Raw genomic sequence first — 72,089 nt, forward strand, 5'->3', positions numbered from 1 at the left:
ATAGCGATGACCTAGATAACTTGACCTTAATCCTAAGCTAACTATGAACTCCTGTTTATTTGGGATTATCCCTAGATTTGCATGGGTGTGGGTTGGCTCAATAAGCCTCCCATTTCAAGGGTAAGACTGGGTAGATAGCTGGGGATATAGGGTGCAAAACGAAATTCACTCCTACCCGCTTTTAGGGATAGTAGAGAGGTTGTTCTCTTAAGTGCTGAATTCGGGTCTTGAACAAGGGGCTCCACCCTCTCATTGGCCCGAGAAGGACTCGGTTTAATGATTGGATCACAAACCAATTGTTCATTAGAGGATCAGTAGGACTTAAGAGCAAGATGTAATCTCAAGGGTAAAATAGCTTTTGACCCAGCCGTTATTACGAACAACCGGTGAAGGGTTGACTTACTTATCATGGTTATATCAAATGGATATATAATATATCTACAGTGAGAGGAGTGTAACTATAGGCTATAGTGGACAGTCTTATTAGTTAACGAATGTTGATTAACTAGTTAAAGAGTTTGATCGGTTAGTCTCGAATCGTTGAAGACCATGATCTGTAGGTCCATTAGGTCTCCTTGCTCAATATGAATAAAATTGAAGAACTAGGTGAAGTGGGAATTTGAAATGTTCAAATTCGGGCTTAAGGGAAAATTATATTTTATATGAGATATAATTTACAATTAAATAATTAATTTATTATTTTTTTAGAGTATTCTTGAATATTAGTATGTAAGTGTTTTTTAAACTTGATTAATATGATTAATCAAAGTTAGGTGTAAAAAATAATTTAACATGTGATAATAAATTTATTTTTAAATATTTTCTAAATTAGTAGGTGCCATTAGTTCTACCTAACCCGAAAAAAAACAATATTTATAAAGCTCAAACATCAACCTAAACTAACTCATAGTTAAAGTGGAAGTTGTTGGCTTTTTTACTTTTAATCTCAAATTAATTAATTTTAATTAATTAATTAATCAATATTTTGATGATAACAAACTCAGTTTTTAATTATTGAAAATCTTAGTGTTTTAATATGTCCATAACGTAGAGCTCGGACACCAATTCCAACACCTCTTGAATCACTCAAATCGGAGCTAAAACGAATACGATATGACCGAAACAAGTCTATAGAGAAAATACTGTGATGGATGACGTGACATAACCAGACCATTTGCATGTAGACATGTGCAAACAATATTGGTTGAATGGTGGATCATTAAGAGATTAACATATAATAGACTTTTGATTTTAGATTGATTTAAAATAAAAAAAAATGAATTAAAAGAAATTTAAAAAAAAATAAATTAATATTATTTATGTTTGTAACGGCTAGTTTTTACACATGATATTGTTTTTTATTTTGGATTGACTTTAAAGAGAATAAATTTAAAAAGAAAATGAACTAAAAGGAAATGAAATTTAATATTATTTTATTTTGTGTCTAACGGCTAGTTTTGACACATGTATGTTTTTTTTTATTTTGGATTAATTTTAAAAAGAAAAGGAATTTAATATATATTTTGTTTGTATCTAACGACTAGTTTAAGTTTAAAAAATCTACAACATTGATTTTCTTTTCCAAAATCCAATGGTCCAAATTAATTGGGATTTCTAAAAATTTTTCCACCTCTATATAAACCATCTTCCTCTCTAATTTAAACTAACAAATTTACATTACATAATCTTCAAAAACTCAAAAGTTTCATTGTTGTCTCTCTAAGTTCCCAATTTTTTTTTCTTTTCATCTTATTCTTAGAGAGTGTTATTGTATTGGAGAATAAATTTGTTGAGTGCTTAAACTTGTAAATCGACTCTAGTGGAGAGTTGTATTGTTGTTCTTCAAAAATTCCAACATTTGTAAAGGTTTGATCCAAAAGTCGGGAAAGGATCGGGTTTGCTTTGAACCCGTAAAAGGAGCAGTGGTGTAACGGTTGGGCTCTAATCTGTGGAAAGAGTCGGTAAGATTTTATTCAAATTTCCAAGAGCGCGTTGGGAGTGAAGTAGGTCGAGTTTGACCGAACCACTATAAAATTATGGTGTCTTTCTTCTCTAACTCTTTCCTTTTTATTTTTGCAATTAATTTAAGCAAATTTGTATGTTTTAGTTTGTTCTTATTTATTTGCTAAAATTTGATAGAATTAAATTATCACATTTTTTGTCATCTATTTGTTGCATAAATTGAATTTTTCTTATTATTTATAAAAAGGTATAATTATTAGTTTAATTGGGTTAATTTGAAAAAGATTTAATTAACCCTATTCACCCCTCTAGGTTGCCATAATCGATCAACACTCGTATCAGAGTGGGGTTGCTCTTTTTTGAAATATTTATTTCTTGATAAACTTAATTGTTTTTGAGCTATGGCAATTTTAGGTTTTATCTCTTTTACCGATAGTCAATTTATTACAAAGCCTCCTTCTTTAATGGTACTAATTTATAAGTTATTGGAAAAATAGAATGAGATTTTTCTTGCTTTCTATTGATTATGATTTATGGGATATGTTGAGGAAGGTTTTAAAATTTCAACCAAAAGATGTGATGGTGTGTTAGCAACTATAAAACCTAAGAAGAATGTCAATAAATGAAAAGAAAGCCATATCCTTTAAATGCAAAGAGCTATTAATTGCTTATTCTTGTGTTTTTTGAATGAAGTTTGAATATAATAATTGTTCTATTTTGCAAACCGCTAAAGAGAATCGGGAATAATTAAGAATTAGCTCCATCGAGAAACTAGTCAAGTAAAAGAAACAAAGATTGACATTTAGTTCAAATATGGTTTAAATTGAGATGAAAATGAATCTTATTCTGATATGGTTTATTACATTTACTAACATTGTCAAATGCTTTAGAAGGATCTGGGAAAAAGTACCCAAATCTTGAGAAATAAAGAAGCTATTGTAGTCTTTGCCTAAACAATAGGAGCTAAAGTTCACCGTCATCAAGGGCAAAGGATCTCAAATCTCTCTCCATTGATGAACTCATGGGTTCGTTGTTGACGATGATTAAAGATAAAAGTAAAAAACATGAGGATGAGAAGAAAAGAATGAAGAAGTAGCATATAGCTTTAAACAACACCTCTTTTGTAGAAGTTGACTCCCAAGAATGAAGATGCCATTGGATGAAGATGATGTTGCCTATCTTTCACGTAAGCTATAAGAACTTCATCAAGAGAAAGAATCAATTCAAAAGCATCCTTCCAGGCCAAAAAGAGTCTAAAAGGGTGAAAAAGGAGCAAAAAACGAAGGGGAAAATTTGAGGGTTTTTAAAGTATTGCCCCTATGAATGCATAGAAGCGGTCTATTAGAACCGATTGTCCTTTTCTCAACACATCCAAGAATCCAAGAAGAAAACAATAAAAGCTCTTGCGTGATAGCGATAAAGCGAAAGTGGGAGATAATGAAGAAGTGCCAATTTTTGCTTCATGCATCATAGTGACAAAGAGGTGAACAAAATCGATGAGGTAACTTCTAGAACCTTCTTCTTACTAAATGAATTTGTTCGAAGCTTTTGAAAATACTGCCAAATGGTTTTATGAAAAACTTAGTTCCTAAGTATGGTTTGATTAAAAAAGAAATACAATGTTTTATCTAGATAAAAATATAGTCTTTCTTGGAAGGAAATTACTTGCCTTAAAGAAGAACATGAGTATGATGCATATGCATATTGATGAAATGAAATTTTTTGTTGACAAGTATGCTTTTTTGATTGTGATGAGAAAAATTGCTTTTGCTTAACAAAGTTTAAATTTTTGAGCATTGAAGTCTGTAAAAAGATAATTTGATTAAATTACTCAAAGAAAAGGCAATTTTCTAGTGCTTGCAAGAAACTTGATAAGCTAAATAATTCTAGTTAAAAGTTGACAAATAGGTGCTTAAAGATTATAAACAAGATAATTGAAGTAGGTCAAGCCTTTTGGGTATAAAAGAGGTTTAGGCTATATTGATGAACGTTCTACTCCTTCAAGTTCTAAAAACTATTCCTTTGTTAAAGCATCTCATAATATGTCTAAGGTTGATGTCTAAGCATGTTAAATCTAACTTTGTAACTTATATGTTCCATTATTGTGGTGTTGAAGACCATATTAAACCTAAGTGTTTAAATTGAAATATGTTCATATCCAGAAGAAATTTTCCTCAAAGGGCAAAAGTTTCACAATGCTCCAAGGATAATTTCTCTAAGAAAAGTAGAGTGCATCTAAAATTTTTGTAAGAGATATAATCTTTACATACATGTCTTGTTTGTTTCGTCATGTGGCAATGTTGGACATACAACTTAACAGTCAACAATTCTAATGCCGTTAAATGGTCTATTGCGGAAAATGAAATGGATTCCCAAGTTTGTCAATGGCTAACATATGCTAGGACCCAAACAAATGTGGAGGTACCAAAGAAATCAAACTTGAACATTTGTGTTTGTAGGTTTGTTTGAAAGGCCTCTAAGAAAAACAAGTGGTACTTGGATAGTGGTGCTTGAGGCACATGACAGAGCCCATCCCAAGTTTGTCTCTTCTCTCAAAAAAGGATAGAGGTCTTTAGTACCTTTGGGTGACACATACGAAAGATTAAAATAATGTACAAGGATATAGGTAATGAATCTTCTATTCTAATTAAAAATGTACTTTTGGTGATGGTTTGAAGCATGATTTACTAGTTAGTAGAAATATGTGTGATAAAGGCTTCTACGAGTTGTGTTGATAAAAAGCAATTGGCATCATTGAAAATCGCAGTGATAAGAAAAGTTATATTTGTTGGAAATAGAGATGAAATGTTTATACTATTGATTTGAATGATTGTCCTATTAATGATAAATGTTTATCGCTTTGCATAATGATTCTTGGTTATGCATAGAAGACTAGGACATGTTAGCATGCACTTAATTTCAATATTTCCAAAGAATTCTTTGGTTAGAGGTCTTCCCAAATTTAAATTTGAAAAAGACAAAATTTGTGATGCTTGTCAATGGTAAGCAAACTAAGTCGTCTTTCAAATCTAAAAAATATAATCTCTACAACTAGACCCCTTCAACTATTAACATGGATTTATTTGGCCCTTCTAGAATTGTTAGTTTTGGAGGGAACTATTATGCCTTTGTGATAGTTGATGATTTTTCAAGATTTACTTGGGTTTGATGATAAAACATAAGGACGATGCTTTGAAAAGCTTTTCTAGTTTTGTAAAAAGAGTTCAAAATGAAAAAGGTTTTTTGATTTCTAAATTAGGAGTGATCATGGAGGAGAATTTGATAGCAATGCCTTTGAAACTTTTTTGTGAAGAAAATGGTTTTTCTCATATTTCTCCGCTTCAAGAACTCCTCAACAAAACGGTGTAGTTGAAAGAAAAAATCGTACTTTGCAAGAATTTGCTAGATCAATTTGCATGAGTATAGTTTACCTACATACTTTTGGCGGAAGCCGTTAACACCGCTTGTTATGTTTTAAATAGAGTTTTAATTAGATCTTCTTTGGATAAAAATCCTTATGAACTTTGGCATAACAAAATTCCAATATTGGGTATTTCAAAGTTTTTGTTGCAAATGTTTTATTTGAATAACAAAGAAAAACTTGGAAAATTTGATTCTAAAATGGATGTTGGTATTTTCCTTAGCTATTCCTCTACTAGTAAAGCTTATAGAGTTTTCAATAAAAGAACTTTATTAATTGAGGAATCTATGCATGTAGTATTTGATAAATCTTGCAATGTTATTTCTAATGAGCCTATTTATAGTGATGTTTTTGAAGGAAATTTGGAGATTTACTTGTTAGTGACAAGGGCAAGAAAATTGTTTCAAGTAAACAAGAGGTGAGCTTAATCGAAAAGAACAAAGTTGGTTCTTCATCCATGCCTAAAGAGTGGAGGTATGCACCTTCCCATCCTAAAAATTAATTCTTGGTGATGCCGAATAAGGTGTGAAAACTCGTTCCTCTCTTATATGTTTAATAATCTTGCTTTTGTTTCTCAAATTGAACCAAATTTTTAAAGATGCCGAAATTATGAATTTTGGATTTTAGCTATGCAAGAATAATTAAATCAATTTGAAAGGAATAAAGTTTGGGAGTTAGTCCCTAGCCCTCTCATGCTTCTATAATTGGAATTAAATGGGTCTTTAGAAATAAAATGGGATTAAAATGGAAATATCATTAGAAATAAAGCTAGACTTGTAGCTCAAGGTATTGTCAAGAGGAAGGAATATTATGAAGAAACTTTGCAGTCATTGCTAGATTATAAGCTATTAGAATGTTGCTTGTTTTTGCTTCTTATAAGAATTTCATTTTGTATCAAATAGATGTGAAAAGTGCATTTTTAAATGATCATATCATGGAAGAAGTTTATGTAGACAACCTCCAGGGTTTGAAAGTTTTGATTTTCCTAATCATGTCTATAAGTTGAAAAAGATTTTTTGTGGCTTAAAACAAGCTCCAAGAGCTTGGTATGATAGACTTAGTAATTTCTTGCTTGAGAATGGATTTAAAATGGGTAAAATTGATACTACTCTTTTTATTAAGACCAAAGAAAATGATGCTTTTAGTACAAATATATGTGGATGATATTATTTTTATTTCTACTAATCCATCTTTGTGTGAAAAATTTTCTAAGTGTATGCATAGTGAATTTGAGATGAGTATGATGGAGAACTTAGCTTCTTCCTTGGACTCCAAATCAAACAACTCAAGGATAGTATTTTCATAAGTCAAGAAAAATACACAAGGATTTGCTCAAAAGGTTCAAATTAAATGAAGGTAAAATTGCAAAATCTCCTATGAGCACATCCACTAAGCTTGACAAGGATGAAAAAGGTAAGTTGTTGGATATAAAAACTTATAGAGGTATGATTGGATTTTACTTTATTTAACCATTAGTAGACACGATATTATGTTTATTGTATGTCTTTATGCTAGATTCAATCTTGTCCTAAGGAATCACATTTACATGTCGTTAAAAGAATTTTTAAATATTTGCTTGGTACTATTGATTTAAGCTATGGTATCCTAGAAATGTTGAATTTAATTTGTAGGATATTCCGATGCAGATTTTGCGAGTAGTTTACTTACCGTAAGAGTACTAGTGGGACTTGTCAATTTCTTGGTAGTTTCTTAGTTTCTTGGTTTAGTAAAAAGCAAAATTCGGTTTCCTTATCCACTATCGAAGCGAAATATATTGCAGTTGCTAGTTGTTGTGCTCAAATTCTTTGGATGAACAAACTCTTTGTGATTTTGGATTAAAGTTTGATAATGTGTCTATATTTTGTGATAATACTCGTGTTATTAATTTGACTAAAAATCCTATACATCATTCTAGGACTAAGCATATTGATATTAGACATCACTTTATTAGAGAGCATGTGCAAATGATAATATTACTCTTGAATTTGTAGGCTCTAATAATCAGTTAGCGGATATTTTACCAAGCCTTTGAATGAAGAAAACTTTTGCAAAAATAGGCTTGAGCTCAGTATTATTCGATGTGATATCTCTTGATTTTATAATTTTACTTGTTAAATTCTTTTGAAGACATTTTGATAGGGGGAGATATGGAAAGCATGTGTTAATATTCTTAGGAGAGTTGTGCTAAATTTATGTTCATGTTTTTAAGGGAAATATTATGTAGTTCTAAATTTTCTTAATTATTCTTTTGATGATTCCAAACGGGGAGAAGTTTAAGAAAAATATGCTATAAATTTGTTATGATTTTGATTGTATTAATTAGGGGGAGAATTTATTTTTTGAGTGAATTTCAAGAATGATCTTTATGGCAATATGTTGAATTTTATTATGTGTTACATATGGTTTACATGTATTTTAGGCTATTTTTCTTGAATGGTTTGTCATCATAAAAAGAGGGAGATTGTTAGCTTTTTACCTTAATCTCAAATTAATTAATTTTAATTAATTAATTAATCGATATTTTGATGATAACAAACTCAATTTTATTACTGAAAATCTTAATGTTTTAATATGTCCATAGCGTAGAGCTCGGAACAACGATTCCAACACCTCTTGATCACTCAAATCTATTCCAAAACGAAGACGATATGACCGAAAACAATAAGAGAAAATACTGTGGTGGATGACGTGGCATAACCAGACATTTGCATGTAGACATGTGGCAGCATATTGGTTGAATGGTGATCATTAAGAGATTAACATATGATGGACTTTTGATTTTTAGATTGATTTAAAATTAAAAAAAAATTGAAATTTAAAAGAAAAATAAATTTAATATTATTTTATATTTGTAATGGCTAGTTTTTTACATATGGTATGTTTTTTATTTTTGGATGTGGACTTAAAGAGAATGAATTTAAAAAGAAAATGAATTAAAAGGAAAATAAATTTAATATTATTTTATGTTCGTGTCTAACGGCTAGTTTTTGACACATGATATGTTTTTTTATTTTTTGGATTAATTTTAAAAAGAAAATGAATTTCAAAAGAAAAGGAATTTAATATTATATTTTGTTTGTGTCTAACGACTAGTTTAATTTAAAATCTTCATTATTGATTTGTCTTTTCCAAAATCCAATAGTCCAAATTAATTGTGGTTTCTAAAAATTTTCCATCTCTATATAAATCATCTTCCTCTCCAAATTTTATATTAACAAATTTTACATTTCATAATCCTCAAAAAACTCAAAAGTTCAATTGTTGCTCTCTCTAAGTTCCCAATTTTTTTTCTTTTCATCTTATTCTTGAGAGAGTGTTATTGTATTGCGAGGATAAACTTGTTAAGTGCTTAAATTTGTAAATCCACACTAGTGAGAGTTGTATTGTGTTCTTCAAAAATTCTAATATTTGCAACGGTTTGATCCTAAACCATGGAAAGGATCGGGTTTGCTCTTGAACCCGTAAAATGAGCGATGGTGTAACAATTGGGCTCTGATCCGTGGAAAGAGTCAATAAAATTTTATTCAAATTTCCAAGAGGCGCTTGGGGAGTGGAGTAGGTCGAGTTTGACCGAACCACTATAAAAATTAGGGTGTCTTCTTCTCTAACTCTTTTCTTTTTATTTTTGTAATTAATTTAAGCAATTTATTGTATGTTTTAGTTTGTTCTTATTTATTTGATAAAATTTGATAGAATTAAATTATCACATTTTTTGTCATCTTATTTGTTGCATAAATTGAATTTTTCTTATTATTTATAAAAAGTGTATTAATTAGTTTAATTGGGTTAATTTAGAAAAAAAAGTTTAATTAAACTCTATTCACCCCTCTAGGGTTGCCATATCGATCCAACAAAAGTAAGAGGTCAATCCACAGGAAAATGTTATTTAATCTTTTCTTTAACCAAGTTTAACTATAAAAACTATAAAACGGGGTTCTTTTTACTAAAATAAGAAACATGCTAAAAATCAAAAGATAAAGGATAGTTGTAACCAAGTTTAGAACAATCTTGCTTTTAATCCAAATTAAACGTTCATTGCAATTCTTATCATTGTAATCTACAAATTTAATTCACAATCGAATTAAGCACACAACTACTTACTTAATCTAGATTAAACTAGTCTCTACAAAGGCGGGCAACTAGCATATAACCTAGTCAAGTAAGCGTCTTAATCAACTATTAAGGTAGGATAACCCTAATCCTAATCTATCTACATGCTTCTACCTCTATTGGGTTCCTTAGCGGCCATATAAAAGAGAAAACACGCGCATTAAGTTCTAGGATTCAATTGTGTTGATTAATTGTTAAGATAGCTTACTCAATTAACCGAATTTCTCCAAATCTAGTCATTAATGTGTCCTAAGATAGTCAGTCATTCAACACTCAATTACTATTGCCTCTTAGAGATCTTGGCTAGACATTCTATCAAACACATTAAAAGCAATGTATTCAATCATGAGTGAATGTGACAAAACCAAGCATCTAGGCTAACACATGCTCAAGATATAGATCATTCAACATGCTTCAAGAATTAAAATCAGATTCAAGAATGCTTAAATTCAAATTGCTAATAATAAAGAAAAGTAGAAAACTCAAAAGAATTTGCAAGAACTCTTGAAATAGAAACAAGATTGAATTACTTCACAAATCCATAGATAAATTCATGAAGAAATTATTGATACAATTAAAAAAAAAAATCAAAATCTAACCTAAGTAGGAAACAAAATTACCATAGAAATTAATTGATACAGAGAGAAATTCCAACCTCCATCAAAATCGTGCTTCCCCTTTTAAGCAAAAATGAAAGAAAACGGCATAGCGTTGCAACACCAAGGCCAGCATTGCAATACTAAATCGTAGAAAAGCCAAGAAGTGTTTGGGCTAACGTTGCAACGTTGCGCTAATGCTTGGTTGCGCAAGGCACGCGAGATGAATCACATTAAAATCTAGAGTGTTGCAATGCTGTGGGGAGTATTGTAACGCATCGAGTTTTGCAGCAAAAGCGAGCGTTCTATCTCCAAACGTTGCTCGACGCTTCTCCTAGGGTCGTGACGCTGAAACTTGATGGTGAAACTTAATACTTGATGCACGATGACCTTTACTTGATACTCAATGCTCATTACTCTATAGCATTTACTCGATGACTTTTTGGTAATTACTCGTTGGTACTTAATGCTTGATTATACTCTATGGCATTAAAAAAAATGTAGAATACTCGATGGTACTTGATTGAAATTTAGTAATTTTCTGATTTTCTTGGTCATTTTTATCCTTTTGGCCCAATTTTCTCTTAATGACTCTTAAACGCCTCGGGGACTGTTTTACCTACAAAATTAGCAATTAAAGCAAATAATCAACACTACTTCTTTAAAAACCTAACATTGTGTTCAAAAACTCCAACAATGGAACAGAGTTTACAAACTAATGATGAACAAAATGTTGTGAATCCAACTAATCTTGAGGAAACATTAAAGGTTAGATTGAATCCAACTACTCCTGTGAAACATTAAAAGTTAGATTTGACAATGCTATGTAAATTTGTTGATCCCATGACCTTTTATTATAATTGACTCTTTTTTTTTTTTTTTTGTTCTTTACAAATTACTTTTGAACCAACAAGTAAGTTGATGTTTTTGGATCTCTAATTTACTTTTAGTATGTAGTTGTTTAATTTCACATCCGACAAGTTTCTTTTCCTTTTTCTATTATTTGCTCTTTACAGGGGAGAATGGAAATAATTGAATTTAAGTTCGTCTTATAGTTGTATTTTCAACTTTTGAAAATTGTTATCTTTCAGAAGATCAATAAAAAAAAAATTTACTTCCCAAGGTATTGGAGTGAAGAGAGTAACATTAATGATTAAACTTCGTGAAGAGTCGTTGGAGCCTTTTAAAAGTTTGAGTACCCCCTCTCAGGCACAACACAAATGGATTTTAAGATTTATTTATGTTTTTAACAAACAAAGTTATATGAAACGGATTAAGTTTTATAACATTACACGAACGATTCAATGGTATTGATTCCCAAAATCATATGTGATTTCCTCGTTTGAACAGTTTGATGACTTAATGGAAATTGGAGTGTTAACAAATCAAATTGCCTCACTCTCAAAGCCCTACGAGACTGCTTTTTTTTACCATTTGATCCCAATAATGGTGTTGCCGCTCGACGGTCCAAAACCCGAGAAGTCACTTCTTAGTACTTGAAATCTTTTACTTCCTTGTATTCTGCATTCGTTCTAAGAGTATGCCTATCTCCTTTTGTTTTTGGGACGTCTACTTTGGTTACTTTTTTTACTTCGATGTCATCGTCCATGTAACGAGAATCCGTGGAGAGGACACACAGACAGACTCCACAAGGGTTTCCATTGCAAGTTAGAAAGTCAAAGCCCGCGATTCCTGATTTGGCCTTATCAATGGGCCCGAAGCCCAAAGGTTGTCCCAAGCCTAGCCCAAGCTCGATCCAAGTTCTTCCTAAAATCAACACTTGACTTGCTCAACCTAACCCAACTCATTCATTAATTAGTTTGGATATGGATCACCATTTTGAGTCATATTTGGAATGAACTTATCATTGGACCAACCTAAATATGTATGCATATATACAACTCTCCATATATTATGTTTTATATATTAAAAAATATATTTTTATTTTTAAAAAGTATATTTAGATATATTGTGGTTTTTAGTTAGCATTAATTTTCTTAAGTTTTAAAAATTAACAAAGTTTTGTAAGACAATGAAACACTGAATAAAATTTTATAATATAAATAATTTTATTTAGAAAAAGTAATAAAAATATAAAATAAATTCTTTTTTTTAAATATAAAATAAAATACAAATTTAATAAATTGTAATAACATTTCATTAAGAACATCTAAAATATACCTATATATTTTTAAATAGTTAAATAATAATATTTAATGGGCTAATCCAATGGACCGGCCCAAGTTCAACCTAAGTTCAACTCAAACATTGATCCAAAGAGTCAAGCCCAAGGGTTGAGCCATGGGCTTGGCTATTAAAAGTTGGGTTGGCTCATTCCAAGTCCAAACAATGTCTTATGCCCTTGGACTTGGGGCTGGATCGAGCTTCGGCCTTCACTTTTTAGGGTTGGGATGGGCTGGTCCGACCCAATGATGAGGGTGACTCGTATGACAATTGAGTTAGGATCGATTTAAAGAGATAGAGAGCATGAATTTGGAGGTGCTAGAACTTATGATAAAATAGTAATACTAATTACTCATAAAAATGTCAAAATCTACCATATATATAAAAAGGGCTATAAGAGAGAATCCTGCCTATTTTATCATGTATCTATAATAGATACCCATTTTCCCCTTTTGTTGATGAGACCACATTTGTTTGAAGATGTGTCTTTTAAACTATTTTTTATTTGTTGATAGGATGTGATTGTTCGAATTTAGATGTATATATTAAGTTCAAGAGGTATAATTGATGTCGATGAGAGATACTTGTTAGTGAAAAAGTAGTTACATAATGAAGTATTGTATCCATTCACATATGGAAAAAAGTTTTTGGGAGATAATTATTTAATAAGAAATGGAGAAAGAATTTAGAGAGATAAATAAAATTATAAAAAGAGAAAAGAGATATAGAAAAAATAAGCTAGAAAGGTTATCAATATTTTTTTCTTTTAATGTTAAGATTATAGTGACAACAAAAAAATTTTGATAGAAAAAAATGGGAGCAAATTTTGTAGAAAGAAGGTTAGAGAAATGAGACCAATAATTTTAAGATAGATAATAATTAAGAATTAATATTTAGGATCAATTATATTTTAAAATTTTGAATCTACCAAAACATGTTTATGTTTACCTTTCATATGAATTGAAAATAGTTTGTTTTACTACCTTTAAAAATTTATAACAAAAACTAAGTTTAATAATAGATAAATTGTTTTAAATAGAAAAATTACTAATATTTTTAAATATAGTAAAATGTTACAGTTTATAGTTTATTAGTGGTAGATATTGATAGACATTTATCAGTGTCTACCAATGATAGGTGATAGTAATTTATCAATATTTACCAATATTTATCAATATATATCATTGATAGATAAAAACGTTTTGCTATATTTATAAATGTTTTAGTTCATTTTACTCTACTTGAAAATAACTCTTAATAATATTTATATATTATAATTATAAAAAATTTATATACAATAAAATACTATTTTAAACTTTAAATAAAAACCTCAACCCTTCATGTGTACAACACATATTTAATACTAGTATCAATAAAAAANTATTATAATTATAAAAAATTTATATACAATAAAATACTATTTTAAACTTTAAATAAAAACTTCAACCCTTTATGTGTACAACACATATTTAATACTAGTATCAATAAAAAAACGTCTATTATGTAAAATTTAATATTGTTAGCTAGCTCAATTGTCTTATGAATGTGTTAGTAAATACAATGTTTAGTTTGAATTCTCTAATATCAATCCTACTAAAATAGGAACAAGGACCCAAAACGATAATCCTCAAAAGAAATCTTCAAATGAAAGAAAGCATTTTGTGCAATTGCCTTATGGCTTGTTTCGAATCTCATGATCTTGAGAGATTTCAACTCATGGTATATTTTAAATTAATTTCATTGTTTGTTATGACAGTAAAGAGAGTGATTTTAAAATCCGAAATGATTTCAAATTTCATTTTTACTTAAATAATTTTCTTGACTAGAATGCTCGGATTTTGCAAGATTTCACCGGAGTTGAAAACAAAAAACTTAAAATTAACCTTGTTAGATTCTAATTTTAAATTAAAACATCATATATTGGTAAATTATTTTTATTTTTTTTTTCGGCTATACACATAATTTTAAATACATTTATTTTAAATATTTTTCGTTCTAAATAAAGTAATCAGTTTAAAATCATTTTTCAGATTTTAAATTTTCATTTAAAAATCGTAAAATTATTTTAAATGATAAAATTGTTGAAAATATTTATAAATAATAATAAAATATCATCGCCTATTTATAATAGATCACGATAGAATAATATTTATGTCATACGTCATGATCAATATATATAGCAGCCTATTGCGATTTATTATTGATAGGTTGTGACATTTTAGTATTATTTATAAATATTTTGATTCGCGTTTTTATATTTGAGAAACTCATTTGTTAGACTTTCTTAAATAGAAAAAAAAGGTTAAAAAAATCCCAATAACTAGAAAAGTAATTATGTTTACATTTTCGAAGATCCGCTCATCAGAGAACAGTAGTAGGAAAAGTAGCAATCGGAAAAGGGGAGTGAAGGAAGGAAAGAAAAGGAAAAGAAAAAGATTAAGAGGGGATAAAGGAATTTACACGAACCCAAATTGCGACTTCTTCTACAAGAGCTGTCGCTTATGATGCTTTGGTTGTTTCTGTAACTGAAGAGTAGTGTAGAACGAACCCCATTTCGTTATTTTGCCAATTAAAACTTCATAGCTACTGATTCTCTCACTACCCATTTGCAGAAAATGGCAGAAGTCGGTGTCTGCTGGGATTACTGAGCCCAAATTTCCGACCTCCTTCTCTTTATCCTCTATCAACTGATTCAATTTGTCGTCTGTGCAATGAAGAACTCGTTTACATTTGTCATTTCCATAATATTTTTACTGTTTCTCACTCTTCAAATCCAAGTTCATGCTACTCCTGCAGGTGAGTGTCTTCTCTCATCATCCATTTTCGATCTGTTTGGTTGATGGGTATGTTCAAATTAGCTTCAATTCTTCATTTAGCTTACCCGAAATCGAGTTCTTTACTGTGATGTTTGGATTGACTGTTATCTTTTGAGAGTGATTTGGCTATTGTTGATGTTTTGGAGGATATTTTTTGTTTTTCCTCCAGGACCATTGATAAAACACTTGTCTTCTCTTGTAAAATGGAGCAGGTCTTCATATAAATCCTCCCCAGGCCCCCCATCAGGTAGTTGTGAAAAAAAAAAAAAAAAAAGAAGAAACTATTTCTGTCTTTTGGGTACTTACTGGTTAGCTTTCTTTATTGTGGCTACCAATTTTTCTTTTTCATGTGATGTGAGCTTCTGTTTGGCAGATGGGAATGTCCTTCAGTTTGAGAATGGGTACTTGGTTGAGACTGTAGTGGAGGGAAATGAAATTGGAGTTCTTCCACATAAGATCCATGTCTCAAAGGATGGCGAACTTTTCGTTGTTGATTCAGTTAATAGCAATATTGTGAAGATCACTCCCCCACTGTCCAAATGTATGATGCCGTTGCCATTTATCGCATCAATTCAATAAGTTTTCTTCTTTCGTATGGTTTGTATTGTGAATGTAATCTATATTTGACTTGCAATATCTTAGCGTTTAAAGTCGTTCCTTGCTTGACTCGAAGAAAGGTGAACTTTTCATTGTTGATTTAGTTAATAGCAATATTCTTAAGAATATCACTCGATTATCTAAATGCACGATGTGGTTCATCTCATCGTCCCCATAATTTTATTCAGATGTAGTCCTTTATATTGAAAATGGTAGTCTTTATTTAAACTTGCAACATTTAGTATTGAGAGTTGTTCCATGCTGGATTCAGTTCATACAGAAGGCAAACACAGCCTCTGAATTTACTAGTTGAGCTTTTAGGAATGGTGATTTTGGTTCGTTGTCATACTTTAATCTCATGTCTGTTTGATATGAAGTGCCATTTATCGGACCCCATGAAGTCATCACGATACAAGCTGTATATAGAATTATCTAATACAGCTCAGTTATGTTTCCAGTTACAGTGTTGATGCCAACAGAATACATTATTCCTTGTGCCTTTTTAGTGCTCTTATCTGGAAAAAAGACGATAGAAAATAAAAAGTGAAAGCTTATGCACGTTTGATGATTCATCTTTGTTGAATAACATTTGGAATCTTTCATTTATGAATTACTTACTTTATTCCATTTTTCGCTTCTGTGTTATTTTGATTGCCTTCAAAGATACTAGAGCAAGATTGGTTGCTGGGTCATTTCAAAGCCACACGGGACATATTGATGGAAAACCAAATGATGCTCGTTTTAATCATCCAAGAGGTGTAACCATGGATGACAAAGGAAACGTGTACGTTGCTGATATCTTGAATTTGGCCATCAGAAAGATTGGAGATGCTGGTAGTAGATGCATTCGTTTTGATTTAATAAGTAGTTCATTACATATCAATCCGTGTATGATAGGATTGTGAGACCTAATGGTCATTTTCTCCTTTCATACAAAGTTGAAGATCACTGTCGAAACATGCACGTGTTTAGACTATATATGAAAGATTAAATATATAACCTATTAGCCAGGTTTTTGAGTATAGTGGTAGTTGACACGGTAAAACTAGAGGTTTCGAGTTCAAATCTTTTCTCCAAGTGATATCAATAGTTTGCTTGTTGTGCTTCATGAATCCACTTTTAACACCTGAGTCCACCCCCACGTGTGAAGGGAGTAATAAGAATATGTATAAAACATTAAATATTAGATAACCTATCAACTTAAGCTTTTTGATAAAATGGTAGTTTAACAAAATGCTCATTACTTGTTTAGTCCATTTGCATGTATATATTTTTTATGGCTTTCAATCCAAGAATCTAAGATACAATATATGTGACAATTCACCTTTATATATAAAGAAGTATATCATAGTTAAAATTCTTTTGCAGGTGTGACAACCATTGCAGGGGGCAAGTCAAATGTTGCAGGCTACAGGGATGGACCAGGTGAAGATGCAAAATTCTCAAACGATTTTGATGTAATGTACATCCGTTCTACTTGTTCCTTGTTAGTTATTGACCGTGGAAATGCTGCAATTCGTCAAATATCTCTAAACCAGGAGGATTGTGAATATCAAGACAGTTCAATTTCCAACAGTGGTATGTAACATATCCTCGTGTTGGGTTTCATTAATTTCTGAAGGATAATTTTTTGTGTTTTTTTGGTAGATGAAGAGGATATCTATATAACTTACTCTCATAAGAAAAAAGAAAATATGCTACCTTCTCATGGCATCACATTACTCAAGAGAAAGTAGGCCATCGATTTGCTTTCGTGACTAGTCCTGATTCCGAGACTATTAAACAAAAATAGTATTGATATTGCTCATGGTCGAAAGATTTCAATCCTAATCTGAACTCTTCCCTCAAAGTTGATTGCTCTAGAAAAAAGAAGAAAACAAAGCCTTCTAGTTGAATCATTTGAATGTTTAGCCTTCCACTTAGATTACTGTGTATTTCCAGACTCTGATTATGTAATTGTCTAGAATTTCATGAACAAATGATCTATTTTTTCTTATAAAAAGGAAACTGAAAAAAAAAAGAATAGGGACTAATGCGAAACAATGCATTAACGACCTTCAAGAGGAGAGAAGCTGAGAAAAACAAAAGAAAACAATACTATTGAGATACAATTGAGAGAAGAGACCAAAAAGCCAAAATACTTAAAACCTAATAAACTAACTCCAGGAAAGAAAAAAAACCCCAAATGCATAAACTTTAAAGCCCAAGCCAACTGAAGACCAGTGAGCAGACGAGGAAAGAAGTCTTTTAAAACCAAAAGTGAGAGGATCAAACCACAAAGCAAACCAATTCTAAGTCGTCACTTCCAAGCTTGCAACTACGCATTAACTGAAGGAGAACTAGGTGGAATGGATTTTATCTACAAACCACATTTTTCAATCAAAGCAAAGAATTTGACAGGAACTATTGGTGACTTTTCTACTTTAACATTTTTACCATTATGTTAGTTGATCTATTTTCTGCCTGAACAGTCGATCTATTGTTTCCATTTTGCAATCTCTTGGGAATTTTTATTTCCCAAAGATGATTGGTATCTTTTCTATTTGTAATATTCTGGAAAATTGATCCGTTTTCTCTACATAGATTTTAAGGATAACACTGTTAAAACTGCACGAAGATTTTAGGATGCCATTCACTGCTTTGTCCTTGATTCATTAAATTAATGAACTTTGTCTCCTCTCTGACGTTTGACCTCCTAGTTGTTGATCTGTGAGAAATAAACACCGTTTTAGCATTCATGATTCACATCATCGTTTATGCCTTGGTTACTATGAAGGGCATTTAGTTTCTTACTGTGCTAAACTTTTGCCCCTAGACATTCTTATGATCATTGGTGCTGTTTTGGCGGGATATGCAACATATATGCTTCAGCAGGGCTTTGGAACCTCGAGTGTGTCTCAGACAGTAAGTTTCATATCTGGTTAATTGGTTTAGATATTTTAGAATACCATAATCTACATAGTACACTGGAGAATATAACTTAGCCTCAAAATGTGTCCAACAAGTTGTGACATTATTATTATTACTATTATTATTATATTTAATTTATAACACTTAGCGATGGAGTTTTTGAAAACAGAAAACCAATGACCCATTTGGTAACCATTTATAGCATATTTCCTCTCAATTTCTTACATTGGTTTTCATTTTCTTGAGTAAAAGAGTTCAATTCTTAGTCAAATTCTAAAAACAAACACAAGTTTTCAAAAATAGTTTTTTTTGTTAGTTTTCAAATTGCCTTGGTTTTTAAAAACATTGGTAAAAGTGTTGAAAATAGGGTTATTAACCTAGGGGCATTTATGTAATTGTGTAAGACTCCTAGGGTTTCCTACTGTCTATTTATACAGTGTGTCCCTGTGTGTTCAATGTATCAATTTTAAAACAAATAAGAAAAAGACTTTATATCGTGGTTTTTCTCCCTGCACTAGGGTTTCCACGTAATCCTGTTGTTTTTCTCTTCCTTGTTCTCTTTGTTTAACAAAAAGTATATAGCTAAGCAATAAATTTGGAGGTGAAAGAGGTGTTTGTAGGTTTAATTTTAAAAAATTTAAAACAAAAAACTAAATAGTTACCAAACGGGCCGAAGAGTGCAAAATGGATATCAAACTGTTTATGAAAAGAGCCAAATTATTTTACTTTGATGCCAACCGAGAATACCTTAATTATACTTCTGTATTCATAACATTTGCCTGGCCTTATGAAGAGCAATATTGTTGCAGTATTCTCCTTTAGAGACCGAGTATAGAGAAAAACCATACAAGGAAGAGTCAACCTCGGTTATGGACAGTGAGAAGGAGGAACCAGGATGGCCATCATTTGGACGCCTCATCATTGATCTTTCCAAACTGGCTCTTGAAGCTGTGGCTAGCATTTTCCTTTCTTTTGTTCCCACTCGTTTCAGAGCTCGAAACACCCAGAAAGGTCTGACTCCATTGAAAGATTCTCTCAGGATGCCTGAAGATGAACCGGAGCGACCAACGGTTCAAATGCAGAGAACTCCTATCCCTCTGCCTGAAACAAGACAAACTCATATTGTCAATGCAAGCGATACCATTCCTGAGGTGATGAAGCCTTCAAAGCTCAAATCAAGTAGTTTCAAAGATCCCTCACTGCAAAGCAAGCACCGATCCTCGAAACGTCAAGAGCATGCTGATTTGTACGGATCAGGTGAGATACCTCCACCTTACAGCAGGTCCAAAAGCCAAAAAGAAAGACCGCGACACCGCCAGCGCGAGAAAAGTGCAGAGATCAGTTACGGAGCTGTAGGATCTGAGCCAAAGCCAGTGGAGATGAAGCCAGCCGATTATGACCATCCAAAGTATGAACATTATAATATCAGGAATAAGTATGGACCAAATGGTTCCTTCGGATTCTAACTACTGGGAATCTTTCAACTCCCCTCCAGTCTAGCTTCCATATCTGGCACGGTTTTGGCCCCTGACTTACATAGGGACTCGTGTTGCGAGCAACTCAAAACAAACTCAGGTATTGCTAGAGATCGATGTATAATTCTATACTTGAATGCCCCTGTACTCGTAAGATTACGAAACTCGAAGTATTCATAAGTTCATGTGTTTTCTACTTAGCTCACGAGTTATAGATGATCATTTTGTTAGAAGATACGAGGTATTCAAAGACCTTTGAGTGCATATTTTTGTTAATTTGATGCTTGCTTTCAGAAGCTTGAGCCCTTTAAAACTGAGAAAAGTATATATATAAAAAGTTGAATGTTAAGATGGAGAAACTTGAGAGCTCCTACATTGTTTTAATTTCTTTTCTTGTCCGTGTGTTATTATTTTTTATTATATTTTATTTTTGACAATGTTTGGGGTGAGAATTGGATTTCCGACGTCTAAGTCGCATTATAAGAATTTTTTTCCTTTATTAAATATCATTAAAGACATATTAGAAATCACACACATTGTAGGTTAGATATCGAGCTTTAAAACTTACATGAATGTTTATTCAACGCGAAAAACCTAACTTTTTTTATTGCAAAAATTTGGGATTAATGTAAATCACTATCGATGCAAAAATGTATTAGTGTGATGTCGACCAAGATATTTGTCATCAATATTTTAGAGAGTAATCTATAAAAGTTCTAGTCGAAAGGTATTGTAGTTTTTGTACTTTGAGCCTTATTTCATTTTAGTATATTGACTATTTTTACGGGATTACTGTGTATCACACATTTGATTGACAAGAAAACTCACGGTGATCACTATAACTTGAACTCCATTCCTTTAATCTCTTTTATTACTTTTATGGCCCTCGTATTAAAGCAAAATTCTTAAAAAAAATGTGAATATGCTTAAAAAATTTATAAATAGAAGTTAATAGAGATTACAATTTTTGGAAAAGTAAATAATAATGGACAAAGACTTATTATTATTGTTATTTTAACAATATGTGGACTGTATAATTAAACCTCTAAATTTTAAATTGAAAGCATAAGTTTATACAATTGAACTAAGCTCATTTTAACCATTAGACAAAGATTTATGGTAAGTACGTGAATAGACTTAAATATTTAAAAATATAAAGACCAAAATTGTAACGACCCAAATTTCTCGTATGTTTCTAGGATGCTACTTTATGCATGCATAGGCTTGGCAATACATTTTCTCAAAGAATAATTAAATAAAAGAATTCTTATTTAATTAAATAATGCTCAAATACGTAAAGAAGAGAAAACCTAAAAAAAATACTGTTCGGGACATCTCTAACCCAACTTTAAAATAAACAACAATTAAATAAATCAATGAATAAAATTAAGGAATATTTCATAAGATTTTTAAAATGTCTGACTCATAAACCAGACTCTAGTACATGAAGGATAAGTATAAAAGTATACTCAGTAAGCGACCCACTACTGGGCCCACTCAGTGATCTGTTAGTTTTTCCATTGGGATAGAAGTGCATAAGGGCATCATAGGCATAGACATAGGCATAAGGAGCGAACCCGAAGGCATACTTTCAGAAGTAGTGACCCCAGAGGTCACAAACATAAACATAAGTGGTGGTCCCAAAAGGACACTGTACATAAGCATAGGGTGTGGACCCGAAGGCTCACAACATGCAATGTGCATAGCCCAATGGCAACACTAATCGTCACTAAAATCTCATACAGACATAAACAAACAAGGTCATAAATCATGCTAAGATCACCCAACAGTTAACAATTTATCCATCCATCAAACTTTGCGATAACATACAACATCGACATATAGTGACATAAGCGTAAGCTTCCAAAATTTTCATCTAACCAGCGGACATATCAAAATATTTTATTCCAATCAATACATAACACGTGCTTGGGTTCGAGGGCAAATCGGTAGTAAACCACTTACCTCAACTTGGTCACAAAAGTCCACGCAAATAATTCCTTAAAAGTTTAAAACCTTTGGAAAACTTGAATCAACCAAAAATTGTGGCTTGGTTCAAGACAAGTTCCAAAACTTGATTCGATTAGCCAATCTGATCAAGAATTAAATCCAAAATCAATAACTTAACTTTTTCGATTATTACTCTCAATCCAAAAGAATAACCAACCAACAACTTACCCAAAACTTATCGACCAATTTTCTGTAAAACGAAAAATGGTCTCTAGCTTGATAATCAATGCATCAAAACTTCCAAATCTTGAATCCAAGTTTCACATACTAATTTAACCCAAAATCAAATGGGTGAATTTCACCTCCCAAATTATATAGAAAATAAGTCTTACCCAAGGTTTTTCTCAAGATTCTAGCAAAGATTGGGCAGTGGTGGCTGATGGCGTGTCAGCTCGTGGTTACCATAGATAAGTAGTGGGTGTTACTGTCAAACAGCAAAAATTGTTTAGACTAACGGCTGGTAGTGAGGGTTTTGCATGAGGAGGGTTTGCGAGAGTGAGAGATAAAGGGAATTTCTAGTTTTACAGATTTTATTCAGCAGCGATTACGAACAAACTAGAGTTTCAAAGAACGATCCAACCATTCAAAGTGAAACTCTATATGTCTCGAACTGACCAAATTTTAGCACGATCCAGGTTCAAACTCTGAAAATCGACAATTTTGTCGCTGAAAACCGAATTGCTTTCTCCCCAATTTTTTGCCTCTTTTCACTCTCATTTAATTTCGAAAAAAATCTCAATTCTTTTATTTTTTTTTTCAAATTTTTAAAAGATAAATAAAATATTTTATCACAATAGCTCCAAAAACTCCAAAGATTCTATTAAATGAATAGTCAATTAACTTTTCAAATTATCTTAATCTAGGTTTCAAAAACCAAAATTAAATGACATAAGATCCATCAATTTGATAAAATTAAATCCCTCCAAATATTTAAATCAATTCAAAATCATATGAAATTAATTATCTCTTTAATTTTTTTTTTAAGTTAGCCCTAAAATTCAAAATCAAAGGAAGCAAAATTCAATATTTTTAAGATAATAGTTCAAATATCTAATCAATTAAATTCAATTTAATCAATAAAATTTTTTTAATTATTTTCATTTGATTTTAATTTTCTAAATGAAAGGAAAATTTAAATTCAATAATTTTAGATAATTAATTTAAATTTTCCTAAAATTCGAAATGATAAATTGCACATGTCCAAAATTGTACTCTAACAACTAAAAATATTAAATAAATTCACGTTTGAAAGGATAAAAAAGGGAAGTAATAAAGAAATAAAAAGCTCGACTCACCTTCAAGGCACGTGAAAGCCAACTGCCGCATTCACAGCCCTCAACTCCCTCACCCTAGTTTTAATCCCGCACGAATTTAGGCATAATTTTAAATATACATCATAAAAAAAACAAAACAAATTTGTATCTAATAAGCCATTAAACTTTAACATTGTTTAATAAAAATAAATTTTCAAAAATAGAAAATAAGAAAAAAAAGTATTTAAATAAATAATAAAGTTTTAATTATAATTGTGATCTATCACAAAACAATAGAAACTAGTACAAGTCTATCCGTGTCTATCAAAGATCAAAATTGATAGAAGTCTATCATTAATACTATAAGTAATAAAAACTTATACAATTCTATCATTGATAGAGGTTGATAGAAGTCTATCAGTGTCTATCAGTGTTTTTTTTTTTTTTTTTTTGTTATTTGTGTAAATAAATTAACATTTTTTCTATATGTGAGAATTTCATATTAATAAATTTCAAAATTTAGAATTCAAATACCTTTAAAAAATAAAAGTTTTATTAAAATTTAAAATTTATTAGTGAATTATTTTTTTTAAAAAAAAAAAAATAAAATATGTCAAAGATTAATTAAACAAGAAAAAAGAACAAAGAGACCTATTGAAACAACATTGCATGTTTGAGAATCTATTAGACTTTTTTATGTTTAGAAATTTATTGGACACACACTTAAAAGTCGACTATTAAATTACTTTTAAAATTTAGATCAAATATTAATTTTATACTTCTTATAATTTTTTTTTAAAGTTTAGAAACTTATTAAATACAAAATTAAAAGCTTTAGAATTATTAATACACTTTTTTAATTCAATTAAAAATGATCAATTTATAAATATAGAAAGATGAATTAACTGATTTATCAATATAGGAACTGTCTATACTGATAGACGTGATATTTTACTATATTTGAAAATATTTTCAACAATTTTGTCATCTAAAACAATTATTCTTACCTTATTTAATTTAAGCTTTGAATTTTTATAATATATCTATTTATACTCCATATTACACTTCATTAGATATACATCACGTAATACATATAATTTTAGAGATGAAATTTCCAAATTTTTATTAGGAAATCAATTTAGACTTTCAAACAAGTTTTATTAATTTGATATTCGAAGACTAAACTCTTAAATGTAATAATAATAATGATAATGATAATGATAATGATAATAATAACAATAATAATAATGATAATGAAATGTTTAATTGGTTAAATTATCCTTTAGAAAAAAGTAAATTCAATATTCGGAGCTTCTTCTTCTTCTTCTTACCACTCTACAAAAAGCTTATTCTTCAGCTCTGCAAAATTCTTCCATTTCAACTCTCGAGGAGTTTCTGCTTTTCTGAAGCCTAATCTTTCTCTCCATCTACCCGTGAATTGAGGCTTGTGTTCTAGCGAAGCACAATGGGCTGTGCTGGATCGTCGCAGACCAACGGAGACGGTGAGGTTCACTTCGCTTCTGTGATTCTTTTCTTCTTTTTATTGTCGGAGAAATTTCGTTTAATGTTATTCGCTGGCTTGACTACGAGGAATATTTGATGATAATCAATGCATGTTGATTTGCTGTGCTACGGAGAGCGGGAGTGTTGGTTTGAGAGCATTGAATTTCTTGGAAATGCAATGGATTACTCTTGATTTTCTTTCTTCGGTTATAGCGTTTCTTGATGCTGTGAGTTTTTTTTTTTGTTTTGTGACTGTGACAGGAGATTCTTGAGCTTCACTTGTGATTATCAGATTTTGTAGTGGTGAATTAACCAGGATGAACAGTTCTCAAATTCAGATAATTACATAATTAAGGAATTAATTATATTAGTCACATATTTTGAGAATGATGGTTCAAAGTTTACTTAGTGTACTGCTCACAGATTCATTGACATTTTATGTTGGTGATTCAAATTCCACCACGGATTGATTCTTTCAGATCAATGAAATTGTCAAGATTTTCGGTCGGAATATCTTGGCATAATTGTGGCTGTAAACTAGTTTCGCATTCAATGAGTTTTACTAGATTAATTGTGAAGCTGTGATGTTAGCATTCTATAACTAAAAATTCAGCCATTAACATATAAACGAACTGTACCTAAAGATAATCAGAGTAAAACATAATCTCTCTCCTCATAATATTGAATTAGTCAAAACAGATACTTATATGTTAGATTAAAATGAGAGGGAGAAGATACAAAACAATTTAATTAACAATTAACAGAACAAAACCAACTCAACACCTATAAACAAATATACCCTATTAGTACCTTATATTTATGTTTTATACTGCAATTAAAAAGGAAAGTTACAACATGCTAGTTTCTGGAATGTCAATTGTCTTTTGACTCTTTTCCATATATCTGCAAAATGTATAAGGTAATAGCTGTACGTGTATTCCTCCCTATCCCTCTCTATTCTCGTGACAAATACTGACAAAGTACAGGAATTGTTGATCTTCTTGTTTGTTTATAAAGAGGAAAAGAACTTTTCTGAGGTACTGAAATTGATAGAAGGCACTTCAAAAGAGTAAAGAAAATGAAAGATAAAGTAGCAAAAATGTTTAGGATGAAGTTTGTAATTCTCCTCGGTTTTTTTATAGTGCTGAAGGTTTAGGTATTTCATTTGAACTTTTCAAGACGACCATGCTGCTAGCTTCAATCTGGCTTTGTTGGTTTATACTTGATTAAAGCCATCAAGATGGGACTGAAATTACTTCTTTATGTAGGGTCCATAAAGAAGATACGGAAGCCAAAATCGTGGAAGCATCCTCAGCCAATTACAAGGTCTCAGCTCATGCAACTACGGGATGAGTTCTGGGACACTGCACCTCACTATGGCGGCCGAAAAGGTAGTCTTGTCTCTGAATATTTTTTACCAGTGTTAAAACTATTCGTGGTTCATTTGAGGTTAGCTGATCAAACAAGTTACCAAGAGTTTATATAATTAGGAATAGGGCTTCTTTTATTGTAGCAAACTATGAAGTAGCTCATGATTTTTGGTCTCAGAATCTACTTCTCTGACTCGAGGAAAATGTAAAACTAGGGATAGATGACCACTGTAGTTGCAGGGGACCCCATAAAGGTTGGGATGAATTATCCCTTGGAAACAACTATGATATCTTTCACAGCTATAAGAATAGTTATTGGACCTATCTCCAATTTCTAGGATCCTTCCATCGTTTTTCCTGTTTCCTAATAAACTCAGTTCTTCAGTTTGGAGATATAAGGTTTCCTATTTTTATGCGGATTCCTGATTGCTGTTACACCCACATCGAAGAATCTCTTCCTATTGTTTCATTTTTTTTAGGGGTATGAAGAAATATGATGTAGAGAGCTTTGGCATAATTGCTTCAGTCTTTTTAATTATTATTATGTAGCTAGTTATTAATTATATTATGAATAGTTCTTTTTTTGTGAGTAAAGATTTGTTGTAGCTAGTTACCTAGGATTATGGAACTTGGTTAACTAGAAATTCATGTCTCGACTACACTTTTATAGGGTTTTTTTCTTTTTCTTTTTTTTTTCCCCAGTTGGTTACCTCTTATTCTATTTAATTTCGTGGGGTTTCTTTCCCCTCTATCTTCTTTTAGTGGCCTTAGTATTTTTGTAAAGCTTAATGAAAACCACTGGGAATCACCACAAAATTTTGAAGCGACTTGCCTCATTTGAATTTCTTTTCTCTCACAACGGATTTTGCTGTCCCTTATCGATCTGTGGTTAAAGACATTAGTTCCTATTTTTCTCCAACTTTTTGCTTTCACTTCTCCCAAATGGTTTTTATCCCATTGTTTGCTAGATAGAAAGCAATGCTATTTGTAACTAAAGTCAATGCTATTTGTAATTTAAGTCAAAACTGTGTTGGCCCTAACTTTGCCTTTAGACTATGTTCTTGCTGTGCTTTTATTTGATGCAAACCTTAACCTTATCCATATGAAGGTCTCTATTTCACGGCACAATTTTCTTTCGATTTTCACTTTCATTAAATGACTACAATTGATTTTAGTCACCAATTGAAATTCTAGATCCCAGGTATATAGTTGTTGCAAATGGCCAAATAAAGTTCCAGTTCCAAAGATCCTTCAATCTTCTACTGGTCAATTCTCTAACATGCCTCCCCAGTCCCCAAAATACTGGATCACTTCAAAATTTGAACAAATATTGAGCTTAAAAATCACATGACAAAAGGATAATCGACTAATTGGTGGACCTTGCAATAAACAGAACTCTAATACAATGAGAGGTCTCCGTCTTTAGCAACCAATTGAGAGAAGTATGTGAATAATAGGATATTATTAGAGTATTAAGGGCATATTAAACATGAGATTTGCAAATTGTGAGAAACATGTAAACTAATAGGTTCCTAAGATGAATATAAGAAAATTGTCAAAAAGAGGAAGAAAAAAAAAAGAAGATGAATATAAGAAATTCTCTCTCTTGTTTTCCCATCTTTGAGCTACTACATACCCTTCAAATCTTTAACATTGACTTCATCTTTCTTATACATTCCTTTTCCTTTACATCCTGCACTAAAATTTACTAACTATTTTCCATGGCTACCAGAGATTTGGGATGCACTACGAGCAGCCGCCGAAGCCGAGCTTTCTCTTGCACAAGCAATAATAGACAGTGCAGGGGTCATCGTTCAAAATGCAGATTTGACAATCTGTTACGATGAGAGAGGTCCACAGCATTGCTTCCCTTAAGAAATTGTGATATGTTATTTTTAGTTTAATCATCAATATCAATCTTATCGCAGGCGCAAAATATGAACTGCCCAACTATGTTTTGAGTGAGCCAACCAATTTGATTCGTGACAGTTCATAAAAAAAGGTAACCCATAGCTACATTTCTATCGTATATAAATTACATAGGTTTAAATATTGTTTTAGTCTATGAAGGTTTCATGTTTGTCCCTTTCATTAACATTAATTACTTCATATCAAAACATTATTCCCTCATCTTTTACAGAGCAGATCGATTTAATGCATTCTTTCCTTTCACTTGCCTTGCTCTAACTTCCCGTAAGTTGCTTTTCACTATATGGCCAAAATGCAACATCGTCCATTTTCACATTTCTTGTACAAAAAAGGAAAAACAAAGATCAGAAAATGTTTGGGAACAAACCTTCTGCCAGTTTAGCAGTGTCATAAACTACTTGATTACTTGTATAAATAAAGATTCAATGAAAGTTTTAAAGCACAGTGATTGAACGTCGTATCGTATAGGGGGAAAAAACGCAATATTGTGGAATGGTGCTTTTTCGTCGTTTTGGATGTTTTTCCTTTTAAATTTTTTATTCGTGCATTGATATATTTTTAGGTTTATTTTTTTAGCCAACTTATTTATAAATATAACAAAATGTTACTAATAAGTTTTATGATCTATATTTATAGATGTCTATCAGTGTTTATGATAGTATTTTATTATATTTAAAAATATTTTTAGTAGTTTTACTATTAAAAGCAATTACCCTTTTTAGTAAAGTATATTTTTAGTTTTAATCTTTTTTGGTTCATAATTTTTCCATCTTTTATTTTAGATAATTTTAGTCTTCTACTTCTAACTTTTAAATAATTCTATTGTTTAAATTTTTGCATAGAAAACAGTTTTTTTATTAAGTTTATTTTAATTATTCAACAAATACTTGACCTTAGTTTTAGCTTTTACATACTTGTGTATTTTGAAATCTAAGGTTCACTAAGATAGTTTTTTCTGTCAAGGAAAAAAAAACGATGCATCTCTCAAAGTAATTGTTGGCAATTGAGTTTCTAGAAAAATCAACGATAAAATGAAGTAAATCAGTGTTTAATAAATTTTAACAAAAAGTTAGGTTATAGTATTTAGTAAAGATTAAATTGTTATGATTAATAATAATGACTAAATAGAATCTTTATAAAAAAAACTGTATTTTTCTTTTTGTTGATAATTCATATTTTAAAATATTTGTTTAGAATGTCATATCATATATATGCTTCAACTTAAATTTATATTTTTTGTTTCCTTTACGTTATTTCTTAGTATAAGATTACTTGTTAAATAGAGGAAAAGTATGTGTAATTTTTTTTATATAAAAAAGTATGATATTATTTAGGAAAATTTTCAAAAGAAACAAATAATGATAGATTTCTGTCAATCTCTATCAAAGAAGATTAAAGTGAAGATTAAAGTTTTGTTATTTTGTGTAAATAGTTTTCCTTATTTTTTTATTTTTGAAAATTTCTCTATTATTTAATAAAAAAAAGTTGGCATGTATTGCACTAATTGATTTGAAATTTTAAGATATAGAAATTGATTTTTGTGACGAAACGATTAAATATACAAATCAATTTTAATTTATAAAGAATAAAATTTAAAATTGAAGTTTTGTTAGGGAGTACAGTTTATTTTACAAGAATCTATCTTCAAGAGTTAGGTAGTAAGGAATAAATTTTAAAAATAGGAAGAATAAATGTGTGGTTGAGAAAGTGATTCTAACAAATTTATTGGTAATCAATCTTATCAAACACGTGAAACGTTAAGGTTTTTATATAATCCCAAACATCGCTTCAAGATGTGTGTTTTGGAGACGGTTTGAGATTTGTTATAGTTTTTCAAATAAATTGTTGTCAAATATGCTTTTCATACCACAATTAGAAGTATATTTGTACTCAAGTAAATTGTGGTATAGATTTTCCTAATACACATAATTGAAAATATGATTTTCTTTAAACTAATTTACAACCATCTCGGTAAGAGTCTCAAAATGAGCCAAATTCAACTGTTATGATGCTTATAATATCAACCTTGAAGTCAGAAATTTAATTTTTCCACCCACATATTGTTAAAAAAAAAAATCATGTGATATAAAATGGGATACTTAAAATTATATTTTCTTTGCTTCAAAACATGTTCACATATAAGTTCTAGACGGTTAGTAATATCTCTAAACTTTTTTTGTTGTATCAATTAAACTTGTGAACTAATAATTGTATTAATTTAAAGATTAATTTAATCCATCAATTTATCATTGGGTTAGCCCAACCCTAAAAATTAAAGGTTCAAGTTCATCCCAAGCACAAGTCTAAAGCCTAAAGACATGGTTTGAATTTAAATCAGACCGACTCAACTATTGTCAAGTCCATGGTACAACCTTTGGGCTTGGTTAATTAGATCAAAAGTTCTGATCAACCATCAACTCGCCTTAGATCGGTTCATTGGTTTATTCCGGTTATAGCTTTGAATAAATTTATTTTGTATTTTTATTATATATACTTAAAAAAATAATCATGTTAACTACAATATATCTAAATATGAGAGTAAGATGTGAGAGGGGATTCAAATTATGTAGAAAGTGCTTTCGAGAATGCTTTTTCGGAATCATTTCTACAAAGAAAAGGGTTGGTTTCAATGAATCCAAAATTCATTGCTTTGGTTGGTTTCTGAGTGAGTCTGATTTTGTTACTTCCACAAATAATCATTGTTGGAAATGGGGTAGACATTAGACAGTCCATGTGGCCCTAAAGTTTTCTAATTTTTTTACAATAAAATTTGGTCAAATATATTATCTCATCCACTCTCTCCCTCAGAATTGAAACAACAACTATCATTTTTCAATTATTTCACATCTTTTACAAGTTTTGTATGTGTTGAGTTTCCTCTTATCAAAGTCTCTTATTCTATCTCTAAATGTTATAATTTATTAAAGAAATAAGTATATGACATTAGACAATATTCTATTATTTGAGTAAATTTAGATAAAAGTATAGCAAAAATAGCACCAATTAATTGCGTATGTAACGGAATTGTCTTTCATAACAAGGCAAAAATTGTATCTATGCGCATTCGCCTGGAGTTCGCTCCTAGAAATATAGTCATCCCTATCCTCTCACGTCAATCCCACGAGCCTTTTATCCATTCTCATTTGATCACAGCGGGGGAGCAAGTCAAAATAGAAAAACTCACATCGGGTTTAGGGATAATCAGACTCGAACGGATGACTTCCGCCACGTCGAGGCAACACTCTACTACTGAGTTATATAGTTTGAAATTGGCTATATTTATTTAAGGGTGATTAATGCTTGCTGTTTTGGTGGTTGTATAAAGAAATGTTTTCCAGATGTCTCTTCAGTTGTTGATTTTGTAGATTATTCTTTTTTCTTATCTATTTTTCCGGCGATATTGTTTTTCTAAGGATTCTTTCCTTATTTAAGTTATGTTGCTTTTGAATGACTCTAATTATCTTTTTTCATTGTGCCTTTTTAAGAGCAAGTTGATATCTTGCTAGGATTGTTGCTCTTTCATATTTTGTTTGAAGAGAGTTTCGTTCTCGTAGTGGCCAAACATGAGAACTGTGATTCGAAATCATTATTAATCTTGAAATTGTACTTGTGATCATTGTTGAAATGAGCTTCGTGAGAAGGTTGTTCTAGGTCTTAGGGGACGCCCAAGATTTCATCATTACTCGAGAAGGGATTCCCTAATTTAGAGTGAGCTTAAATTCATCACGTGAAAAGGTTTTCACAAGAAGGTGGAAAGATTACGGTTGAGGGGAAGTCTCACATTTAAGGGGAGCCTAAATGATTGCTTATTAGTATTCTCATACATAAGGGGAGCCTAAGTTTCCTTGTGAGAATATCTCACACTTAGGGAGAGTCTAAGTATTCATTCATTGAATTGAGCTATTCGTGTATCACTGTATTTGTCATATGTTTACAGATAAGTATAACGTTGTAATTGCTTGAATTCATATTAGTAAAAATATCCTCCGCGGACGTAATGCTCCCCAGACGTAGGTGGTATTTCACCAAGCTGGGTTACCAAACCTTGCGTTTTGTCTATCTTAGTTTATCTCTTTACTTTCTAATGTTCTTACAATTGTTGACATACCGTGTGTGACATTGTTATACTGTTTGATCAGTTACCTTTATTTCAACATATATATATATATAATAAACAAATTATAATGCAAGTAAAATAGTCCCCCAATATCTCTTTAAGATAGTGTAGATGACTAATAAATATCTAAACTTTTAATTTTTTAACTTTAATAAGTCCCTTAAAAATGTCTAATATATATATATATATATATATATTATATATATTATATATTATATATATATATATATATATTATATTATATATAAACTTTTCAATTTAGTAGCTATAAATCTCATATTAAAAATGCTTAATAATTAATCGTTGTATTAGATTTTTTTTTATTAATTGAACCTCACAATTTCAATTTTGTAGCTCACTATTTTTTTAAAAAAATGTCTAGTACTACATATTAGACACAATAATTGAGATGTCAATGATCTAGTAAAGTTCGAAAACTATATATGACACAAATTTAGACATTAATGAGCTATAATTTTAACCTTATATAAAGTTGTGTCTCCTAACATGAAATTCTGTATGTGCGTATGTCAATTAGTTATGTTCATTTCAGCGATATTATATGATTTGAATATTATATCGATGTATCTAAAATTATATTTATATGAATTTGTGTCCCCTTACATAAAACTATAGATCCCCCACTGAAAATAATGATTGCCCTCGATGAATATGTAATTTGGAGAAATGACATCTACTATTTCTTTTATCCTTGTAGAAATAGTCTTAATGGTAAATAATTTTATTTAGAGACGATTTGCCAACCGCTGATTGACAAATCAATCTTTGATCCAATCTAATCAACAAATATAATATAGATTATCCAATTGAACATTATTTAGTCCAAAGATAAAGCATTCAATTGAAGATCATCAAGCCCAAAAGATTGATTATCCAATAAGATCAACAAATCCATGGACAAATCCATTGACTTCATCACCAATCATAAAAAAAATAAGGGAAAATCAGATATATATAGCACTAATTACACTTTCATTTGGAGAAATAACAAACCATGGAATTCTTTTGAAATATAGCAAATTGTGTGATAACATATAGGTTGAATTTTCGTTAATCCTAAAATACCCTCAACAACCTTTTTAATTCTACTGTATAATTTTGCACCTTTCTTAATTACATTGTAATTAATTTATCAGAATGTCTCATTCCATGCTAAAAATCTGGCATAATTTTGAAAAAATTGAAATCTTGTATCTCAACGATCTTCTATCTTTAAAAAATGTTTCGATTTTTTCTAAATTCTTTTCGAAACTGACTTTTTATATTTATACTATACTTTCTCTTAATTCTAACTAAATCATCTGTTTATTTTGAATTTTCAAATCTTATACTATATTAATTTTCCTAACTTTTTATATGTATATTAGATTTTCTGTTAACCATAACTAAATCATATGTTTTTTAAATTGTTTTATGATTATTTCTATTATAATTTTGTTTCAAACGTGAAATATTAGAAAACATCTCGTTTTTATTAATTAGTCTTACTTTAAAATTTTGAATCATATTATTTTTTGTTTGAAAGATTACGTTGGGAAGGATAGCAAAACAGAACTTTCATCAAATTTATAACAAATACACTCGCCCATCTATTACCACTTTTCTTTACCCCTAAAATGTCCTTATCTGGATTTTCATTTACATTGTAACTAATTCTGCAATTTGCAGGTTTTTAGCATGAATATTGCTTTCTCCTAAATTATCCCCTTACACTTTTCAAATTTTAGAAATCGAATGTAATCTTTTTTTCTCAAATATCATATTTGATCTTATTTTCGATTTCAAATTTTATTTTATCTTGTTTTTCAATTTTCATATTTTTCTACTGATTTATTTTTTGTTCTCAATTGACAATAAGTCTATTTTGGAAGTTGGGCTTAATGATCAAATCCACTAGTGCATAGATGAAAGATTCGACTTAATCGACCATCCAAGAGTTCATGTCGTAAAGTCTCTTCTTTTTGAAGTGATTCCTATCGAGTCATTGTGAAAAGATAGACTAAGTATATGGATGGTGTTGGTATTAACCAATTTGCCTTGGGGTCTTAAACCCACCTTGACAAATTTGATCAAGGAAGGATGTATCATCATCGTCGAATATTATTTTTTTCTCTTCTGTTCATGAGATATGAATTGACATCAACACAACTGGGTGTACATAGGTTGGATTGGGAAATTATTTGGACTAACCCAAAAATTCAAGTTAGTTGCTAGGTTGGGTTGTTTTCAAACTATTTAGGGAAAATGGGGTATTTTTTGTCTTTATTTGAATGTGTCTCTTGAATAGACGAATTCGACATTATCTTATTCTTTTTTTGACCGTGCACTTGAATGCATATCTTGAAGAGACACATCCAAATAATTAAATTTAAAATAAAAGAAAAGAAAGAAAAGGTGAATGCGTCTCCTGAACATACGCATTTAGTAATATTCAAGGTCAAAGTGCATTTTCTTATTAGTACAATTTTCTTTATTCATGACCAGAATAAGACCCTCTATTACGCCTAGATCGATCATGTTGAGTTACATAGTGTCCACGATTGAAATGATCTCTTACTCTTGATGGTTGGTCCTTCTCCATAAAGTGTATACCCTCACCACGATTTTGGTATATCACATACTGATCATGGACATCTAGACGGACATGTGAAGTTGCCCTTCTTCCATACTTAGCATATTGAGGGTTATTGGAAAATTTTTAAATGTTGAGGGAGACAACATCATGTTACTACGTGTAAAATGATCGAGTAGGATTGTTGGATATTCATTCTGAACATTAGGTTGAATAGAAACATCCTGATGTCTTGTTGGATCTCCTTGTTCTTCCATTGGAATATCACCATCGAAATATCACACTCGATATATAGAGGTGAGTCTACGCAAGGCCCTTATAGCAGATAATATCATATTTGGTAAACCGGCCTGAAAAATAATTGAATAACAAGTTGATGACTTTAAAAATTATTTTGGTATGTAATTAAGCAATAAAATTAAACAATCCTAGTAAATAATAAACTCATACAAACAAGTGATAGGATACTCCTATTTTTGTTATATATCACCTGCTCACGGTGGCATACCATTCAATATATCCAGTCCCAGTATCTACACTGTTGTTAACAGAAGGTCTATTAACAACCAAATTTTGACGATTTTCTCAAATTGAAATTTGAAGAGCCAAATATGTAATCCAATCTTGCTCATGCCTACCTATTAGATCGTGTGAATGGAGCCAAGCGTCTGTATTGCAAAGTTAATAAATTTGTTGCAACATCCTAAATTGACGCATCACACGATTTGGACGATGCTACCCCACAACAAAAAAACATATGAGTGGATCTGGATGTCCATATCTCATTACCATTAAGATAATATGGTGGTGATAGTTGGATGAGATGGTTGTATGGCTCCCAACTAATCTGCATGCATATGTATTAAAATATTAGTGAAACAAAAGATTGAAACATTATTAATATATAATATATAAATAAATATAATATTATTTGGCTAGGCATAACGTATCCAGTATGCATTTATATGGCAGTAGAACATGCGTCGGTGCTCTAACTACAGAAAAATTGTCATTCCATTTACAACAATCAAAAGTTGAATATTAGTTATTAGTATTTCATAATGAAGACAACGATAATGAGGTAAAAATGCTTACCATAATACAAGTGGTTTAACCCTCTAGTTGTTTTCATATTAGTGGAGTCGTCGAGGCACTAAAAGAGGAAATCGATCCTATGCCCAAATTTGTAACAATAGAAGCAAGCCTACAATGTCTTTGTCATCTATAACTGTACCCTTGCTAAAAGAATCCCAGTGAAGGGGTCCGTAGCGGAAGTGAATCATCCCAATTTCTAATCAGTTTTTAGAAAGAAAATTTTACAACACATGCATTTGGGGAAAAAATAAATCATACAACATGCAACAAAAAATTAAACGAAAAAGGTTTAGGAAAACTTACCCTTGAAGACGTTCTTCAATTGAATCCCTCGAACACTACCATGAAGGAGTCTTTAGTATTCTCTGGTGAGAATCTAAAAGGTGTGGGCTCTAGAGTGTTTTGGGATTGAGGGAGAAGGCAGAATTTTGAGAGATTAAACTTGGGAGAGCCAAAAAAAAAAAAAAAACTTTACTGAGAGTGCAACCTTCTTTTGTATTGCCAACATGAGCGTAGCTCAACTGCATAGTGCTTATATTATTTTGTATCGTTTTTTTTTTTCTTTGTGGGTTTTTTAAGGAGAAATGGTGGAAAGAAAAAGATGGGGAGGGAATTGTAACTCCCTCCCCTTAATTACAATAAAATTNTTATATATAACCTATAGTTTCTTTTCTCTCGCTTATGGTATTTAATATAAATCATATTTACATTAAATTTTAATTATATGAATCTAATTCATATAATTAACATTTGAATCATATTCAAATATTTAATTCCTCTCATAAATTCTTTATATTATAATGTATCAAATACATTATAGTAATTACATCATATATAATTACATAAACTTAATTATATCATATATAATTAATTTTCTCAATTAATTTGAATAAATCAAATTAATCTAAAACTTCATTCTCATAAAATTCGATGAGCTAACGAGGGGACCTCATGGATCTGTAGCTTGAAGCTCTACCGATTCGCGAATAATTAATTAAATTATTCGCCATCAGTTGACTGTCAAGCACTCCATTAAAGACCGACAACTGCACTCTTCGCACTATAAATATATTTCTATGTCCATTGGATATAACCAAACCACAGTACGACGACCCTTCACAAATTGCTCATAAGTACAGTTGGGCCAAATTACCGTTTTGCCCCTATAGTTACATCTAACTTCTTAAGTACCACTGATTCCTCTAATGAACAATAAATCATAGTCCCACTATGACTAACCTCTCTTAGGCCAGGAGAGGATGTGGCGCCACAATGTTCAAGCCCCGGAATCAGCCCTTAAGGGAGCAATTTATCTACTTTCCCAACATTGGGGAATGAGTGAATTTCATCTTGTGTAGTTGTGTTCCCATCTCTCCAATTAGACGAATCCTTAAAATGGGTCGGCAATCTGGCCACTTTCACCCATAAAAATCAAAGAACCGCCTTCATAGGCAGGAGTTCACAACTCACTCAGGATTCAAGTCGTGTTACCTATGGTCATCCTGATGAAATGGAAGTCTCTATAAAGAACGTTGTTATATAATGAGACTACTCATTTTTTGGTACAGTCTTATACAAACTCCTTTGTATAGAATATCCCCGCTCACATGTCTCCACATGAATGATTAAGATCAGATCACTTGTAGCACTTTACAACAGTTGTAACATCTACAAAGCGGACCATACTCGTAGTGTCACTAGGATAAGATATCCAGTCTTATCCATCTACTACAAACTATTTAGGTTATTACTTACAACATGGTCCATCCGTATGTCTCTACATACATGTTTAAGTTACGAGATAATCATGGAACTTAGTTTATTAGTTTGTGATTAATGCAACAAAAAATGGAATAAAATATCATATATTTTATTAAATAAATAATGAATTTGTACATAACATTTACAAACTATAGGACTCTATGAGATTTAGGGCATCAAACTCAACAATCTCCCACTTGACCTAAAGCTAGTGTGGTGTATAATATAGTCAAAATACAAAGTACACAAATAATAAACTGGGACATAAAAACGCGCCCAGTACAAAATCTCCCACTTGCCCTAGTCTAGACGTGGCCTATCCCATAGACCTATACTTTGTAAGTGACCCTCAAACACCTTAGCCATGAGAGCCTTTGTAAATGGATTAGCAACGTTGTGCTCCAAAGCTATCTGTGTAATGATCACGTCTCCTCGATGCACAATCTCTCGGATGCAATGATACTTCTACTCTATATGCTTCCCGCACTTGTGACTCTTAGGCTCTCAAGAATTAGTCACAACACCACTATTATCACAATAAAGTGTAATGGGCTTCGACATTTCTGGAATGACTTCCAGATCAATCAAGAACTTCCTAAGCCATACAGCTTCCTTAGCAGCTTCGCAAGCTACTATATATTCAGCTTACATTGTGGAGTCAGCGATGCACCCTTGCTTGGTGCTTCTCCAGACTACGACTCCTCCATTAAGAATGCACACTGATCCTAATGTGGATTTCCTAGAATCCTTATCAGTCTGAAAATCAGAGTTTGTGCATCCTGTAAGGATCAAATTCTTTGAACCATACACGAGCATGTAGTCCCTCGTTCTCCATAGATACTTGATGATGTTCTTAACGGCAGTCCAGTGATCTAATCTTAGATTAGATTGATATCTACTGACTATCCCCACTACATAGCAGATGTCAGGTCTAGTACATAACATCGCATACATCAGGTTGTCAACGACCGATGCATAGGGGATCCGTCTCATTTCCTCAACTTCTTGAGGTGTCTTAGGACATTGTTCCTTAGAAAATGTAACTCAGTGCCTAAAAGGCAATAAGCCCCTCTTGAAGTTCTATATCGAATATTTGACAAGCATCTTGTCAATATATGATGCATGAGATAGAGATAGCATTTTGTTCTTCGATCCCTAAAAATCTGAATACCTAGAACAAACTGAGTCTCTCCCAAATCTTTCATTTGGAATTGGGTCACTAACCAGTTCTTAACCTCAGTCAGTAAACCTACATCATTCCCAATGAGTAGGATATCATCTACATATAATACTAGGAATACTACTGAACTTTTGATGATTTTCTTATAAACACAAGATTCATCAACGTTTTGATCAAATCCATAAGATTTAATTGTTGTATCAAACCTTATGTTCCAAGATCGAGATGCTTGTTTCAGTCCATAAATGGACCGATTAAGCTTGCAAACCTTTTGCACTTGACCTTGGGTTATGAATCCCTCGGGCTGCACCATGTAAATGGTCTCCTCAAGGTTGCCATTCAGAAAGGAAGTCTTGACGTCAATTTGCCAAATCTCATAATTATAATATGAGATAATGGATAAGAGTATCTGGATAGACTTGAGCATAGCAACAGGTGAGAAATGTTGAGGTTGACACCCTAAATCTTGTAGGGTCTATTAGTTTGTAAATGTATTGAACAAACTCATTGTCTATTTAATAAAATATATAATATTTTATTCCATATATTAGTTACATTAACCACAAATTAGTAAACTAACATCCAAATATATCTTGTAACTTAAACATGTATGTAAAGACATACGAGTGGATCATATTTAAGTGATAACCTAAATGGTCTGTAGTAGATAGATAAGGTTGAGTACCTTATCTTGGTGACACTACGAGTAAGACCCGTTTTGTAAGTATTACAATTGTTGTAAAGTGCTACAAATGATCTGATCCTGATCATTCATGTATAGATATGTGAGCGGGGATATTTTATACAAAGGAGTTTGTATGAGACCGGACCACGAAATGAGTAGTCTGATTATATAACATCGTTCATAATAGAGACTTACATTTTACCAGAATGACCATAGGTAACATGACCTGAATCCTGAGTGAGTTGTGAATTCCTGCCTATAAGGATGATCCTTTGATTTGTATAGGTGAAGGTTGCCAAATCGCCGACTCAACAAGCCTACCACTTTGGAGATTCGTCTGATTGGGGAGCTGGGAACACAGCTACACAAGAAGGAATTCACTCCTTCCCCGGTCGGGATAAGTAGATAAATTGCTCCTTTAAAGGATGATTCCGGGACTTGAACAATGTGGTGCGACACCTTTTCTTGGCCCAAGAAGGTTTAGTCATAATTAGACTATGATCTATTGTTCATTAGAGGGATCAGTGGTACTTAAGAAGTTAGATGTAACTACAGGGGTAAAAAGGTAATTTTGTCCTAACAGTACTTACGAGCAATTTGTGAAGGGTCATCGTACTGTTGATTGGTTATATCCAATGGACATAGAAATATATCTGTAGTGCGAAGAGTGCAACTATTGGTCTTTAGGGAAGCGCCTGATAGTTAGTAGATGGTGAATAATTTAATTAAAAAGTTTAATTAATTATTCATATACCATTATAGCTTCAAGCTACAGGTCCATGAGGTTCACTTGGTACAATAGGATTAATTGAGGACCAGTTTTTGGATTAATTTGAATTGTTCAAATTAGTAGAGGGATTTAATTATATATGATATAATTAAGTTTTCTTTAATTATATGTGATATAATTATCATAATGTATTTGATACATTATAGCTTTAGTGAGAGGAAATGAATATTTAAATATGATTCAAATATTAATTCTACGAATTGGATTCATAGTTGTTAAATTTAATATAAATGTGATTTATATTAAATTTCATATAAGAGATAAAAGTAACTGTAGGTTATATTGTATGTGATACAATATTAAAACTATAAGTTATATGTTATATTTGATATAACACAATATTAAAACTATGCAATGACCATGAAAGTCCACGCGATCGTGCAACACACATCGAGTAACGCATGCCATGCGATCGTGCAGACAACAGTTATGCGATGAGCATGATTGTCTAAACAACTGAGGAGCAAGCGTCGAGTATCGTATACCGAGTGACCGTGTAGCTAGTAACTATGTGATGAGCATGCTAGCCTACACAATCGTTTANAAGTTTTCTTTAATTATATGTGATATAATTATCATAATGTATTTGATACATTATAGCTTTAGTGAGAGGAAATGAATATTTAAATATGATTCAAACAACTGAGGAGCAAGCGTCGAGTATCGTATACCGAGTGACCGTGTAGCTAGTAACTATGTGATGAGCATGCTAGCCTACACAATCGTTTAGAGCGCGTGTCATGCGTCGAGTATCACATACTCTGCGATCGTTTACCCCAAGCGTCTACACGATCGAGTAGCCAACGCAACATGATCGAGTAAACTCTTTACTTGATCACGTAGCATTTGCTATGTGATCGTTTAGCAAATACTAGACGATTGAGTAGAACATTTCTACACGATCGCATAGCCAAATCTAAATGATCGTTTAGCTTGGGCTACACGATGCGACCAATGCTTCATCTTCTTCCTCGAAGCGAATAGCATCTCCAAGCATCTGAAGGCTTCATCATAAACGACTCAAACGAACAAAAACTTGAATACAGTCTCAATTGCAAGATAATTATGTCAAAAAATGTAAAGGCCCTTACTAATTAAATTTTGGAAATGTAAAAAAAGCTTAAACAAAGGCAATTATCCCGTAAACATCCATCAACCACATCTACAAACACATATAACACTTAAATGCATTGTAGAAATCATAAAACCCACCAAAACTGTAAAAGAAATTCAATACAGTAATGGAATTTGGAAAATCAGAACAACCTGGCTCTGATACCAATTGTAGGAACTCTAAATCTAAAGGACCTGTGAGCGGAAGCGGATCGTTCCAAACTCCATTGTGAAAGAACTCAAACATTTACAATCATACAGAAACGATTATGCACTAAAGATAAATTACAACATGCTTCTTAAATAAATACAAGGGATCGAGTGACAATACCTTTGAAAAACTCTTTCTTCACGTATTTCCCTCGATCAGTCACCAACACAGCAATCAACTCGAACGCAATAAGCAATTGGAACTTCCTCGATCACCAATGAGTAAAACTCGATCCTCGAACAGAACTCGACACTACCACAAGATTACCTTGGTATTCTTGGTGTGAGAATACAGGAGTTGTAGGTTTTGTATGATTTTGGATAGAGGGATGGATTGGAGTAGACGATCGAGTATGTGATGAACAATCGTATAGAGGAAGAAGTCTATCGTATAGGCTCTGTAAAGCTATCGTGTAGTAAAACTCCTTTTACTCGATAGTGAATTTTGTGAGACGTTTCGAATGAATTATTTGAAAAAACTATTTTTCCTTTTATCTCATAGTTATCATAAAACCGTGTATAACCACTCACTAAGGTTGTTATTGGAGAAAAAGAATTATCAATTATCTCATAATTAATAAATTTTAATAAATACATAACTAACTTATCATATTATATTTATAACTTACAGTTTTAATTTGCATCATATGCAACATATATGGTCATCTTAGTGAAATGAAAGTCTCAATTATAAACGACATTATACAACGAGACTAGACATTTTGTGTCTGGTTTTATACAAACTTCTTTGTATAGAGTATCCCCGCTCACGTGTCTAATACATGAATGATCGGGATCGGATTATTTATAGCACTTTACAACATTTGTAACACCTACAAAGTGGGTCACACTATTAGTGTTACCAGGATAAGATATCCCTCATTTATCCATATACTATTGTCATACCCCGCACCAGATTACCTTCCTAACCTGGATGGAATGGTGACTGCAGCAGTTACCAACCTTTTTGCTAGCACTTACTGCCTATCTTACCTGTTAAATTTTGCACAAACCCTGAATACATACATATTAACTCAGAACTTAACATATTTACATTATAGGGTTTCACAGCATTGTTTATACATGGATATTACAACTTAGTGAGCCCCATCAAGAATACTAGTCTCTAAACAGACACATGTGTACTAACTAATACAGGTCTTCAAATACGCTTCCTTCAACTTGTTCCTTTGAGTGGCAGAGCAGCAATAGAAAAGTCTTTTGGGAACTGACTGCTACCTGAAAGGAAAACATTTGAAAACATGAGCTAGAAGCCCAGTGAATGACTTAATAAAACATAAATCTCATGCTTAAACTGAAAGCTCGAAAACATAATACTGGAACTAAAATATACCAAACAAACATGTACATAAAACCTTTAAAACCATTGTATCTGAAACCTGAATCTTAGCTGAGAATGAACATTCATCGCTCTAATTCCCAGTGCCAAACCATGGCAAAATGAGACCTCTACTTCGATCTCTTCATACTAAACTATGGCTAGGAGAGATCCCTACGTCGATTTCTTTAAATATACTGATGGGTATCTCAAGCAACTTCCTCTAAACATTAACATTGATGACTACTTTTAAACATCATTAACATCATTATTCCTTGGTTGAGAACAAGCATACATCGCTCTAACTCCCAACGTCTGTTATCGGCCACGAGACCCATGCTTTGGCCTCTCTTTGCTGGTTTATGGCCTAGGAGACCCATACTTTGGCCTCTCCTTCAAAACTACCTACGTGCACGTGGAGGTTTCTATGTACCATTAACACCTTAGGTACATTTATTCAGATACCTTTCTTACCTTCAGTATTCCTTTTCATTGTGTTTAGGAATACCGACCCATGTACTTTGGCAATCTTAGGTATTTAAACATAGTACATCAAGCCTCACTTAACCTTAGTTTTAACCCTAACACATGCTTCATACTTTTTAAAATAAGTTGGCTTAAACCGTGTTGACTAGCTTGTAAAAATCATTCGCATGCGTTAGAATGGAAAACATACTTGGAAAACTCATACATTAGTAACATCATGCGTTGATCATGCTTCTAATCATAGAAATAAGTTGCTTTGAATCACATAAAATTTAGCATGAGAATAACCTTGCTCTATCCCTCGACGTCGTATTACTTACGTGCACGTGCTCATAACTGAGTACCGTCATACCTTAGGTACTTAACTAGGATACTTTCTCATTGCCCTTCAGTATCCTTAGGTACTTATCTAGGATACTTTCTCATTGTCCTTCAGTATCCTTAGGATACCTTCTCATTGTCCTTCAGTATCCATCGTATAACTAGTTATAAGCATTTAGCTGAAAGCTAAGGCTTAGTGCTTAAATCATCATGCTAGTTCTTCATAAAAATGGAGTTACTAAAACATGCTGAAAGTATTTCAACAAGATAACATATTTAAATCATGTCAATTTCCATGGAAAACATGCTTTACTTAGCATGAGAAATAGCTTCAAACATACGTTGCTTGGCACTTCATTTAAACACTTAGCATGAGAAATAACTTCAAAGAAATCTGGTTTCTAATTCATCACATAGTCACTCACAGCTCGTCGGGGCTCTTAACGAGTTATACGCCTCTCCTAGCTCTTCTTGGCCTGAAAGGACATAATTCCCAGTTAAATTCCTTAGAATTCTTAGCAGAATACCTCAAATAGTTCATTTACTAATAGAACTTTCATCAACAAAGACAACATTACTAGCAAGATGATCAGCATGAGTGAATTCATCCTCATGAGCGAGATCAAGCTTTTTTTAGCAACATTTCCATCCTAGCGATACTCACCTCTTCTAACAAACTTGGCTTCCTCACCAGCGAGATTCAGCCCTCATCTCTAGCAAGATTTCCTCCTTGAGCGAGATCCTCTTCATCTCGCTCTCGCTCTTCACGGTGAGCTGTTTGCTTGTTCTTCCCAAGCAGCTGTCTGCTTCTGCATAGACTCTCTATTTCAATTTCAAGAATTCATAACTCAAAATCTTAAACTCTTTTCAAGAAACTTCCTTCTACAAACTTGTTTAAAATAGAGTTACTTTCTTACCTCAAAATTTCAGCCGAAATTTCCTTATGGTTTGGCCTGGAGCTTCCAATCTTCACCTCGGGCCCTGATTAATCTGAGATTCTGCCTCTTCTGCAAATTTCTCACTTTTTGTTCTTCTTCTCCTGCAATCTTTCTTCGGCAAGACAACCTCGAAAACTCGATTCTCCCAGATTTCAAATGGCACCAATTTCACTAAATTTGCTCATATAGATCGTCGAAACCAAGCTTTCAAAGTTCCTCTTCCTTTTAATCTTCCTGCCGCCTCCCGAGTTCAAGGATTAACCGCCACATCACCCCATATTTAGTGCCTCTAGCCCAAACCACTAAGTGAGCTTCCTTATTTAATATGTTTTTCTTTTCCTTTCTCCACAACTCCTACAAATAACATGGATTTTCACTTATTAGATATTTAATATATCATTCCTTTGGCTAAACATACTTGTCTAGGAAATTTAAAATTCAGGGTTTACAACTACAGACCATTTAGGTTATCACTTAAAGCACGATCCACTTATATGTCTCTACATACATGCTTAAGTTACAACGATAACCATGAATCTTAGTTTATTGGTTTGTGGTTAATGTAACTAAAATATCTCATATTTCATAGACTGGATTGAATAAAATATCATATATTATAAATCACAAAACGTTTATTCATACAAGTGTTTACAAACTACAGAACCCTACGAGATTTAGAGCATCAACCCCAACAATCTCCCACTTGTCCTAAAGCTAGTAGGGTGTACAAGATAATCTCATTACAAATACACAAAACAATAAACGAGGCCACAAACACCCAGTATAACATCTCCCACTTGCCCTAGTCTAGCCGTGGTCTGTCCCATAGACCCATACTTTGCAGGTGACCCTCAAACACTATAGCTGTGAGGGCCTTCGTGAATGGATCAGCAACATTGTGCTCTAAAGCCTATCTTTCGTGAGAATCACGTCCCCTCGATGCACAATCTCTCAGATGAGATGGTATTTTCCACTTATGTGCTTGTCGTGCTTATGACTCCGAGGCTCACGGGAATTCGCCACAGCACCATTATTATCACAATAAAGGGTGATGGGCCTAGACATGTCTGGAACAACTTCCAGATCAGTCAAGAAATTCTTGAGCCAAATGGCCTCCTTAGCTGCTTCACAAGCCGCTACATACTCAGCCTCTATGGTGGCTTCAGCGATGCAGCCCTGCTTGGTGCTTCGCCAAACTACAGCCCCTCCGTTAAGAGTGAACACTGATCCTGAAGTAGATTTTCGAGAATCCTTATCAGTCTGAAAATCATAGTCTATGTATTCTGTAAGGATCAAATATTTAGAACCATACACAAGCATGTAGTCCCTCGTTCTCCGAAGATACTTAAGGATGTTCTTGACGGCTGTCTAGTGACTCTGTCCTGGATTAGACTGATATCTGACTATCCCCACTGCGTAGTAGATGTCAGGTCTAGTACATAACATCACATACATTAAACTGCCTACAGCAGATGTATAGAGGACCCGTCTCATTTCCTCAACCTCTTGAGGTGTCTTAAGACACTGTTCCTTAGACAATGTAACTCCGTGTCGAAAAGGAAATAGGCCCCTCTCGGAGTTCTGCATCGAGTACTTGGTCAACATCTTGTCAATGTACGATGCCTGAGACAATGCTAGCATTTTGTTCTTTCGATCCTGAAAGATCTGAATCCCAAGAACAAACTGAGCCTCACCCAAATCTTTCATTTAGAATTGGGTCGCTAGCCAGTTCTTAACTGAAGTCAGTAAACCTACATCATTCCCAATGAGTAGGATATCGTCTACATACAACACTAGGAAGACTACCGAACTGTTGATGATTATCTTGTAGACACAAGTCTCATCAACATTTTGGTCAAAGCATAAAATTTGATTGCAGTATCAAACCTTATGTTCCAAGATCGAGATGTCTGTTTCAGTCCATAAATGGAACGATTCAGCTTGCAAACCTTTTGCTCTTGACCTTGGGCTATGAATCCCTCGGGTTGCACCATATAAATGGTCTCCTCAAAATTTCCATTCAGAAAAGAAATCTTTACATCCATTTGACATATCTCATAGTCATAATATAAGGCAATGGATAGGAGGATACAGATAGACTTTAGTATGGAAACAGGCGAGAAAGTCTCCTCATAGTCGACTTCTTCTACCTGGGTATAACCCTTTGCCACAAGTCTAGCCTTAAAGGTTTGCACCTTCCCATCAGCACCCTGTTTCCTCTTGTAGATCCATTTACAACCTATAGGTTTAACCCCCATTAGGTTGATCTACAAGATCCCAAACTGAGTTGAAGTGGATAGACTTCATCTCGAGATCCATGGCTTTGACCCATTCATCTCTGTCAACATCGTCCATTGCCTTCTTGTAAGACAATGGATCCTCAACCTCTCCATTAGCTACCATAGCTAGGATTTAAGATAAACCCATATAGCGAATAGGTGGGCTCGCAACCCTCCCACTACATCGAGGTTCCCTCAACACTTGAGGTGGATTTGATGTACTAGATGAACTCACATCAACAACTCTTATTGATGTAGCAGGCTCTTCAACAACTCTTGTTGAAGTTTCAGTAGTTTCTTTGGAAAGCTCATTCAACACGATTTTGCTTCTAGGACTGTGCCCCTTTATATAATCATCCTTAAGAAAAGTAGCATTTTTCGATACAAACACTTTGTTTTCCTTAAGATGATAAAAGTAACCTCCTCGTGTCCCTTTGGGATAGCCTACAAATAGGCACAACCCTAAATGTGGTTCTAGTTTCTTAGGATTAGCCTTAAGCACATGTACTGGGTAACCCCAAATGTGGAAGTGATGTAAACTAGCTTTATGCTCGTTCCACAACTCCAAAGGTGTTCTAGCAACACTCTTGGAACACAGTTCAGGATGTAAGTTGCAATCTTTACTACAAAACCCCAAAAAGAGTCTGGTAAGGAAGCATAACTTATCAACGAACGAATCATGTCCATCAAGGTTCGATTTCTCCTCTTTGATACACCATTCTGCTGAGGTGTACTAGGTGCTGAAAGTTAGGAAACGAGATCCAACATCTGTTAATTGATTCCTCTAATGAATCATGAGTACGATGACCTTTCACAAATGCTCATAAGTACATCTCACTTTTTAAGTATCACTGATTCCTCTGATGAACAATACAACATAGTCTAATTATGTGTGAACACCTATCGGGCCAAGAGAAGGTGTGTGGTGCCACATCGTTCAAGCTCTAGAATCAGTCCTTAAGGGAACTATCTATCTACTTGCCCCTACTTCAGGGAATTAGTGAATTTCATCTTTTGTAGTTAAGTTTCCAGCTCCACAATCAGACGAATCCCTAAAGTGGTAGTTTTGAATCGGCGACCTGGCCACTCACACCCATACAAATCAAAGGTCTGCTCTCAATGGCATGAGTTCCCAACTCACTCAGGATTGAGGTCATGTTACCTATGGTCATCCTAGTGAAGTGAAGTCTTTGTCATGAACGGTATTATATGACGAGACGTTAACACTTCGTGGTCAGGTCTTATACAAACTCTTTGTATAGGACGCCCCCACTTGCATGTCCCCTACACGAATGATCAGGATCAGACCATCTGTGACAAGTCACAACACTTGTGACCATTCCACAAAGCGGACCGCATCCGTAGCGTTACAGGATAAGGCTTCCCTCCTATATTCATATATTACAGACCGTTTTGGTTATCATTTAAGATATGATCTACTTGTATGTCACCACATACATGCTTAAGTTACATACTGATAACTAGGAATTTTATGTTAATTGGTTTGTGGTAAAGCAAATAAAACAAACAACTGAGCAAATTCAAGAAGTAAAGTAAAATATCATATATTATACAACACAAGCATTTGTACAAACTGTTTACAAACTACAGAACACGAGACTTTAGGGCATCAACCCTAACAATCTCCCACTTGTCCTAAAGCGAAGTGGGGTGTACATAAAACTAGTACAAAACAATAAACTAGGGCATAAAATCCCAATACAAGAAAATCTTCTACTTGCCCTAGGCTAGCCGCGGGCGATCCTGTAGACCCTGAAGGAAATCGAAACCGAGGATTTCCATAAGCAGCTGATAGCTTGTAGAAATACAAGCTTTTGTAGCCTTTTACTTAGAATTATGAGGGCTAACAAGCAGAATATGCGTTGATAATACTAAGAATTCATGTGAAAAGTGAGCTTGCGTCGATCAACACTAAAAATCTCTGCTAACTCTATATTATACGTTATTCTGCGTCAAAATGTCTATTTTTGGTAGCTATCGCAGGAATTGATCGCATGTGTTGATCCCAGACCATCGCAAATTTGATCGCATGTATTGATCTTCATGATGACTAATTCGTCGCATGAAATGTCGCAGCTACAGAGTGATAACCATGATAGAAGGTCGATCGTAAAGTGAGTGGAATGCATTGATACTTTAGAAGAAACAAGCATGAACGCATACCTTGGGAGTATCAAAGAGATAAGATGATGTTGACATTTCACCTACCGCATCATAAGTGGCAGTGATTCAGAGTGGGACCACCAATACTGCCAGTGTTTGAACTCTATAAATAGAGCCTTAGAGCCTAAATTCAAGGTGTCCGAGCTTCTTCCTTAAGGCGAATCCTTGTGATCACAGATGAGAGCATAAGCAAACACTCTTTGAGGATTCTCCACCTCCACAGCCCCTTCTGAGTGACGACTGAAGTTTCGTCAGAGATAGAGCTCGAGAGAGACTTCTCTACCATCCATCCATGGTGCCACTAGCAGACTTGATGCATTTTCGATGAAAAGCAAGAGATTGTTTACATCTATCCTTCCGCCTCTCCTCTTATCTCTGTATTTTATTACATTTTGGCTTAAGACATTAATACATTTTGTAATCAATGCATCTATTAGTTCTTTCAGCTCCCTCTTCTTCATCCTCTTCTCCTTTATCATCGTTTAGTTATCAAAGGTAGTCGCATACTCAATTGTGCAGCCTAGAGATAGGACGCATGTAGCAACCCAGCGAGAGGTGTGCATTGCGAGAGTATAGTGAGTTAATCTTCTTCGCTTGGTGTGAGGGAGGTAGCCAACGCTTTGTCCTATGAAGCTGAACAAGCTGTCTATTGAGATGATTAGTCGCAACTAACTGCCTGAGAGGGTGAGTAGTGGAACACACTAAAACAAAGTAAGCATTGTTCCTAGAAATAGGCACGATCTTATTCTCGACGCAACCATGTATTATAAAGATATAGGCATGCGGCTGGCCACCGAGAGGTGAGCAATGCGTTAGTGTGGTGAGTAGGGATTACTTGGGCGATCTAACATAAATTGCGGCATCTTCATGCTAAGAGGTGATGCAAAGTTCTAGTGGGAATCCACACAAAGAACAATCAAAGGTTCGATCTCATGGTAGCAATTTAGTCATTTTTTTACAACAAGTATTTCCCATTGACAGTAAGATACCTGAAGGAAGTGAAATTTCTTAATCTTCGTCAAGAGAACATGTCGGTGGCAAAGTATGAACGAAAATTCGATTATTTGTCTCACTTTGTTCTCCGACTAGTATACACATAAGAGAAGAAGGTGGAAAGGTTTATTTGGGGATTAAGAAAAGGCATTTGAGGCACAGTCATTGCCTTCCGCCACAAAGAGTATGCACTTGCCCTCAAGTCGGCCTTACTCATGGAAGTAGATCTCGCTGCCAAAACCTTAATTCCTGAATGAGGATTCATGCCAAATCAAAAGAGGAAATTCAACCAACAAAGCTTCCAACGTTCACAACGGCAAGCTAAAAATACCAAGACACTTAGGGCGTACAGTCACAACAGAAGAGTCAAATTTTCTCATATCCTAAATGCGAAAATTGTGGAAAATACCATCAGGGGCAATGTCTTCGAAACTTAGGAGTATGTTTCCATTGTGGCCAGATAGGTCACTATGCAAAGGCTTGCCCAAAGCTCGTCACCCAAGTATCAACTACTCAGACCACCCAGCCTACGAATAACAAGGTTATCCAATAGTAAAAAGGACGAGTGTTTGCTATTACACATCAAGAGGCAGAGAACCAAGATACAGTTGTTACAGGTATATTACTCATCCTCGGGTATTATACCTTCAATTTATATTATTTGGGCTCTAGTCATTCATTCATCTTTACAACATTTGTAAAACATGCTCAATTAACATCAAAGCCCTTAGGCTACATTCTATCCATAGCTACTCTTGTTGGAGTATCTATGCTAGCCAGCTCAGCGTTGGAAAACTGCGAGTTGTCAGCATCAGGACATAAACTAGGGGTGACTCTTATCATCCTAGACATAAGTGATTTTGACATAATACTAGGTATGGACTGGTTAGCAGCAACTATGCAAGCATAGATTGCCATAATAAAGAGGTCATATTCACCTTTCCAATAGGAACCAAATTTAAATTTAAGAGCTCTAATATACAATCAGCCCTAAGAATAATTTCAGCCTTAAAAACTAAGCATTTGCTCAACCATGGGGCTTGGGCATATCTAGCAAGCGTGGTGGATTTACGAAACCAAAAGGATGAAATTAAAGTCATTCCTGTAATAAGAGAGTTTGAAGATGTATTCCCAGAAGAGCTTCTAGGTGTACCACCTAGTCAAGAAATAGAATTCTGTATAGACCTAATTTCCAGAGCTGAACTAATATCTAAAGCACCATATAGAATGGCAACTGCGAAGTTAAAAGAACTGAAAATACAATTACAAGAATTGTTAGATAGGGGATTTATATGCCCTAGCGTATCTCCATGGGGAGCACCTGTCTTATTTGTTAAGAAAAATGATGGATCAATGCGTTTATGTATAGATTATCGGGAGTTAAATTAGTTGACAATAAAGAATAAACACCCACCCCCACAAATTAATGACCTATTTAACCAATTACAAAGAGCCTCAGTATTCTCCAAAATAGACTTACGATCTGCAACTATGAATCAAGAAGTCTGATATACCCAAGACTGCATTCCAAACAAGATATGGGCATTATAAATTCGTTGTGATACCCTTTAGATTAACTAATGCCCCAATAGTCTTCATGAACTTGATGAATAGAATTTTTAAGGACTATCTTGATAACTTCGTGACCGTATTCATAGATGATATTCTGGACTATTCCGAGTCTGAAGTAGAACATGAAAAACATCTTAGGGACATCCTTTCCATATTAAGAAATAAAAAGTTATATGCCAAATTCTCAAGTGCGAGTTTTGGGTGCGACAAGTTTCCTACCTAGGGCATATTGTAAAACAAGAAATACTTTTAGTATATCCTGCTAAGATTGAAACAGTTAGCAAGTGGCCTCACCCAACAACAATCAGTGAGGTGTGAAGCTTTCTTGGATTGGCAGGATATTGTAGACGATTTGTGAAAAGTTTCTCAAGTATAGCATTACCCTTTACTAACCTCACCAAGAAGAATAATCCTTTTGTCTGGAACCAAGCATGTGAACAAAGCTTCCAGGAACTAAAAGAAAGATTGACTATAACCCCTACTTTCACTATACCTGACGGATCAAGGGGTTTATCTATCTACAGTGACGCATCAAAGAAGGGCTTAGTCTTGTCTTGATGCAGCAAGGCAAGGTAATAGCATATGCTTCAAGACAACTTAAACCTTATGAACAAAACTATCATGTTCAGGACTTGGAGTTAGTCATCGTAGTCTTTGTTTTCAAGATATGGAGACATTACTTATATGGAGAAAAGATCCAAATCTATACAGATCATAAAAGCCTTAAGTACGTCTTTACCCAAAATGAGTTAAATATAAGGCGACAAAGATGGCTAGAATTGGTCAAAGACTACGACTATGAGATCCTCTATCATCCAGGAAAAGCTAACATTGTAGCAGATGCTCTTAGCCGAAAGTCAGCTCACACGGCAGCTCTAAGTACCATTTCCAAACACATAACGGATGACCTGAAAAGAGTTGGGATCTCACTAATACCAGAAACCATCACAACTCAAATAGCATAGCTAACTGCAAGTCCTGCATTAAGGCAAAGGATAATTGATGCACAACAGACAGATAAATACCTAAACAAACAACTGCAATCAAAGAATGGAGAAACCAGTGAATTCTCTACAGCCCCAGACTCTGCATTCCTCTACTGTGGACGTCTATGTGTACCAGATGATGAAGAAATCAGGAAAGAACTACTGAAGGAAGCTCACAAATCATGATTTTCAATACATCCTAGGAGTACCAAGATGTACCGAGACTTGAAAGCACATTACTGGTGGTATAACATGAAAAATGATATAGCCGACTATGTAAGTAAATGTTTGGTTGTCAACAGGTGAAAGCTTTATGGCAACGACCACAAGGACTTCTCCAACCTCTAAATGTTCTAGAATGGAAATGGGAGCATATTTCCATGGACTTCATCTCAAGACTCCTGAGAACTGTTAAAGGCCACAATATGATTTGGGTGATTGTGGATCGACTCACCAAGTCGGCCGACTTCCTACCCCGCAGGACTATTCACACTACGGAAGCACTAGTTCCAATGTACTTAAAAGTGATCTTTCGGTTACATGGAGTCCCAGTATCAATTATTTCAGATCGAGATCCTCGTTTTGTCTCCAAGTTCTGGAAAAGTTTGCAGAAAGCAATGGACACACAACTAAATTTCAGCACAACCTTCCATCCACAAACTGATGGCCAAACAGAACGAGTTAATCAGATCCTAGAAGACATGTTGAGGGCATGTGCTTTGGATTTTACTGGAGCGTGGGATTCACAACTGCACCTTATAGAGTTTTCCAATAATAATAGTCATTAGGCGACGATTGGTATGGCTCCCTTTGAAGCCCTATATGGAAAGAAGTGCAGATCCCCGGTACATTGGGATGAAGTAGAGGAGCGAACACTACTAGGACCTGAGTTGGTGCAACAAACAACAGAGGCAATTAAGTTAATTAGGGAAATAATGCGAACAGCTCAAAGCAGGAAAAAGAGTTATGTTGATAACCATCGAAAAGAGTTGGAATTCAAAGTAGGAGATCACGTATTTCTAAAGGTAGCACCAATGAAAGGCATTATGCGTTTCGGACGAAAAGGCAAACTTAGCCCCGCTTTATTGGACCTTTCGAAATATTATAACATGTTGGCCAAGTAGCTTATCGATTGACGTTACCATCAATTCTTTCTACAATACATAATATCTTTTATGTATCGATGCTTCGGAAATACGTGTCTGACCCATCACATGTAGTAAATTATGAAACCCTACAAATAAGTGAAAACTTGGAATATGAAAAGACTCCAATCTGCATCCTAGCAAGAGAGAAGAAGTCACTTTGTAATTGGGAAATAAGTTTAGTGAAGGTTCTCTGGAGAAATCAGCAAGTAGAAGAAGTTACATGGGAACGAGAGAAGAAATGGGAGCCAAATACCCTCATCTATTTAGAAACCAAGAAACTTTCGAGGACGAAAGTTCTTAAGGGGGGGAAGAATGTAACAACCCAAGTATGTGCATATTACAAGCTAAAATTTTTTATTTTGTAAGCCTTGTTAGAGAAGACCAATTTTAGATTTAATACATTAGGTTAAAAAATGGTTCATATATCCTTGAATAATTGACAAATAAAATCTTAATTAAACAAATATCTAAACAAGTAAATATCTAAGAAATAAATAAATATGGCATAGAAAGATTTTTCAGAAGAAAAATCTAGTAAGTTTTTAAAGCAAAATAAATTATTATATGACTATGTCGGTTAAGTAAAGAAATAAATTAAAAGAAATAAAAATATATATATACCAATGTATACATGTATGTCAATTAAAGTAAATAATAATAACAATAATAATAATAATAAATAAATAAATAAATAATATGTAGAAGGTTTAAGATAATAATGATACATTTTTTTTAAAAAAAAGAGATAAATATAAAACAAGATAAACATTAAAAAAAAAAAGATAAATATAAAAGCTTAAAAAAAAAAAAAAGATAAATATAAAAAGAAGATAAACATAATAAAAAGAAAGAAAAGAAAAGAAAAGAAAGAAAAAGAAAAAAGAAAGAAAGAAAGAAAAAGATAAACATTATAAAATAAAATAAGATAAACATAAAAAAGAAAAGAAAAGAAAAGAAAAGAGAATAAATATAAAAGAAGATAAACATAAATAAACAAATAAATAAATATAAAAAGATAAATATAAAAGAAGATAAACATTAAAAAAAAAAAGAAGATAAACATAAAATAAAATAAATATAAACAAGATAAATAAAATAAATATATATATTATATATATATATATATATGAGATCGGAAAAACTTCCTTATAAATAGGAAGTGGCGCACTTTGTTACAAAAAAAAAAAACAAAAGAAAAAAAAATCAAGGAGTATTTCAAGACCAAACCATAAGTAACAATTAGAATTGCTGTAAGGTAAGTAGTTTATCTCACATTTCTTTTAAGTTGTTTATGGTAGTGTACCTTGATATGTTGCTTTATTATATGTTCTTATTGTTATGTTGCTTTATTATGTTCTTATTGTTATGTTGCATTACATGTTCAAAACACGTTCTCTACAAGGACCCCATGCATTATGTTTGTTTCACGATTATGTTAAAATCAAGTTTAAATTTGTATAGGTTATGCTTCCAGGGCTGACAGGCATGTATGGTTGCACACCTCTAGGCCCAATCTTACGTTATGTTTATTTAAGGACTAGTAGGTATGTATGGTTGCACCCATCTAGTCCACCTTACGTTTATGCTAATGGTTGATGTTGGATGCGAACTCTGGCCCTACTGACTGCATGACTCGGTAATCATCAGATGGTTTAGTTTTGCTTAAGTCTCTCATCTTCCTACCAGGGCGGAGGAACTTACGTTGGAAGATAACCGACCACGTCATGTTATTATAAGTTTTATGTTTGGGTCCCCAATCATTTGTTTTCATGGCATGTTGCATGTGACTATGCATTTGGTCACTACCTTAAGAGAAACTACTTACTGAGGTATATTATATATTCATTCCTATTTACAGATTTTGTAGGTAAAGAACAACAGCGTAGTGCATGATTGGACGTCGCTCAAGGGGCCAACCATCAAACTCACTATTTTGTTCATAAAGGCATTTTGTTCCACTACGTTAATGTTTAAGGATCTTGGTGTTTTATAAAATAACTTTTTATTATTTTGCTACTTAATTAATAAAATTTTATATATGTTTTTTTGAATTTTTTACCAAAGCGCATCCCATGATAGAAAATCTAAGTATGCATGTCGTTAGCGGTCGGACCTTATTATGTAAGGATTCGGTCGTTACACTTTCGATGCTAGAGTCCCGCCTAATGAGCCCACCGTAGGGAAGAAGCAGATTAGGACAAGAGACTAAGTAACCTTATCCTCTTACAAGAGATCAAATAAAGAAACGCGCAAAATTATCATCATATAGGAGGCCACTCCCAGGGTGCCTCGAGGCGATGCGCAGTAACTTTATTCAATCCAACGAGGGAAACCAAGGGCCGCTCCCACTTACTATGAACATTCTCTCCATCTACCTTGATATTGACCTACCCAAACACCATACGTTAGGGGAACGCACCAAAGGTGCCTTGAGGCCAAGGGCTCACGGTGTGGACTATATAGGAGAAACGTGAAAGGTTTATGTGAAGCATCATATGCCCAAGTACCTTCCACTGAATGTGTTACCTAGGTGTTCATTAACCTAGACAATCTGGCTACTGATTTTAGTCTAGTCATCATTTTAAATCCACTCATAAACAACTTTTATCTATGAATTATAAACAAGTTCAAGTAGTCACATTTAAACGCTTTAATGGACTATCCTTAACTTGCATGCATGCATCAAATCTATCTAATTCACCTTTCCAGATAAGTTCCCAAGTAGGGGTGTTATGTTTCCGTCAACTTAAATACCCCAGCCTAGACAGAACTCACCTTAGACAAAAGGTCCCTCATAGATAGATTTGCTACACTTTAACCTTTTATTAGTCAATTTAATCCTATTAAATTGATTAAAAGATTAAAGCCTTAGAGTTGCTAATCATATTAGAACCGTGATCTTAGGTCTATGTGATCCAAGTTTTAAACCTTTTAAAATGATGAATTAAACCTAAGTGAGCATTCATGTCTTTCTTATTACTTTTAGTTCTAATTTCTCTTTAACCTTTAAAAAGAAACAACTAAAATACATCGCGCACAACTAGGTGGTTCTGACACTTAGAAAGAAACCTATGTGTCATGATTCATGCAATGTCTGGTCATTACTATACATAACTTTTATATACGTGTAATAACCAAACAAACATGTTTTCCATTTTACCATTTTGCTCCTGTAGTTACATCTCACTCTTTAAGTACCACTGATTCCTCAATGAACAATACAACATAGTCCAACTATGTGTGAACACCTCTCAGGCCAAGAGAAGGTATGTGGCGCCACATCGTTCAAGCCTTGGAATCAGCCCTTAAGAGAGCCATCTATCTACTTGCCCCTGCCTTTGGGAAAGAGTGAATTCCATCTTGTGTAGTTGAGTTCCCAGCTCCCAAATTAGACGAATCCCCAAAATAGTAAGTTTGAAGCGGCAACCTGGCCACTCGCACCCATACAAATCAAAGGTCTGCTCTCAATGGCATGAGTTCCCAACTCACTCAGGATTGAGGTCATGTTACCTATGGTCATCCTAGTGAAGTGAAATCTCTGTCATGAACGGTATTATATGACGAAGACTTTAACACTTCGTGGTCAGGTCTTATACAAACTCTTTGTATAGGACGCCCCCACTTGCATGTCCCCTACACGAATGATCAGGATCAGACCATCTGTGACAAGTCACAACACTTGTGACCATTCCACAAAGCGGGCCGCATCCGTAGCGTTACGGGATAAGGCTTCCCTCCTATATCCATATATTACAGACCGTTTTGGTTATCACTTAAGATATTGATCCACTTGTATGTCACCACATACATGCTTAAGTTACATACTGATAACTAGGAATTTTATGTTAATTGGTTTGTGGTAAAGCAAATAAAACAAACAACTGAGCAAATTCAAGAAGTAAAGTAAAATATCATATATTATACAACACAAGCATTTGTACAAACTGTTTACAAACTACAGGACACGAGACTTTAGGGTATCAACCCCAACATAAACATCTTTATATTAAGGAAGGAATTTGTTGCTAACAACCTTATCACATATAAATTGTTTTCTAGTTAAGTCGAACATATATCAATGCCATTTTTCATAATGAACACTTTATTAATAGAAAAAAAGTATTGAATAATTACATTCAAGCAATGACTTTACAAAAATTAAGTTCCTCTTAAATCGGGAACTACATACACATCATTCAAAATGATAAACCTATTCGGTAAAGTCAACCGGAGACCTCCCACTGCCACAACTGAGACGATGTGCCCAGTTCTAACTCGATCGTCATCTCACTAGCTTCAAGCTACAGCTAGGAACTAATTTTCTGAAATGAAGAACAAACAAGTCTATAATCTAGGCAGAATCATCATTCTCCACTTAACAAGTCTCCAAAACCAGTAAATTGTATTTACCTTATTTGGCCTTCTTCTTCTCAGTCAAATAACGTGGGCAGTTTCGCTTCTAGTATCCGTCCTGGTTGCAGTGGAAACACTTTCCCTTGTCAACCTGCACTGGTTGTCTACCCCGCAGAGCAGCAGGTTGTGGGTTAGCAGGCGTCTTTCCCTTCCCCTTACTACCCTTCTTCTTCTTCCACTTGTTGGTGCCGAAAGTAGAAGGTGCAGACTTAGTTCCAGAGGTCGAACCTCGGTGGAACTTCTTGAAAGATGAAGCAACATTTTCCTCACCAACCTTCTTCACCTTACTTTTTAGCAAGGATTGAAATGTCTGCAACTTATTTACTAGAGTTGTAAGGTTGTAATCAACCATATTCAGAACTGCATTGCTTACGAAATGAAGGAAGCTTTCTAATAACACTCCAAAATAATGCTAACATGGTTAGCCTCATCGATGCTCAACCCATTCATCTTCGCCACGTTGAAGTGGACCATCATACTCAAAACATGTTCACAAACAGATGTACCCTCCTTCATTTTGGAGTTGAAGATGAACTTAAGAGTGTCGTGCTTGAGCTGCATGGACGGTTGTCTGAACATTCCCTTAAGAGACTCCATGATCTCACATGCAGTGATCATGGGCTCATGCTTCTTGGCCAAACGTCATTAAGGTTGGCTAAAATGTACGTTCAAGCCTTCTCATTCACCCGTGTCCAGTGCTTGTATGCCTCTCGAACAATTCGCGCGACGTTGGGAGATGGAATAGGAGGACACTTCTCAGTGAGGACAAACCTCAGGTCATCGATGATAAGTATTGTGTTTTTCCAACTAGTGTAGTTCTCGCGAGTCAGTTTATCGGCGGCTAAAAGTGATAAAGTATCGGTAGCCATTTAATAAATATGTTGAAAAAAGAACAAACTTAATGAGTCTACTTGCTACACTTTAACACTGATTAAGTTTTAGCAAAATAATTTTATTGTACCTTAAGTGACATCTATTTTGCAACGATGCCCTAGTGAGGCAAGACAAAAGTCACCATTGGGGTGATCAACTGCCCCTTCAATGGAATGAGAGAATCTCAACCATTAGACAGAAACAACTCCTTGTAACTGAATCTAATAGTCACCATTATTCGGTCCAGAATTTGTTAACATCCTTAACAATTTCGTGTAAGTGTAACCCCTCATTTTAGGCCCTAGAGTCCCGCCTTAATGCGCCCACAATAGAAAAAAACCATATTAGGACAAGAGTCTGAAGCAGCCCTATCCATTTCTGGAGATCAGATAAGAAGTTGTGCAAATACAGCCATCCTTTAGAGGGACACTCCCAGGTTGCCTCGAGGCAATGCACGAAAACTTTATCCAACCTAATGAGAGAGACTGAGGGATATGTTGTCACACATCCCGCTCCCACTTATTATGAACATTCTCTCCATTCACCTTAATATTGACCCACCCAAATGCCATCCAATAGGGGGACACTCCCAGGGTGCCTCAAGGCCGAGGTTAGATCTCACGGTGTGAACTTTTAGGGAGAAACATGTAAACGTAAAGTGAAGTATCATATATCCCAATTACTTCCCACTGAATGTTCTACCTAGGGATTCATTAACTTAGTAAATTCGGCTACTAATTTTAACGAAGTGGGTGTTTAATTTTCTCGAAAACAAAACTTGCTATTGATGATTAAACAAGTTTGATTCAAGTCTTATTAAACACTTTAACAGACTATCATCTTGCATGCATGCAGCAAATCTATCTAATTCACCTTTCCAGGTAGGTTCCCAGGTAGGAGTGCGACATTTCCATCGACTTAAGTACCCCAACCTAGCCATAACTAGTTTTAGCCAAAAATTTCCCTTATAGATAGATTTGATACATATTCAATCTTTTATTAGTCAATTTAATCCTATTAAACCGAATTAAAAGATTAAACTTATGTTTCTAATCTCATTAGAACCGTGATCTTAGGTCTATCTCAATCAAATTTTCATACTCTTTTAAAACATGATTAAAGTCTAAGTTTGCATGCAGCTCTTTCTTATTGATTTTAATTCTAATTTCATTAACACTTATAACTAATGAAACAACTAAAATCAACCATATTGCTAAGCTAGACATCCACAAGATATTTATAACTTTTATAAATAAACCTAAGTGTAATGCTTTATGCATTGTTCATTCATTACTAATATATATCTTTTATATAACAAAGTAATGAACTAAGTATACATGCTAACATATACCCTTATACTATAACACTTGTAATATAAAGATGATGCATGGATATGTTTAATGCATGCATATATTATAACTCTTATATTATATGATGCAAGAGCATGCTTTAATGTAATTTAATCATGCAAACTACTATATTATAACACTTATAATATAAAGATGATGCATGAATAAAATGCATAACCTATGGTAGGTTTTATCTATATCACATACATTATGGCATATAATTAAAGCTAACTATACATCACATGTACATTCATTAAAAAATTGATGGACCGGGATAATTAGCCTCAAAACCGAAAAATAAAAGCTAACTATTACAAAAAAGATCGAGTCAACCGGTTCAAACAGGAAAACTGAATCTTGAACTGCCTAGGCGAAGCTTCGTCACTTGATCGTGTAGCAACTTCTTCAGATCGTCAAGTAACGCTTATCGAGTATAAACGATCGTGTAGCATAGATTGCGTGGCTGAGGACTATGTGATGACCATGAAAGTACACGCGACCATGCAATGCACATCGAGTAACACATGCCATGCGATCGTACAGACAACGACTATGCGATGAGCATGATTGTCTAAACGATCGAGGAGCAAGCGTCGAGTATCATATACCGAGTGATCGTGTAGCTAGTCACTATGCGATGAGCATGCTAGCTTACACGATCGTTTAACGCGCGTGTCATGCGTCAAGTATCACATACTCTGCAATCATTTACCCCGAGCGTCTACGCGATCGAGTAGCCAATGCAACATGATCAAGTAAACTCTTTACTCGATCGCATAGCATTAGTTATGCGATCAATACTACGATATCGAGTAGAACATTTCTACATGATCGCATAGCCAAATCTAAACAATCATTTAGCTTGGGCTACACGATGCGACCAATGATTCGTCTTCTTCCTCGAAGCGAACAACATCTCCATGCATCTGAATGCTTCATCACAAATGGCTCAAACAAACAAAAACTTGAATACAGTCTTGAGTGCAAGTTAATTATGCCCAAAAATGCAGGGACCTTATAAATTAACTTTTGGAAGTGTAAAGAAAGCTTAAATAGAGGCAATTATCCCATAAACATCCATCAACCACATCCACAAACATATCTAACACTTAAACGGATTGTAGAATTCATAAAATCCACCAAGACTGTAAATGAAATTCAATACAACAATGGAATTCGGAAAATCATAACAACCTGGCTTTGATTTCAATTGTAGGAACTATAAATCTAGAGATCCTATGAGCGGAAGCAGATCGTTCCAAACTCCATTGTGAAAGAACTCACACATTTACAATCATATAGAAACGATTATGTACTCAAGATAAATTACAGCATGCTTCTTAAATAAATACAAGGGGTCGAGTGTCAATACCTTTAAAGAATTCTTTCTTCATGTATTTCCCTCAATCAGTCACCAACTCAGCAATAATTCGAACGCAACAAGCAACTGGAACTTCCTCAATCACCAGCGAGTAAAACTCAATCCTCGAATAGAACTCGACACCACCACAATATTACCTTGGTATTCTCGATGTGAGAATCCAAGAGTTGTGCGCTCTGTATGATTTTAGATAGAGGGATGGATTGGAGTAGATGATCGAGTATGTGATGAACAATCGTATAGAGTAAGAAGTCTATCGTATAGACTTGATACTCGATCGTATAGGCTCTGTAAAGCTATTGTGTAGTAAAACTCCTTTTACTCGATAGTGAATTCTGGGAGACGTTTCGAATGAATGATTTGAAAAAACTATTTTTCTTTTTATCTCACAGTTACTATAAAACCATGTATAACCACCCACTAAAGTGGTTATTGGAGAAAAATAATTATCATTTATTTCATAATTAATAAATTATAAATAAATACAATAACTAACTTATCATATTAAATTTATAATCTATAGTTTTAATATTGCATCATATGCAACATATATGGTCATTCTAGTAAAATAAAAGTCTCAATATGAAGCGTTATATAACGAGACTAAACATTTTGTGATCCGGTCTTATATAAACTCCTTTGTATAGAGTATCCCAGCTTGCATGTCTAATACATGAATGATCAGGATCATATCATTTGTAGCACTTTACAGCATTTGCAACACCTACAAAGCAGGCCACACTCGTAATGTCATCAGAATAAGGTATCCCTTCTTTATCCATATACTACAAACCATTTAAGTTATCACTTAAAGCACAATCCACTTGTATGTCTCCACATACATGCTTAAGTTACAACGATAACCATGGATCTTAGTTTATTGGTTTGTGGTTAATGCAACTAAAATATCTCATATTTCATAGACTGAAGTGAATAAAATATCATATATTATAAATCACAAAATGTCTGTTCATACAATTGTTCATAAACTACAGGACCTTACGAGATTTAGGGCATCAATCCCAACATCTAACACCTTTTTTAATAGCGTGCTGTAATTTATGTAATGCATATCTTATTCCTGTTTAACTGTAAAATTTACATTCAATGAAAAACGGGATTTGGGACGATCTTGCTTCCCCTTACGATTCCCTTCGGTTTAGGATCCTTCAAGAAAGTCTCCTCATAGTCGACTCCTTCAACCTGGGAATAACTCTTTGCCATTAATCTAGCCTTGAAGGTTTGTACCTTCCCATCAGCACCCTATTTCCTTTTATAGGTCCATTTGCAATCTATAGATTTAACCCCATCAAGTTGATCTACAAGATCTCAAACTGAATTGAAGTACATAGACTCCATTTCGAGATCCATTGCTTTGATCCAATTATCTCTGTGAACATCCTACATTGCCTTCTTGTAAGACAATGGATCCTCAAATTCACCATCAGCTACCATACCCAGGATTAAACTCATATAATGAATAGGAGTTTCGCAACCTTCCCACTACATCGAGGTTCCCTCAACACTTGAGGTGGATTTGATTTACTAGATGATCCTACTTTAACAACTCTTGTTGAGGTAATGAGTTCTTCAACAACTCTTGTTGAAGATTCAATAGTTTCTTGGAAATTTTCATTCAACATGATTTTGCTACATGGCTTGTGCTCCCTTATGTGGTTTTCTTCCAAAAAAGTAGCATTTGTCGATACAAACACCTTGTTCTCTTTTGGATCAAAGAAAAGACCACCTCTCGTTCCTTTGGGATAGCCTACAAATAAGCATAATCTTAAACGTGGTTCCAATTTCTTAGGATCAGCCTCAAGTACGTGTGCTGGGCAACCCCAGATTCTGAAATAACGTAATCTAACTTTATGATCATTCCATAATTCCAAAGGTGTTCTAGCAACACTCTTGGATGGAACGCAGTTCAGGACATACGTTGTAGTCTCTACTATATAACCCCAAAACGAGTCAGGTAAGGAAGCGTAACTCTATATAGACCGAACCATGTCCAAAAAGGTTCGATTTCTCCTTTTTGATACACCATTCTACTGAGGTGTACCAAGTGCTAAGAGTTTGGATACTATTCCACATTCTATCAAATAGTTCTGGAAAGATAGATCCATAAACTCTCCACCTTGACCAGATCGAAATGTTTTAATCGTTTTGTTTAATGCATTTTCAACTTCAGCCTTGAATTCTTTGAACTTTTCAAAAGACTCAGACTTATGTTGCATTAAGTAAATGTACCCATATCTGGAATAATCATCAATAAAAGTGATGAAATATTCATAACCTCCTCTAGCCTTGACATTCATTGGACCACAAATATTTGAATGTATGAGCTCGAGAGGTTATTTGGCCCTATGAACTTTTCTAGTAAAAGGTATTTTTATCATTTTGCCTTCAAGGCATGACTCACATACTAGCAAAGAATTTTCTTCTAACTCACTTTGAAGTCCGTTCTTTACTAACCTCTTAATTCTATTGAGATTTATGTGACCTAATATTAGGTGCAAAAGTTGGGCATTTTCTTTTGGAGAAATTTTAAGTCTATTATTTTGAGTTACTGTAGTCTTAAACATTTCAATGTTATTGGGGGCCTTAGTAGCTTAGCACATAAAGGTCATTTTTTAGTTTTGCAGAATCAATATCAATGCCATTTTTGGAAATAAACACTTTATTAACAAAAAAAGTTGATTATATAGGATTGTTCTAACAAACACTTTACAGAAATAAGGTTCTTTTTTAAATCAAGAACCACATAAACATTATATAATAAAAGAAATTTATTCTATAAAGTCAACCGGATTCCTTCCACTGCCACAGCCGAGATGACGTGCCCAGTTCCAACCCGCATCGTCATTTCACCAGCTTCTAGTTTTCGCTAAGAACTAATTCCCTGAAATGAAGAACAAATGTGGTTAGTGGCCCCATAGTCAATAGTCCAGGCAGAATAATCATTCTCCACTAAGTAGGTTTCTAGAACAAGTAAATCACATTTACCTCGTTTGGTCTTCTTCTTTTCTGCCAAGTATTTGGGGCGGTTCTTTTTCCAATGACCATCCTGGTTACAATGGAAACAAATTCCCTTTGCAACTTTGTGTGATCTTCTGCCTCCTTGTGCAACAACTAGAGGGTTAGCTTTCCCCTTCTCACCTCTCTTCTTCTTCCACTTTTTGGTGCCGGAGGAAGAAGGTAAAAACTTAGTTTCAGAGGTCGAATCTTTGTGGAACTTCTTAAAAGATGAAGCAACATTTGCCTCACCGTTCTGGTCCTTGTTTTTATGTAGGGACTGAAAAGTCTGCAGCTCGTTGAGCAGAGTGGTGAGTTTGTAGTCAATCCTGTTCATAATATCATTGCTATGAAAATGGAGGAAACTTTCAGGTAAAGATTCCAATATGAAGTTAACCTGACAGACTTCATCGATGGTAGACCTGTTCATCTCCACCACGTTGAAGTGGACTATCATGTTGAGAACATGTTCTCGAACATATGCCTCTTCTTTCATACGGGCATTGAAGATTTCTTTAAGAGCGTCGTACCTAAGTTGTGCAGACGATTATCCGAACATTACCCTCAGGGACTCCATGATCTCACGGGCTGTGAGCATGGGCTCATGCTTATTGGTCGGGACTTTCATAAGACTAGCCAAGATATATGCCTAGGCCTTTTTGTTCGCCCTTGTCCAGTGCTCATATGCCTCTCGAACGTTTCGAGGAGCATTTTGAGTAGAAATGGGAGGACAATCCTCCATTAGGACAAAACGAAGATCATCGATTATTAAAATCGTGTTGATCGTGGTTTTTTAAGTAGCATAAGTTTTGCTAGTTAACTTATCGACAGCGAACAAGTTTAGAGTAACGGTAGCCATAATATAAATTGCTGAAAATGACAAACTATTTTCAAATTAGTTTATTTTGCAGTAATCATTTAAACAACTAATCGGTTTTAGAAAAATTCTAATGTACCCTAAGTGACATCTAATTTTGCAATGATGTTTTAGTGAGGCAGGAGAAAAGTCATCGTAGGGTGATCAAGTATCCCTTCACTGAAATGAGACATTCTCAACCAATAGACATAACAAGTCCTTGTTATGGTCACTATTAGTCACTATTGTTCAGTCCAGAATACGTTAAACTAGCTTAACGATTCTTGTAAGTGTAGTCTCTCATTTTAGGTCCTAAAGTCCTGCCCCAATGAGTCAACTATAGGGAAAACCCAATTGAGACATGAAACTAAAGTAACCTTATCCATTTCTGGAGATTGAATAAAGCGTCATACAAACTATCATCCTTTAGGGGGACACTCACGATGCCACGAGGCGATGCATGAAACTTTAGTTCGACCTAATGAGAGAGACAGAAGGATGTGTTGTCACACATCCCACTCCCACTTACTATAAATACTCTCTCCATTCATCTTAATATTGACCTATCCAAATGCCACCCATAGGGGACACCCATGGTGCTTCGAGCCTGAGTGTAGATCTCACGGTGTGAATTTTCAGGGAGAAACGTGTAGAGGAAAACTGAAGTATCATATACCCCGTTTTCCTCCCACTAAGTGTTTTACCTAGGGTTAATCAACTTAGGAAAAATCCGGCTAATGATTTTAACTAAGTGAAAATTTAATTTGCTAAAAAACAACACTTGTCTTTGATGATTAAACAATTTTGATTGAAGTATTATTAAATTCTTTAATAAACCTTAATCAAACTTGCATGCATATATCAAATCTATCTAATTCATCTTTTCAGGTAGGTTCCCAGGTAGGGGTGCAAAGTTTCTATCATCTTAAGTACCCTAGCCTAGACAGAACCTGACTTAGACAAAAGGTCTCTTATAGATATATTTGCTACATATTTAATCTTTTCTTAAGAAATCAATTTAATCCTATTAAACCGATTAAAAGATTAAACTAAGATTTCTAATCTCATTAGAAATGTAATCTTAGGTCTATCTCAATCATATTTTAAAACATTTTTAAAAAATGATTATAATCTAAGGTTTGTATGCAACTCTTTATTATTGATTTTATTCTAATTTTATTTAATTATAACGATTATAAATAAATGAAACAATTAAAATTCATTTATTGCATGCTTGACATACATTAGTTAATCATAACAATTATAAATTAACCTAAGGTAATGTCATGCTTCATGCAATCTCAATTTCATTACTAATATATATATAATATTTACATATGATAAATTAATGAAGGACATTAATAATATTCTTTAAAGAAAATATGCATTCAAACTTTATATTATAACACTTATGATATATATGTTGTATATATATATTATTAATGCATGCATTTATATAATATAACAATTATACTATATGATGCATGAGCATGCTATATAATTTAAATCATGCATATTCTAATATTATAACCCTTATAATATAAAATGATGCATGATGATAAATGCATAACCTATGGTGGAATTTTTAAATCTTTATGGCATACAATATGATATATATTGAAATAAAACATTCATCACACGTACATTTAAAAACTAAAGATTGATGGACCGAGATAGGACACGAAAAAAATAAAATGGCTAACTATTACATTAATATAAGTTATCTGGTTCGATACAAGTGACTCGAGCTTTGAACCGCTCGAATCAAGTCGTGAACCAGTCTAACCACCAACTGAACCACCTTCGAACCACTCAAATCGGACGAACCAAGAGCAAACAGGACAAGTTTCTCCACATCGCAGCGCTGCGACGCTATGCCTAGTGTCACGACGCTACGGAGAAATATCTCCATTCGCTACTTGGAGCATCGCAACGCTATGGCACATCGTCACGATGCTGTGATGCAGTCTGCTACTGCACGACATCAATCTCCTTCGATCCGACGTCCAAATCCAGCCTCGAAACGCCAAAAAACCTCCGAGAACATCACGAATGACTCGATATACAAAAGATACAGACTCAATAGTAATTACTTGCCCCAAAAATATGGGCCCTTACAACCAAATAGTAAAGAAAAAAATGTTGTCGATCTTTGCCCTGTCCCGAAAACATCCATCAATCAAACTACATTCAACAATAGTCATTCATCACATGAACTTAAACAGAATGTAGCAAATCAAAAACAACTACCATCACTGTAAAATTAATTTTAAAAAAATTGGAAATTTCAGATCAAGCCAGGGCTCTGATACCAATTGAACGAACCCCTGTGAAGGGGACCGCAGTGGAAGTGGATCATCCCAATTCCCAATCAGTTTTTTAAAAGAAAATTTTACAACACATACATTTGGGAAGAAAATAAATCATACAGCATGCCCCAAAAAAAATAAACAAAAAAGGTGTAGGAAAACATACCCTTAATGACATTCTTCAATCGAATCCATCGAACACTACCACAAAGGAGTCCTCAATATTCTCTGGTGAGAATCTAGGAGGTGTGAGCTCTATAATATTTTGAGATTTAGGGAGAAGGAAGAATTTTGAGAGATTAACCTTGTGCAACATTCTTTCTGTATCGTTTTTTTTTTCTTTTGCAGGTTTTTGAAGGAGAGACCTCCACCACTTCTTACGTGAGTGGTAGAGAGAAAAAAGATGGGCAACTCCCTCCCCTTAATTACTTTAAAATTGAAATAATTAAAAATTTTATTTAATAATAAAATAATTAATAAATAATTTTAATTCACAATTAAAATTATAACAAAAATATATAATAACCAACTTATTATATATTATGCAATCATATGTTATATCATATATAACATATAACATATAGTTTAAAATTGTATCAAATATAATATATAACCTATAGTTTCTTTTCTCTCTCTTATGGTATTTAATATAAATCATATTTACATTATATTTTAATTATATGAATCTAATTCATATAATTAACATTCGAATCATATTCAAACATTTAATTCCTCTCATAAATTCTTTATATTATAATGTATCAAAAAAATTATAGTAATCATATCATATATAATTACATAAACTTAATTATATCATACATAATTAATTCCCTGATTAATTTGAACAATTCAAATTAATCCAACAATTGATTATCATAAAATCTGATGAGCTACCAAGGGGACCTTATGGACCTGTAGCTTGAAGCTCCAACTGTTCGTGAATAATTAATTAAACTCTTTAATTAAATTATTCACCATCCGTTAACTGTCGGGCATTCCACTAAAGACCTACAGCTGCACTCTTCGCATTACAGATATATTTCTGTGTCCATTGGATATAACCAATCCACGATACGATGACCCTTCACAAATTGCTCATAAGTACAGTTAGGCTAAATTACCATTTTGCCCCTATAATTATATCTAACTCCTTGAGTACTATTGATTCCTCTAATGAATAATAAATCATAGTTCCACTATGACTAACCCTTCTCGAGCTAGGCGAGGGTGTGGCGCCACAATGTTCAAACCCTGGAATGAGCCCTTAAGGGAGAAATTTATCTATTTTCCCAACATTGAGGAAGAAGTGAATTCCATATTGTGTAGTTGTGTTCCCAACTCCTCAATCAGACGAATATCCAAAATGGTAGGCATGTTGAGTCGGTGATCTGGCCAGTTTCACCTATACAAATCAAAGGACCGCCTTCATAGGCAAGAGTTCACAACTCACTCAAGATTCAGGTCGTGTTACCTATGGTCATTCTAATGAAATGGAAGTCTCTATTAAGAACGGTGTTATATAATGAGACTACTCATTTCGTGGTCCACATGAAGGATCAGGATCAGATCACTTGTAGCACTTTACAACAATTGTAACATCTACAAAGCGGGTCATACTCGTAGTGTCACCAGGAGAAAGTATCCAGTCTTATCCATCTACTACAAACCATTTAGTTTATCACTTAAAACATGATCCATCCGTATGTCTCTACATACATGTTTAAGCTATGAGATAACCATGGAACTTAGTTTATTGGTTTGTGATTAATGCAACAAAAAATGGAATAAAATATCATATATATTATTAAATAAACAATGAGTTTGTACATAACATTTACAAACTATAGGACTCTACGAGATTTAGGGCATCACACCAACACTTGCATAATTAACCATATAACCATGCAAGACATCTACCCCTCCAACTGTACATCCCAGCAACATCAAAATCTACTAAGAGGGGAAGATACATTAGGTGCACTCTGTTGTTGGATTTGTCGGGAAATGCCAATCCTCTAATCAATGTGAGAATATATGCTTGAGCATGTCGTTAGAGTTCATCTTCATCTGCATTATCTGGTAGATTGGCAAAGTTGTTGAAATGATCAGCTAACCATGACAAGCTAAGAGGACCTCCATTAAGAACGGCGTCATTCATTGTTACGCCTAAAAGAACAGCACACAGTTGTTCCCAGTCATAATTTAGTGACCCAATCAATGGTCTTCCATTAGTCGGGAGTCCAAATTGGATAGCTCATCTTGCAGTGTAATCATACACTCTTCATGCAACATGTGAAGAGTGTGTACCTCTTGTCGCCATCGTTCCACTAATGTTGTTATCAAATGCCATTCTAGTTGTATAAATCTGATACAAAAGACTCTATAGAATCCTGTGGCTCGTCTAATTCAATATATGAGGGTCTACGTCTTCCTGCTTTTGAATAACAGCCTCTCGTCGCCGAAATGTATAGCATCAATATGCTCGTCTTTCCAAACAACTTCGAATCTATGACTACGCTATAAGTACAAAACTGAGTTGTTGTATGGCCTTGTGCAAACATCATCGTCCATCTGATCCCATAAAAACAAAATTAAATTTAACTTAAATATTTACTACAAATCAATGCGATTACAATCAATAAAGATAATTACAATCAATAAGGAATACATCATTCGTTGTTACAGTTACAAAAAAAAAAAAAAGTTACAAGAACGAGCCAATAAATAAAGAACGAAATCTAATGACTAAGTCCCATCACAAGCTTGATTGGAACAATTTTGTCTATTATATCCTTCTTGAAAGAAATCTAGCATGAGGATTTCCATGAGCAGTGGAAGGATCGTTCCAAATTCCATTTAAGTGAATACAATCAATTACAATCTAGGAACGAAAACTAACAGGTCATGCACAAAACAAAATTACAACATGCTTTAAGATGATACAAGGGATAGAGGATGCATACCTTTGAAGAAACATTCTTCACGAATCCCTCGATCAAACTCCAAGCGTCCAAGAACAGCAACGCTCGAACACAACGACCAGAACACTGCACGAACACAACACATGGCCAATAGCTCCTCAAACCCAATCGAGTCACACTCGATTCACGAACTGAGTGAGGACACCACCACAATGGTTACCTTAGTATTCTTAATGTGAGAATCTAGAAGTTGTGGGCTCTGTATGATCTTGGCTTGAGGAAGAGACTAGAGGTTTACGATCGTGTAGACGATCGAGCAAGTGGGAGATAGGATGTTGTCTATCGTATAGTATAAAATGTTGTCTATCATATAGGCGATATGCTCGATCGTTTAGTAAATGGCAGCCTATCATAAAGACTTGCCACTCAATCGTTTAGCTATGATCAGTTGAATGACTATCGTATAGTCAAATGTGCACGATCGTTTAGTCTATGTCAGCTATCGCTTAGTGAAACACTTCCACTTAATAGCTTATCTGTGAGAAATTTCCGAATGAGGCAACTTCTAATTTTAGGAAAACCATTTTTCTTTTATCTCACGGTTACCATAAAACCACGAATAACCTCCCACTCAATTGGTTATTAGAGAAAAATAAATTAATTATCAAATAATTAATATATTATAAATAAATATGATAACCAACTTATCATATTATATTTATAACCTATAGTTTTGATATTTCATCTCATGAAAAATATAAACCATAGTTCTTTTTCTATTTTATGGTACTTAATGTAAATCATATTTACATTAATCCTCCACTTGATTTATCTTATGCATCACACCAATTATATATATATATATATAATTAAATTTCCTCTTGTTAATTTGAACACTTCAAACTGATCCCAAGAACTAATTCTTAACTTGAATCCATTGAGCTACCAAGGGAACCTTATGGACTTGTAGCTTAAAGTTTCAACGATACGTGAATAACTGACTAAACTCTTTAGTCACGGGATCCACCATCCGCTAACTGTCGGGC

General features: G+C 33.6%; 2 protein-coding genes across 6 annotated transcripts; both read left to right on the forward strand.

Annotated features, from left to right (window-relative positions):
• The first annotated feature begins 14,628 nt into the window (after positions 1-14,628).
• LOC120091031 lies at positions 14,629-20,420 on the forward strand. 2 transcript variants are annotated; one of them, XM_039048827.1, is made up of 7 exons: positions 14,629-15,069; positions 15,259-15,339; positions 15,463-15,630; positions 16,350-16,520; positions 17,055-17,264; positions 18,502-18,590; positions 19,406-20,420. In XM_039048827.1, exons 1-7 carry the CDS (start codon positions 14,985-14,987, stop codon positions 20,060-20,062), a joined length of 1,461 nt encoding a protein of 486 aa, XP_038904755.1. In that variant the 5' UTR covers positions 14,629-14,984; the 3' UTR covers positions 20,063-20,420. The 2 variants fall into 2 exon arrangements, with proteins under 2 accessions (XP_038904755.1, XP_038904764.1); XM_039048836.1 differs by having other exon boundaries at positions 15,259-15,336.
• Positions 20,421-24,631: 4,211 nt separating this feature from the next.
• LOC120073863 (ubiquitin domain-containing protein 2-like) lies at positions 24,632-32,120 on the forward strand. Of its 4 annotated transcripts, none has more exons than XM_039026780.1 (5): positions 24,632-24,836; positions 26,106-26,228; positions 27,940-28,059; positions 28,136-28,209; positions 31,290-32,120. In XM_039026780.1, exons 1-4 carry the CDS (start codon positions 24,800-24,802, stop codon positions 28,201-28,203), a joined length of 348 nt encoding a protein of 115 aa, XP_038882708.1. In that variant the 5' UTR covers positions 24,632-24,799; the 3' UTR covers positions 28,204-28,209; positions 31,290-32,120. The 4 variants fall into 4 exon arrangements, with proteins under 4 accessions (XP_038882708.1, XP_038882691.1, XP_038882701.1 ...); XM_039026763.1 differs by lacking the exon at positions 31,290-32,120 and adding an exon at positions 28,348-28,703; XM_039026773.1 differs by lacking the exon at positions 31,290-32,120 and adding an exon at positions 28,353-28,703.
• Positions 32,121-72,089: the final 39,969 nt, after the last annotated feature.

Source organism: Benincasa hispida, chromosome 1 (genome assembly GCF_009727055.1).
Source record: "Benincasa hispida cultivar B227 chromosome 1, ASM972705v1, whole genome shotgun sequence".
In the NCBI taxonomy this organism is placed as follows: Eukaryota; Viridiplantae; Streptophyta; class Magnoliopsida; order Cucurbitales; family Cucurbitaceae; genus Benincasa; species Benincasa hispida.

Coding starts and splice junctions, on each gene's coding strand:
- LOC120091031 (XM_039048827.1), top strand. CDS start 14,985: ATGAAGAACTCGTTTACATTTGTCATTTCCATAATATTTTTACTGTTT. Junction 15,631..16,349: donor CACTCCCCCACTGTCCAAAT/GTATGATGCCGT, acceptor TTGCCTTCAAAG/ATACTAGAGCAAGATTGGTT. Junction 16,521..17,054: donor CAGAAAGATTGGAGATGCTG/GTAGTAGATGCA, acceptor ATTCTTTTGCAG/GTGTGACAACCATTGCAGGG.
- LOC120073863 (XM_039026780.1), top strand. CDS start 24,800: ATGGGCTGTGCTGGATCGTCGCAGACCAACGGAGACG. Junction 26,229..27,939: donor TCACTATGGCGGCCGAAAAG/GTAGTCTTGTCT, acceptor CATGGCTACCAG/AGATTTGGGATGCACTACGA. Junction 28,060..28,135: donor AATCTGTTACGATGAGAGAG/GTCCACAGCATT, acceptor ATCTTATCGCAG/GCGCAAAATATGAACTGCCC.